A 67,500-nucleotide genomic window follows, 5' to 3' on the forward strand; every position below is an offset into this window, starting at 1 on the left:
AGACAATTAAATCATCAGGCAGAATCGTTCTCCACAGAGCTGCAGTGTGTTCGATTCACTGTGCATTTGAATCGCATGCTAAATTACATAAAGAGCCTCTTGTGCTCAAAATTAAATAAGGGGTTTCACTTTATTTTTAGTTTGTTTTTCAAGCATCTTTTCTTGTTTGTCCTCTTTGCTTGTGCCTGTTCCTTCTCAACAGGAACAGTGGGTGTAGTTTCAGTGCCATAAAATACTGAGGTTGCTGGTACAAAAATAAAAGACTGTTTTAAATGTGTTTTTTAATTATAGAAATTATTTGAGATGCATGATTTAGATGACATGGCTTGTGTTATATTTTTTTAAGCCTGGATGCATGGGGATCCCCGGAAAGTGGTCTACCCGACAGACAGCTATGGGCAGTTCTGTGGACAGCGGGACACTCCTAATGCGTGAGTATGAGTCCGGAGGAGTGTTAAAGTCATTATATTTTAATTAAAAAAATTAATAAAAACATATAATAGTAGTCTCACACTTTATATTACATTACATTACATTACATTACATTACATTACATTATATACTGGATTGAGACAACTTCTGTTTCTCCCCCACAGAAATAAAGCCATATTATTTTACTTCAATATTTTACAATGTGCCAATCCTACAGTCCTCATTAACCTCCAGTGCCCTACAACTCAGGTAATACAGACACTCGTGCAAACTATCTGTCATTCTTTCTAAGCTAGATTGCTCTGTATTTTAGCACTGCTTGTTTTATTTGTAGCTGATGTTTCTCTTCCTCTCTTGTTCACCTCAGCTGTGTGTATCCAAGTGCCCAGATAGATTTGCCACATACATTGACATGCAATACAACTATAGACGCAATAAGACCTACTGGGAATACTACAAGCAATTCTGCAAGCCGGGATTCAACAATCCTGATAAGGTACCATGTGGATATCTTTTAAGAGCCAGAACTTTGTTTAAATTCAGAGATGACAGAACAAAAATGCACACTGGCTTTTGATAAAAGTTTGAATATTCTTGAAAAAGTCATGGAATTTTAATATGTATTTTTCCCCCAGGCCATTGAAATGAAATCTTATTCAAAGTCAGACATTTTTATAGTGAATATATAAGCTATATATTTTTCATGTTACTCTCTACTGTAAAATATTTCTTTGCCTAAAAATTACTAAAGTCTAAATGATTTATTAGCAAGTTGATAATTGATTGAATAATACTTATCCAGTAATCACAAATGACTGGGAAAATCATGGAAATTTATTAGTTAAAAAGAGGGTGAGAACCCTGTTATTTCTGGAGGAATTTGTACACCTGTTATTGTCAGATACATTAGCACTTGTGATGACGATGGTTCATCTTAGCAAGCCGATACGTCAGATGTATCCTCCAGCAGGCACCACATTTCTTTTGCGTGTTAGTGCGTAAATGTCAACGCAAACCATCAATGGTCTAATTCTGCTGAGTCACTGGATTTTCACACATGCACGTTTAGCCAGGCTTGACAGACTGGAGAGATATTGTAGAGGGCAGAATGCTCTATAAGGATTATTTTAGTAAAATATCTTCTTTTTTTCCTTTTCTATCCCATTTGGCAGCCGGTTTCTCAGGTGCTTAGGGATGAAGATTGTCCCTCAATGATTGTGCCAAGCAGACCATGTGAGTTTTTATTTAAAAAATTGGGGAAAAAATGTAAATTTATTTTTAAAAAACTGGGAAGAATGCATAGTAAAAACAATGCTTTCTGTCCTAAAATGTTTTGTCTTGGTGCAAAATTTCAGTCCAGTAAATTTTAAATGCACAAATTGTGTTTCAAGAGAATCTTAAAATATATATATATATATATATATATATATATATATATATAATATATATATATAATATATAATATATATAATATATATAATATATATATATATATATAATATATATATATATATATATATATATATATATATATATATATATATATATATATATATATATATATATATATATATATATACTGGTTATTTCCTTATTATTTTTGCATTAAATTTAAGTTCTGTCACTTTGGTTTATACTATATTTAGCCTAGTGTTTGTTCTATGTGTTCTATATAATACACACACAAACACACACACACATTTATATATGTGTGTGTATACACACATATAATATATATAAATGTAATCAACTTTCATGTTAGATTAATCGTTGACAGTTCTGATGTGAATATGAATAGAAACTTGTGCAGCAGGAGATCAAGAGTTTCAGTTTAGGGTACTGGACCTCTTTGAAGCCATCATACATGCTTCAGTGTAAACATTGTGAGTAATATAAGAGATAGAAAAAGAGACAATGTCTCTGGCAAGGCTGAGAAGGTCACTGTGTCCTCTCCATATCAGCAGAGGAGACACAGAATGATACAAAACCCTGGGATAGCTGCTGCTTATCACCTCTCAGGAATTCAGGCCTTGAAGTCAGGGTGAAAAAACACAAGTGCAGACAGACACGAAGCATGTCCTTAAAATATCTTTTGAATACTGTATATAAATACTTAAAGGGTTTTAATTTTGCTTTATTCTTAATGTCTTTCAGTTCTCCAGAGGTGCTTTCCCGATTTTATCACCAGAAACGGGATGTTAACTGTTGCCAACCAAACAAGCTTCAAAGATGGACATGGTAAAACCAGAAGTGTCATCGATCTGAGAGATGCGGCAAAGTAAGATTCGCTTATTAGTTTTGCTTAGGATCACTCATTTAAGGCTATAGCCTTCTACCAGCCTATTTAATAGATATTGGACTGATGGTGCACTGTCTGTCTGGCTACAAGTGTGAAAACTAGTTAGGCATGTCAAAACAGCCATGCTGTGACATATGAGCTTAGTTTAGTTGCGACAGTGCTTCTCAAATATCAACATTAATTGCAGGCACCATTCTGTTATCAAATATTGTTATATAATGACCGCTAAACTGTATCATTTACCTACATTGTTATAGTACATATAATTTAAAAACTGCGCTAGTTTCATGTCTCTCGTATCACTCCGTGGTCTACTTCTCACATACTCAACATTTCATGTCTATTTACGTATTTATTTGGTTAAGTAGCTGAGCTACAGGTGGAATAATATACAGCTAGCTGGTCATTAACACAAAATAAACCCCTTCACTTTATATCAGGGTCCTAATGCCAGAGTTTATAGGAGTCCGATTTGAGTGAACACTACTGTTCAAAAGTTTGGGGTCAGTAAGATTTTCTTCATATTTTTGAAAGATGCTTCTTATAGTCTTAAAGTCTGCATTTATTTGGTCAAAAATAGGTATCTCGTTAAATATTAGTACAATTTCAAATAACCGTTTTCGATTTAAATATATTTTAAAACGTAATTTCCTGTGATGCAAAGCTGAATTTTCAGTACCATTACTGCAGTCTTCAGTGTCCCATGATCCTTGAGAAATCATTCTAATATGCTGATTTGTTGACATTTATTATTATTATTATTATTATTATTATTACTAATGTTGAAAACAATTGTGCTGCTTAATATTTTTGTAGAAACAATTATACATTTTTTCCAGGATTTTTTCAGGATTATATTTTAAATACATGCTCTTTGAAAGAGTATTAATTTCTCTCTCTCAAAATAAATAAAAAGACTGACCCCAAACATTTGAATGGAAGTGTATGTTTAATATTGTATCTTAATATTAAAAACATCTGCTTTTGACTTGGTAGATACAGCAGGTAAACAAATAATACAGTTATTTCTAACCTTTGTTCCTAAATATACTGTCTTTCCATCCAGGCAAGAGAGGAAAGTTTTATCTGGGTATGACATTAGGCCTTATAAAGGTCAGAGAGAATCTGGCCTTTTAAGCCATGCAAGTCAAGCTGTGCATGTCTGCATGAGTTTGCTGCTGCCATAATAGCACTGATGTAAACGCCTGGTGTGAAATGTCCCATGGGGTACATTCTTATTTTGGCAGGCAGGTTTCTTGTAACTAATAGACCACAGGACGTGTTCTTACATCTTTAGCTGTTGCTTTGCATCTTGCTGCAAGGTAAAATTTGTTAAAAGATTTCTATGTAGCTGTTTTTGAATGCAAGAATGTGTCCTGTGTGAACAGGCTTTAACCAGTTATAAAAAAACGAGCACTTTTATGCTATAATCTGCTGATGCTTAACAGCTCTTTACCTGATTGCAGAAAGCCGTGGTTTTTGCTTCCTGTGTGTCTTTTGTAACATGCTCAATGCTTCTTTTTTTGTAGCAAAGTTACAGCCATGCAGCAAGGAACAGAAAGGTCTTCATTTCTTCTCATCTTTGAAACTTGACCTTGTCCTTCGCTTATCTTCAAACTAACCTCCCTCACCACATATTCTGCACCTGCAGCATCTCAAAGAATCTGTAGAACAGAAAAAAAACACTTCTCTCTGTTTTTTCCCCTCATCAGAACTGAGGTCACTGACAAAATCTCACTGCCTTTCAGATGGCTGTCTGATGAAAGAGCTTTTAAGAATATACAGTAGTTGCAAATAGAAGGAAGGAAGGTCGTTTTGCACTGAAACCAGATTGATCATGTTTTCGGCCATGCAATATTGAGCGTAGGAGTTTGAAATGTAGATGACACTGTTAATATTGAAACAGAGATCTCTTCATTCATCAACAGCTTCTCTGCTGTTGAAAAAGAAACACACTTTTCATTAGCATTACTTGGAGAACTTAAAGGTGCCGTAGAACGCATTTTCAAAAGATAATATATCAGTAATATAAGTCTAAGGTGTCCTCTGAATGTGTCTCTGAAGTTTCAGCTCAAAATACCCCATAGATTTATTTTTTTATTTTTATTTTTTTAACCGCCTATTTTGGGGCATCATTATAAATTCACTGATTCAGGCTGCGGCCCCTTTAAATTCTCACGCTCCCTGCCCCCAAGCTCACGACTGCCTTAAACAGCATAAACAAAGTTTACACAGCTAATATAACCCTCAAAATGGATCTTTACAAAGTGTTCGTCATGCAGCATGTCTAATCGCGTAAGTACAGTGTTTATTTGGATGTTTACATTTGATTCTGAATGAATTTGAGGCTGTGCTCCATGGCTAAAGCTAACATTACACACTGTTGGAGAGATTTATAAAGAATGAAGTTGTGTTTATGAATTATACAGACTGCAAGTGTTTAAAAATGAAAATAGTGACGGCTCTTGTCTCCGTGAATACAGTAAGAAACGATGGTAACTTTAACCACATTTAACAGTACATTAGCAACATGCTAACGAAACATTTAGAAAGACAATTTACAAATATCACTAAAAATATCATGATATCATGAATCATGTCAGTTATTATTGCTCCATCTGCCATTTTTCGCTATTGTCCTTGCTTGCTTACCTAGTCTGATGATTCAGCTGTGCACATCCAGACGTTAATACTGTCTGCCCTTGTCTAATGCCTTGAACATGAGCTGGCATATGCAAATATTGGGGGCGTACATACAGCTATGGAAAAAATTAAGAGACCACTCCAAGTTCAGAAATCAATGTTAAGTGGTCTCTTAATTTTTTCCATAGCTGTATTAATGATCCCGACTGTTACGTAACAGTCGGTGTTATGTTGAGATTCGCCTGTTCTTCTGAGGTCTTTTAAACAAATGAGATTTACATAAGAAGGAGGAAACAATGGAGTTTGAGACTCACTGTATGTCATTTCCATGTACTGAACTCTTGTTATTCAGCTATGCCAAGGTAAATTCAATTTTCCATTCTACGGCACCTTTAATATCTGTTATCCAGTGTTTGGAAGTAACTAACTAAACCTAACTATATTTTTTTTGTATCATGACAATAGCAAGCAGCAAGCTACTTTTTCCAGCAACTAGTGGTATAACATGACAAAATGCTGTTTTTTTGTTGTTGTTTTTTTTTCACACTCAGGAGCCGAATGAACTTCCACACACTCTCATATGAACCATTCACATGATTCTTTGAGTCCATGTGCAGATGTCTGCACTGCATTTTTTTATAGCAATATTCAGATATTTTTTTACAACAATTATACAACATATTTAGCTAGCTAGCTAAGTTTAGACTACTGCATTTATAGTAGCTTCACTGTAGTTTAACTAAACTACTTTAAATTTAGTAGCTTGTAGCTTGACAGGCTAATAGCCTCCATAACATTGCTGCTATCCTTTTCGAAACTACTTCACCTCTGTACAAATCAATGAGCATCACATTACTGTATAAAATATTAATGTAACTAGCTTACAAGTAATAAAAATCAAATCCATTGAACACACTACCATTCAAAAGTTTGGGTTGAATTTTTATTTATTTTTTTGATGGTAATGATGATGAATTTTCAGCATCATTACTCTAGTCTTCAGTGTCACATGATCCTTCGGAAATCATTATAATATGCTGATCTAGTGCTAAAGAAACATTTCTTTATATTATCAATGTTAAAAACAGATGTGCTGCTTAATATTTTTATGGCAAATGTGATATTTTTTAGGATTCTTTGATGAATAGTAAGTTCACAAGAACAGTATTTATTTTAAATAGAAATGTAACATTATTAACGCATTTACACATTTGATCAATTTAATGCATCCTCGCTGAGGGAAAAAAAAACTAAAACTTTTGAATGGTAGTGTATTTACAAATACTTCTATCACCATAGATTTACATAAAGTGTGATATATTAATTTTTATTGTGACCTGAATGAAAACGAGAGACTGTGATGGTTAGAAATAAAGTCCAGAGACTAAAAAAAAAATGGAGAAAATTAGATGTGATCAATGAGCTTTTAGACAGAACGGCTTATTGTACAGACTGTACTTCTGCCTCTCACAGCATCGTTTTCAGTTGTCAGATAAAATAAACAAAGTCTTAACCCTTGTCCTCCACTGTGCATGAAAAAAAAAAAGCCTTTTTCATGAAAGGAGGACAATAGAACAAAACTGATGTCTTCTTACACCGTTAACACTTGTGTGAAACATCTGGTAACACCTGTGTGAAACATCTAGCTGACCACTGTTGAGCTGTAGTGTGTCTTTGCTTCTTAGTTTTATGAAAAATGGACAGTATGTGGCATGTTTATGAGAGAGAGACACAAACCTCCTCATATACTGCTCTGTACAGTCAATAAAGTGCAGTTTGTATTGTTTTTTGATGGTTTTCTTGCTCTTTTACAGTGGCATCACCAGCCTGTTGGATGCAAAGGAGATCGGCATCAAGATCTTTGAGGATTATGCCAGCTCTTGGTTTTGGATCCTAATGTATGTATTACATTAGTGTCTGACCATTAAACTAAATACAACAGATTAATATGTTGTAGCTGATCTGTTTTTATGGGTGTTTTCAGTGGTCTGGTGATTAGCATGCTGGTCAGTCTGATCTTTATTCTCCTGCTGAGGTTCACCGCTGGGGTTCTCTTCTATATGGTCATCTTCGGGGTCATCGCAGCTGTTGGCTATGGTTGGTATTGACTACAGAACCTTACAGACCAAAACTCAATACTAAACTTAGTCATATACTAGACTTCAATATCTAACAGTAACCTTTTAAAAGAATAGTCACTCTCATGACTGTTGTTCTTCAGTGGAACACAACAGAAAATCACTCTTTTAAAACTTCAAAAAGTCCTTTTGAGTCAAATCTTTTCAATGTATTAATTTATCCAGCTCAAATCGTTCATGAACCGGACTTTCTTATTGTTTGTTTGGATTGCAAATAAACTCTTCTGGTCTTGTAACTGAACATAAAGGGTTCGTTCACCCAAAATTGAAAAATCTGTCATCATTTACTTACCCTCATGTCGTTCCAAACCCATAAGACTTTTGTTTGTCTTCTGAAATCTGAGATATTTCTGTCCCTCCAAACTCTGATGCTTCGTAATGTTCATAAAGAGATTGTAAACCTAATTTATATGAATCAAGCAGATTTTTCCAAGTCTTCTGAAGAGACACGATCACTTTATACAATCAACAGATTTAATTAAAGGTTTTATTCACATAAATAATATTGAGTAAATATACATAGTGCAATGTTTCCCACAGGATTTTGTGAGAGTGTGGTGGGTGGACATCGGTTCCTCTAGGGGGGTCGGGGGGCATGCCCCCTGGAGGAAAATTTTGTAAATTTAAAATTTAAATGCATGAATCTGGTGCATTCTGACAGCAAAATTAAGTGACTAGATCAATGAAGAAATGTGTTCTCTTGTAAACCATTTTGTGCTCTAATAGTAATTTATTTATTGGTGATGATAGAGCACATTAGTCACGTACACAGCATGTAGTAGGCTAAATGATAGTTCATAAGTGGTCAAACATGTAGAGTACACCTTTAAACCATTAAAATATGTAGCAAAAGAGGTTACCTTTGTTGAATTAGTTTATTAGTGGGAGCCTGCATCTGTATTTGTTAAACTAATGGTCACTCTTTGGTTTGTTAACCAATCCAGATTAGATTTATATGTAAATAATTATATGTATATTAATGTAAGATTAAAAGACGCTTATTTTAAATGTACTGTGCAGCTTTTTAATGGGGCAACAAGATATGATAGATACGACAGATCAAAATAGGCTATTAATAATCTTTCAGTGTGCAAAACCATGATAATATGAAACGCTTCAAAACAGCAGCAAAAAAACGCTAATGCACATCCTGGGTGCAGAATGATGCGCTTGAAGCAATATCGAGTCAGAGCGCGCAGTTGCGCTGCGCATTGAAAAGTTCAGGGTACAAAGAGAATCCCTGTGTATACCTGACTGCATCTAAAAGTTTATAAATCATATGTTTCTTCTCACTTTTTAAAATTCCAGCTATCGTGCGTGTGACGCGAATTCATAGTCCTTATGTTGTGCGATCTAACAGACACCCTGTAGACAATATGATGACATCGTTCAGAAACAGCAATGAACTCCAGCAAGATGTTTTATGCAAATCCACAGCCCTTTATCTACATACCAAGTATAATAATGGGAATATATCCTATTGTAGAGTTTTACCATGCTGACTGTCATTACCGAACACGACGCGCTGTTTGAGTGCTGAATGATTGACAGCTGTGGCAGAGGGAAGACGAGTTTCTGACCGTGAAATTATCGATGTACATATTCTTCTGTCCCTCACATGAAGCTATGGAATGGCTTCAGGTGACTTTGAATAAAGTGCACGAAAACTTAATTGGTGCTAGTCTACTTATTTTGCTCTATGACTCCCACTTTTGCCATATAAAAGAGCGCAATTATCAGACGGTAATTTAAATATGGCGACAAACCTAATTTACGTTTCATTTCAAGACTGTGGCGGGACAAATTAGAACGTGGCGGGCCGCCACAGTCTAGTCAATGTATGGGAAACAGTAAAGGAAAGCTCATGCATCCTTCCTTGACGTGCAAGAACCAATGAGGTTTATTATTGCGCGTCATTGAAGCGTCAGAGTTTGGGGTGGACAGACTTTCAACAGACGGACAGAAATCTCTCTGATTTCATTAAAAATATCTTTATTTGTCTTCTAAAGTTAAACAAAAGTGTTATGGGTTTATAAATATATAAGGGTGAGAAACTGATGACACAATTTCACCCACTGTCACTTACAGGAATATGGCATTGTTATTGGGAGTACAGTTCTCTCAAGGGGAAGCCGGACTCTGATATCACCATCTCAGACATTGGATTCCAGACTGACTTTCGAGTGTACCTGCAGCTGAGTCAGACCTGGCTCATATTCAGTGAGACTTCTTCAGTTATTCCAGTGTATATGTATTTATAGTGCGGTTTAAATCAAATAAAAAAATCTCAAACCAAGCAATGCATCTGCACTGTCAGGTTGATGAAGGTTATGAAAAGTTCAGTTTGATGGAAGAATGACAGCTTGATATTTTTTCCGCAGTGATCTCCTTGGCTGTCATTGAAGCTTTCATCATCTTAGTGCTGATATTCCTGCGGAACAGAGTTCGTATTGCCATCGCTCTTCTGAAGGAGGGCAGCAAGTTAGTTTCTTTCTCTTCCTTTCATTTAATGACAGTGCATGTAAATGAATAGAACAGATAAACATCTGAAACAAAGCTGTCAAATGTTTTGTTTTGTTTGTTCACATCTCTTTCTTTCCTACAGGGCGATTGGCTGCATCATGTCAACACTGTTCTATCCCATCATCACCTTTCTGCTGCTGTCTCTGTGTATCGCATACTGGGCCGTTACTGCTGTGTATCCAAATCTCAATTTAATTGAATGCTGGATTAAAATTAGCATTAAATATCTTATATGTATATAGATAGATAGATATATTAAATTTTAGTCTCCTTAACCAAATCTTTCAGGTTCCTGGCATCATCTGGCGATGCAGTCTATAAAGTAATGTCAACACTACCTGACTGCAAGTATACCAATCTCACCTGTGACCCAGAGGTAAGCACTAACCCTACTGTAAACTGATCATCTGAGATACAAGAACAGTCTGCTTAATCGATGTACAGCTTTTCCTTGTACTAAGTTTGAGTATTGAGTCCATGTCTGTTGATTCAGATATGGTAACCGTGTCATATTGGTGATTGTTTGTGTCTCTTTGATGTGTTTCAGACCTTCAGTCAATCAAACGTGACTAAACTGTGTCCAGGCTCCCAGTGCACGTTTGCTTTTTACGGTGGGGAGAGTTTGTACCACCGTTATATCTTTGTACTTCAGCTCTGCAATTTACTGGTCTTCCTCTGGCTGGTGAATTTCACCATCGCTCTGGGCCAGTGCACCCTCGCTGGGGCTTTTGCCTCATATTACTGGGCCTTGAGGAAGCCAGAAGACATCCCACCTTGCCCCTTGGCTTCATCATTTGGCAGGGCTTTAAGGTGTGTTGCTATCGGTGCTTTTAGAAGCTTGTATGTGATTATGTCTGTGAGTGTGAAGGGCTGTTGGAATGAAATGAAAAGTTCACTTTAATCACATTACAATGTTTTCCAGGTATCACACAGGCTCTCTTGCATTTGGAGCTTTGATTCTTTCCATCGTACAGTTCATCCGGATTATTCTGGAGTATCTCGACCACAAACTGAAAGGTATAAAAATTGCATTCAAATTTTCATTTGTAACAGGTTTGGTGAAACTGTTCTTTTGAAATTAGTATTCTATATATATATATATATATATATATATATATATATATATATATATATATATATATATATATATATATATATATATATATATATATATATATGTATATGTATATATATATATATATATATATATATATGTATATGTATATATATATGTATATGTATATATATATGTATATGTATGTATATATATATGTATATGTATGTATATATATATATATATATATATATATATATATATATATATATATATATATATATATATATATATATATATATATATATATATATGTATATGTATATATATATGTATATGTATATATATATATATATATATATATATATATATATATATATATATATATATATATATATATATATATATATATATATATATATATTATAGAGAGAGAGAGAGAGAGAGAGAGAGAGAGGGAGAGAGAGAGAGATTTCTTTCATAAACATTAAAATGACCCCAACAGTATCAGTATAGAATACATTGTGACTAATGATGCTGCTCTTCCTTCTGTCTTTGTCACAGGTGCTCACAATGCATTTACACGCTTCCTGCTGTGCTGCCTCAAATGCTGTTTCTGGTGCCTTGAGCACTTCATCAAGTTCATGAACAGGAATGCTTACATTATGGTGAGTCACCCCACTTTTTCAAGGTACAGGCATTTCATAACTTTATTCTATATATATATATATATATATATATATATATATATATATATATATAACTATATGCCTTTTGAGTGAAGATACTTTTAAATAGTTTAATTTAAGTAAAAGTGAAAGGCAATGTCAAACCCGAGTTGTGGAGACAGACCGACTGATAGGTCTGTCATTTATTGCTCATTTAATCTCCTTTTACTCCTCAGATTTCAATATATGGGAAGAATTTCTGTGCCTCAGCGCGAGACGCTTTCTTCCTGTTAATGAGGAACGTTATGAGGTGAGACTCTGCACAGCTGAGACATTCCTAATGTCATTGTCAAGGTGTGAAGCTGCAAGGACTTTCTTTTACACACACCTGTGCAATAATTTGTTCCAGTTATTGTGACATTTCAGAGATGTTTTTAGGATGTTATTATTGATATGATTTATTTTTTCTCGCTCGTATTATCTCTCGTAACTTTCTCGTATTATCGGAGAACTATCAGTCAAATTTCACTAAATGTTGCCTTCATACCATAAAAGAAAGCATAATTTCAAAAATATTCGATTATTATAAGTCAGAAATGGAATTTATTTATTTTTTTGTCACACAAAACTTGTATTCAGATAAATATTATCAATTAAACTGTGAATTGTTTAAATATTCCATATAATTAAATATCTAATTTATTTAACAGTTCTAAGATTAAATATGACTATATACAGCATCTGTTTATTATTCTGTTCTCTCGCTCTCTAGAGTTGCTGTTCTGGACAAGGTGACTGACTTCCTGCTGTTCTTGGGCAAACTGCTGATCTCAGGGAGTGTGGGTGAGTGACCATTTTATCTGTCATACAGACAGGGAAACATTAAGACTAACAGAGTCTGAGGACTTTAAACCAATGCACACAGACACCGCATAGACTAACTGCCTACATATGCACATAAATTAAACTATAAACAAATTATTGATTATGTCACATTGTTTGCAGGCTCTTTTTGTTTGCTGATGTTGTGAATGTTATTTTTTGCAGGTGTCCTCGCATTCTTTTTCTTTACCCGCCAAATACCAGTAATCCAGGAAGAGGTGCCATCATTAAATTACCATTGGGTCCCTCTACTGGTGAGTTAAAGCATTACAGCTTGCTTATGTTGTGAAGAATATTTCATTTAGAGTTTTTCATTTCTGTGCATGATCTTTTCTGTTCTCTATTTATAATCCTATTGTGAATTTCTCTTGTAATCTTTTCTTTCCATGCAGACTGTGATATTTGGATCCTATATGATTGCACACGGATTCTTTAACGTCTATGCCATGTGTGTAGATACATTGTTCCTCTGCTTCTGTAAGTACACCTTATTAAATCTGCAATATTCACACACTGGTATGTGTGTTTGGTAACAAATGCTTAAATACATACTTAAATACATACGCACTGGTCTTCCTTTACCTTTCCTCTTCTTTTCTGTGCATGATCTTTACTTTTCTCTATTTATAATCCTATTGTGATCTTTATGTATTTTTTTCTTTTCATATCTTCTTCTAAAACTGTAAGACTGCTCACTAACTCTTTCTTCTTTCTTTTATCTCTTTTTTTTCTTGCAACACTGTCTTTCCTCCTTCACTCTTCCATTCTTCCGTCGTCTGATTTGCCGGGACACCCTTCAGGTGAAGATCTTGAAAGGAACGATGGTAGTCCTTCCAAACCGTATTACATGCCTCCAGGCCTGCACAGGATACTTAACAAAAATGACCAAGCAGGCAAAAAGTATGCTGTGTCCTGAAACCGTTACCTCAGTGGGACGTGAAGAACAGTGGTAGTACTGTAGCACGCTGCATCTCTCCCGCTTCTGGGATATGGAATCAGGAGCCGATAGCATTTATAGAAGCGATCTCCTTTCTGCACTCTCTGCTGATACTGACTGGCTCTTGCTGTACTTTTTTCCTATACTTTTTCCTTGTGTTTCTTTTTGCTGATTTTTCATCATTGCCTTACACGTTGTTTGTCTTCTGGAGCAAAGTAACTGATATAAAGTCTGATAATATTCTAGGTAACCAATTATGAAAGCGAGTTATTCTATATATTTATTCTCTAATGAGAAAAGATCTTGTATCTTGCTGTATCATTCTCTTTCTATACAGCCGTTTGTTTTCATGTCATTTCTGGTTTATAAGCTCATGCAGTACATAGTATGTGCATGTGGATGGATTGACTCTTAGTCCATGTGCCACATGATTTTAATATTAACTTTGTGATAATCTAATGGCAAATGCTATTGTATTGAGGGAATCATAATAGATACAGTGTATATTCTCTTATAACCATGTTTTGATAGAATCTATGAATTTCCAGGTGTTCTGATGGCAGTATTTAGTAAATGTGCCTAGTTTAAGAGGAAGAGTACTGCTCTCCTTTGGTTTTTTTGCAATCAATCTGAAAGTTTTTCAAGTTCAATTTATAAAAGGAACATAAAAGCCATTTTTGTAATTTTGTAATGTATAGACAGTTTTGATGCTGCAGCTACTCTGTGAAGTACGGTACAAGTTGTCTTTTAATGGGGGAAAATTTTGTTAAAAAAAATAATGTTTTTTCCAATTAGAATAAAGCTGAACTAAATATTATTATTGGTTTGAGTATTTATTTTTTATTTTTTTGGTTCATTACATTCTCAGTTTAAAATTTATATAAATATAAATATATATTTATATATATATATATATATATTTATATATATATATATATTTATATATATATATATATATATATATATATATATATATATATATATATATATATATATATATATATATATATATATATATAATATTATTTTTGTGTGTGATGTCCGGAGGGAATATTTGTTTTTAATGAGCCAACTTTGATTAAAACCATCAAAATATGAGGAAAATATTTTGTAATTTTTTTATGCCTTTTTCAGATATATAGTATAACTTTCTCTAATTAAGTTTTGCTTCTATCAAAATACCCAGCATTGCCTCTGATTGCCTCCACATGACATTAACGTTTGGTTGGCATTAACGTTGCTTGTGCTTCTGTTCTCAGTGCTTGATCTGGAGAAGAACAATGGCTCGGCAAACCGGCCGTATTACATGGGCGGCAGCCTGCGAGCCATCCTCAACAAGAAGAACCACAAGAGGCCAAAGGAGAAAAAGAAAGGCAGAAAATAAAAGGAGCAAGCAACAAAAAGGCACTGACTTGAAAAACAGACACTGCCGATTGTTATTCTGTTTACTGACCATCGGCGTCCTAAATGGACTGCTTTTAAGCAGTATTTTGTCATGTCCGTAGGCAGCCTTTGTGTTTTAAATCTTATTAGAAGCCCAAAAATATAAATACAAGAGTCTTCGAACTGATCAGCATCTTTTTGTTATGTTTTAAATATAATTATAACATAAGGTAAATATAATTGACAATAAGCAACTAAATCAGTTGTGATTATTTCTTGTTTATAGGTGTGTGGAAGTGTCTTACTTTCTATGCATTTTTCTAGATTTAGTCATTTTTTTAACTGATTCTTGCCTTTTATATGACCGTTGCATTCTGTTAGCACCCATTTGGGGTGAAACTGCCACTTTTCTCATATTGAGAAAATGACCGGTAACACATTTAATTGCTCTTTCACTAGATGAATTTTCCTCAACTTTTATAAGTTGCTGTTTGTAATTGCAGTTCAGCTGAAGTGCCTTATTCCAACACGCTGTTAACAGCCCTTTTAACCTCAACCACATGTTGATTTGAGCCCTTTTCTGCTGTGCAGAACTTTAAACCCTATTTATTCCTTCATTACTGCTATTATTCATCCATCCAAACTGCATTTCTCATCAGATCGATTGCTCTCTAGCAGTAGGTTACAACCCTCCTCCTTCAGAGTGATTTAATTGTGTCCGTTCACACTTCATTATAGCCAAGGAAGGACTTGAATTTATGTTAATAACACCTTGATGTAATTATGTGTGCAGAATGTTAGTAGTTATTTTAGGTTGACTAATTTCTCCTCATATTTTGATGTTTTTTTTTATTATTACAATGTACACATTTTTTTCTCCTTATCATTTAAAAGGGATATTTCTTCAAATATTTGAATCAAAATGTATTTTTTACCAGTTTTATGTTAAGAACACTTGAATTTGAACACTAATACAGTGAGTGTATGTGCTGAAATGTTATTCAGCTCTCATAATTCATTTACATTATATTATTTTTGATTTTAACACTTGTCTTATCATCATATTAGTATGTAACTATTTAATTCTCTTCTTTTACAGTGTGGTTTTTATTATTTTTAAGACCATATATTGTGCTAATTTGTAATGCATAATAACATTGTATGATGTAATTCAAGTGCATGCAAGGTTAAATTTGGAAATAAAGTATTTCATATAGACACATGACAAGAAGTTATTTTTACTTAGACCGCATTGGTTAGGAACAAAACACATTAATAAATTAAAATATACAAATGAATACATTTAATAAAAAGGTATTAGTGACATAAATATAATAATTGGCATAGCATTTACAACTGAATTGTAAAATGTTTAGCTGCTGCTGACTGGTAGGTGTGTTGATTGGTGGGACAATAATGGCTGATAGAGTAGACATGGAGTGTGAACTGGAGATAAAAGAGAAACAAAGCCATTAACAAAAGTACAAACACACAGGAACAAATTTATGTCATCTTGACACTAGAAACCTTTTCCCAGAGATGTTCACAAGACCCTTAGGTCATGTCACGTCTCAAGTCTTTTCTTCCAAGTCAAGTCTCAAGTCTTCAAGGTCAAATTCAAGTTTCAAGTCTTGGGGTCCAAGTCAAGTCTCAAGTCTTTGAGGTCAAAGTCAAGTTTGAAGTCTTGGAGGTCAAGGTCAAGTTTCAACTCTTTGTGTCCAAGTCAAGTCTCAAGTCTTTGAGGTCAAAGTCAAGTCTCAAGTCTTTGAGGTCAAAGTCAAGTCTTTGGGGTCAAAGTCGTCTCAAGTCTTTGAGGTCAAAGTCAAGTTTCAAGTCTTTGAGGTCCAAGTCAAGACTCAAGTTTTAGAGGTCAATGTCGTCTCAAGTCTTTGAGGTCAAAATCAAGTCTCAAGTCTTTGAGGTCCAAGTCAAGTCTCAAGTCTTTGAGGTCCAAGTCAAGTCTCAAGTCTTTGAGGTCCAAGTCAAGTCTCAAGTCTTTGAGGTCCAAGTCAAGTCTCAAGTCTTTGAGGTCCAAGTCAAGTCTCAAGTCTTTGAGGTCCAAGTCAAGTCTCAAGTCTTTGAGGTCCAAGTCAAGATTCAAGTCTTTGAGGTCCAACTCAAGTCTTTGTTCTTTTTTTTTAACAATAGTTTGTTCAGCTAGTTATCGTAATTAACTGTGTATGAGGCAAAATCAGTTTTTAAATATTTGGATTAATTGATTGCTTTTCAAATTAAATGACACAAAGATTATCACAAGGTAAGACTATAACTATATTGTTATTGTTTTCAAGTCATTCAATCTACAACAGTATCCCGGTTCATTTTGCCCCAATCATTGAATTAGTGAGTTGTTGACTCAAGAACAGCTGCAGTCGGATCGGTCCGATTTTTCGAATGAACTGTTCAATGCGATTTGAGAACTAATACAACAGGTTAATGTGAAATCTGCTCATTCATCAATCTGACATTGCTATTATGTCTCAGATTGGGTACTGGGTGGCGATTTCTTCAGTTCGAAATGAGGAACGATATGCTTTTGCTTTTCCATTTGCAGTTTTCATTGATATTCATCAAAAACAGCAAATTCTTCTAGTATTTCTGCTGTATCAGAACAGTTGTCCACACTAAAAACTGTATGTTTTGTACTATTTAAAGAGAATCTGGCTGATTGTACTACATTGCCTTAAATCTCACCATCGATGCAGATGTTGTGTAACGCTGTAAGCATGGATGTGTCTGTATAATGCAGTTCATTTAGGTTGGAAACAGGCCTTGGTGAGGACAGACCTCCTGTCGATATTCCTGAATGAGGAGGAGAGATGTGCTTCTTATGACGGGCACGACAGTTTTGAAACCACACCTGATCAGAAAGAAATTTGAAGAAATTACTTGGACAACATAAGCATTCTCTTCTGTTGCCATATACAGTAGCAAATAGTAAAGAACTGAAACATTTAAACAATGTAAAATGTAAAATAAACAAGTTACAAATTTATAATAGCTCAATTTAGGTACTTTAGAAATTGCTAAAGAAATGTAACCTGAATGACGCGTCGGCTAAGCCCAGTCTGTTCAGCAAGCCTCTGAAGTGTCTGTGCATCTGGGTTATTGTCCTGAGCAAACTGAGCCTGCATAACCTGCAAGCCACAAACACAGAAATAGTGCCAGCAGGATCAGTAAGGGAGTGCGAAATCTGTACATTTTAATACGTGTCTCAATTCATTATGTGGGACATATTGAACACAGTGGTGGTTTTGTTTACCTGTAGCTGGTCTGAAGTGAAACTGGTACGTGCTCTTTTTGATGGCTTTTGGTTTATCTCACAACCTGTAGGCAACGCACCATGAAGACAAATGGTTTTCCCTGGAATTATAAAAGGTAAGGCACAGACGTTATTATTTTTTCTGACCGAGCATGCTACAAACTAGAAGACAAAACCAAAAGCCCATTTATCAACTCCTTTTTTTCCTAAGATTTCTTGGGCTGTATTATTTTTACGCAAACCATGCAAATCATGTCTAATCCTGACATAATAATAGTCTGAAGAATCTAAGGACCAGTTTAAGAAAACCTTTAGACAAAATCTTTAAAAAAAAAAAAAAAAAAAGGTTTGCATATTTTATGTGTTTTTTTGTCAAGTGTCTTATTTGATATATCCGGCCTTTATGGCTCATATAGTATAATATAGGAGAATATGGAGCTCATACTGAAAAAAATGCCTAATTTTTATTCAGGGGCCCAAACTGAGCAAAAATATGGGATTTGGTGCAGTTGCTCATATTATATGACCAAATAATATGAAATTCTGATAACTTGTCATGTAAATAAATTGTATATTTATAACCGTATAGCAGACTACTTGCATAAAATGCATATAAATATCAGTTGCTACTCTTTATCTCCTAATATTATTTCTTAGCAAAATTATATTGTTTTATAATCAAAACTCAACAACTATTATGTGGGGGGCAAAGCATATAATGCAATGTAATACAATGATTCCTCAAAAGCCTGATGTACAACATCATATTTGATACTCACATTTTAACAGGATTTGTCTAGCAAGTATATATGTCATGTATTCTTATGTTTACCTTATAAAAATCAGTAAAGATTTCACACCAAAAAGACACATGTACCACAACATGAAGATGGACTTTTTTAGAATTATACTAAAAGGCCTTTTACTTGCTAAAAAGTATAAACTATCATTTAGACGACAGAAGGCATGTAGAAGATTGTGTACAACCGTTTTTTCAGCAACGTTTTGTTCATGTTGGTCATTTAAAGGCCTCATAAATTTGTTTATCATATGACAGTAGGCTGTAGGGTTTTGTATGTCACCTAAATTCGTGCAGGACTCACCTTTTTCAGAAGCCCCTTTGAGTTTGTCCAGCATGCTGTCATAATGGACTCGACACAACAATTTTTGCCCAACCAAAGCGAACTCCTCGCCTGTGGACAGCTGCCTCTTACAGGAGAAGCACAAGAAGCATGCCAGGTGGTAAACATTTCCCTTTGCCCTGCGTACCCAATCTGTGGAGTGAACCGTTTCCCCACAGCACGAGCACCATGTCCGATACCTCCTGTCAAACAATCATAATTATGTTTGGATTAGGTTAAATACATACTGAAACATCTTGTATGCATATACTGTACATCTTCAGAGTAAGTACCTTAAGTAATCTCGTTTGCAGAAGACCTCTCGCCCTCTAACATAGCAAGTTGTGTGTCCGCTTAGAGTGGTTTGGCACACGCAGCATAAAAGGCATCGCACATGCCAGCACAAGTCATTTACCTGCATTCAACATACCATGGTGTAAGAAATTTAAAATGGCCAATGCAATGAATAAACATTTTTAAAGGAAATAATCCTTCTCACCTTCAGCAGATACCTGTCTAGGATGTCATCTCTACACCCTGTGCAAGCTACTTTGCCTTGGAAAGCATCAGATGCCATTTTTTGGGGTAAAGCAGATGGAGAAGCTGGATCTAATAGGCCACTCACAAGCTCTGATGAACTCTGCAGAAACAGACATTATGTTTTCAAACATACAGCAAATGTTATTGGTTCAACACAATTGAAAATTATATTTAAACTTCTGTGATGCAGTTTAGCACATTGGGTAAGAGAAATACATCTTTAAAAGTATAGCCTATTAAATGTCTAAAACGTTTGGCTGTAATAAAATTTATACAATTACAATTTTAACGCCCATATCAAATGTAGCGCTACATCTATGGTTTAATAGCATTTTCGATCAATATTTCAGTAAGGAAAAAAAAAATCGCATTTTTACCGCCGAAAAAATATCATAGCGTTCGCGTGAGGAGGTAACCATAGCAACCGATCTCGTGCCCTTATTTTGGGCAACTGTATCGTTACACCGGCAAAGCTAGGTAGGTTATTGACATTATTTAACGGGTTTTTATATATTTTTTATATCACACGTATATCACAAAACCTTAAAAAAAACAAAAAAAAACGAGTATTTTAAGTATTTAAGGCCGCCCCCCCCCCAAAAAAAAACAACAAAAAACGGTTTGCGAGAGCCGAGAGACCCTCTACATCCCCTATATGACACTGACTGAAAAAGGTTCATGGTTTATCGGTGGCTTCAGGTTATGGTCAAGCAAAATATATATAAATATTTACCATACAAACGTCGCTTGTAACTTCTCTGCACTTGTTGGTAAAATCCTCACTGCGACCCGTAGACATGACTGGTGAATGTGCTCGCGCTCCGGATTTCCAAAGCCCTCACCGAAACAGCCTTTAAATGTACGCGCTCCATCCCATAAACATCATCCACTCTTCTCTTCACCATGACAACCGCAACAATTAGCCTACCAAAACTACATTTAGACTTTAAGAATTTCAGTCATTATTAAAACACGTCCGACTCTTGGAGAAGGCTAATGGTTATCTGTGCAGTAGATATTATGTACTTGAAATCAGCATTAGGGATTCGGAAACGGTTTACACATAATGCCTTAACCCCAAACGTATCAATTACGCATGCCAGTCAAAACCTCTGAAGAATCAAAGGAAGAAGAGAATTGATTTATTTAATAACAGCAATTAAAACCACACATTTGGCACAAACGCGCAACCAGAGCGACCCAAAGGTGAAGAGGTCTCATTAAACTCTTGACACTTAATTGCCGCGATTTCAAAGCGGGTTCTTTTCTTTTTCTGGTATAATTTAGGGGAAATGGTGGAAATATTTCTTCCGAACTGCATTGAACACATCACACCGGGACAAAATAAAAAATCAATTTATCATTATGACGTGTTTAAAACGCTTTCTAATTATTTATTTGTAGGTATTCCAGAATTAAACAATAGGTGTTGGCCTAAAGCAATTTCCATTATAATCTTAATTGTAGGCCTGCCATGTAATTTTAAAGTCTTTATGCATTAGATGACAGACAGTTATTCCGCCAAACCTTCACAGTTTTTAGGAAGTTTTAAAATAACATTTGAATGTTCTTAGTTTATGTTAACAGGTTTCTTAATGACTTAAAATACAATAATGTAAAATAATAATTATACTTAGTATTATATTATATTATATTAAGCTACATTTTTATATTATAATAGCCTACTTATTATTATGATTATTTTACCAAATAATAATAAGGGCGGATTATCTGTTCTTTAGTCAAATACTTGGTCTAGCTACTTTTAAGTTTATGGGGTCTCTTTTTATTAATTTTAACCAAATTTCAGCATTTGTGCTTAATGACTGATATTTATTTACATAGGCATTTAAATAGAGGATGAAAACTGTAATAATAAAAAGGATTTAAAAATATTTTTAAAAATATTTTTTAAAATATAATTGTAAACTAAATCAGTGAGTTTGACTTTTTTTTTTTTTTTTTTATTGAGAGAGAGAGAGAGACACTCAGCCTGTAATGTTATGAGTGCTGGGTGTTTTCTGTGACAATTTTTTACATATTTAATTGTTTAAGTTTTATTATTTATACAATTTTTAACAAAGTATGCCAATAGAAATTCTCATCGGTGCGCTCCGATGAGGCCTTCAGCCTGTGTGTTTTGAGTCAAGGGGTGTTGTGATTTCTTCAGGACTGCAGTGTCTGTCTGTCCAATCAGAGAGTCGTGGAAAAATGCCCTAATCAGGGAGTGATTGCCTTCTCCACAATCACAGCATAAATGTCCAATCTAACACTGATTGCACTGCAGTGCCACCCACTACACACCCAAACGCTACGACAATCCCACAGATGCCATCCGACACACACACACACACACACACACACACACACACACACAGATTCGATGTTTTATGGGGACTTTCCATAGACATAATGATTTTTATATTGTACAAACTGTATATTGTATCCCCTACCCCTAAACCTACCCATCCCAGACAACTGTCTGCCTTTGTACGTTTTTCAAAAAGCATAATTCTGAATGATTTATAAGCTGTTTTTCTCATGGAGACAAAAAAGAATGTCTCAACAAGTTAAAAAAATGACATTACTATCTTTGTGGGGACATTTGGTCCCCACCAGGGCCATCGGTAGTGGGGCGAAAGGTGGTGACAATTCTAGGGGCCCTCGGCCTTGGGCGGCCCGCGATTTCAACCCCCCCACACCCCCGAAAAGCGATTTCAGCTGTGGGCGAGGGGGACTCCACCCCCAAAACCTCATATTTTAGACTAAACTTTTGTCAAAATGTTGGAAATTATGTCACTGCATTGAAATATTCTGAATATTTCTCTATCTCTCTCTTTTTGGTTGATTCCTTCAGACTTGGACAGACAATCTCCAGTGAAAACACTAGAGGGCATCAATGTACAGCATTAAGGCTCATTGTAACCTGACCTACATTAAATATCCCCACATTTAGGTCTAATAAAAAATGTACAAAACCATAACATCTAACAAAAGCAGTATGTTACATTTATAGCTACACAATACATGGCATAATGATTTTTCACCATTCAACCTTTCCATTTCAATGTAATAAGCCCTGTATTTTTTTTATTTTTATTGACATTACAGATATATTTTCACGTCAATTTGACTTTAAGACGTATCAATATAAACTGATTTATGTATAAGAATATCGTATATAAACAAAGCACAAAAGAATGCGTAGAGTTATTGGCATCGTCACGTGATTCACCATGGCAACGCTGGCTGTCATCAGTTCCGCGCGAGGAAAGGTGTTGAGTATTCAGAGCCGGGCAGGCGGGATGCACACATAGTTTTAATGTCCTCTGGATTAAAGAAAGCTCTAATATTATCGCCTAATTGCTTGATTCTTATCAAAGATCACTACGCGCCGACAAAATGAGTCATCTGAACCCAGGGTGAGTAACTAAGCTAGACCAACTTGCAGTGTTGACTGAAATGTAAAATGCTCCAACTAGCTGTCCTGTCTTAGACTGCTATTTGCATTACCAAGCAGTATGCATAATAATGATGAATTTTCATCTTTTTTATATTTTTTAAGCAAGACACTATATGACTAAACGCTCTTGTTACTGTGGAGATGAAACAACAGCAATAGATCAACCACTCCAGGCAATATTGTTCATGCATGACTTAAGTGAATGTTGTTTATTTGTTGAACATATCTGTCATACTAAACATATGTCTGAAATGATCATTAAGACACAATTAATTAGATTGAATCTAATTAGATTTATTCCATATGTTTAGCCTGTCTTGCACAGACATCATGTTTTATTTCTGAACAATTTTAGAGAGGGATATGAATTCAGTGGGGGCCATGGGTTAAGTGTGCTATCCATCCACACTCAATTCCAATAGAAACCAGACACCGGTAATGGTATCTACTTGGCCTGAGGATTGGTGTACAGGTTGTGTTGTCTTCTTTACAAACGCTCAGGGAAATCAAATCTGTATCGGAAAAAGCCAGGCAGACAAAAAGTCGAGCATTTCCAAGACTACACTTGACACAGTTGTAGAGTGTTCACCTCAAGCTGAAATCCTTGGCACTGCTGGCCTTGAGGATCACTGAATCATTCCATCAGCCTGGTCAGGCCCATCCTTGCATTAACAAATCCATGATGCCTGGGATGTGCTATTATATGAATGTTTTAATGTGCCAGGTTAGGCTGGTTTCTATCTGAGAGATTTTTTTATGCATTGTTGGTGATGTCTTTGTCTATGTAGTCTTCTTTCAGCTTACAATAGCTTAACTGACAAACATCTTACTGGATACTTCAACAATGTGAGAATACGAAGACATCTTCAGAAAGTTGGGCTGGTAAGATAGTCGAGCTAGAATATAATGATGTTATGTATATTAATTGGGATTAACCCTAGAGATTTGATAGTTACAATATTTACAAACTAACATCTCTCGTATGACTCAATCTCTGTTATATAAGTTATTTAAAGTAATTAGCATTCTCATAATGATCTCTTTACCTGTTAAAAGATGAAAGGAAAGCACTTTTATGTTATACAAGATCAGATGCTTCAGTCATTAAATGCAGGTGCATGTGCTTCAGATCACCCGGAGTGGACGGATAGTTCCCGATAAGGAGTACAGGCACAAGCTGATCCAGCGAGCGCATCAGAGACATGTGAGAGAGTGTCTGGCTCAGGCCATCTTTCACAAGGTGCTAGACATGGAGGTGAGAACATTATGCAGTCCACAGGTGCATTATAAGAAGCTCTATTAGCCTGTTGTGTTGTGTCATAAAATAAGGGTACTACTGAAGTCTACATACTGTATTTTTATCTCATTGTATAAAGGTACATAAGACAAAAAACATGGGATGTACGCTGTTCTAGACCTTTGTACTACTCAAATAATTAAATTTATGAAGTAACATATAAAAATGGATACAAAATATGTAAATAGATCCTGTACTAAAGCAGAAAAAATTGTACATTTCCATTGTTTATTCAGCGCCTTCATCAAACCGAGATCAAGAGAAAACTCGAAGAATTTGCACGGAGGGAACGAATCCACAAAATGAAGGTTTTTACCAATTTGATCATTTTTAAACTCAAACTGGCCTTGGTGATGTGGTAATAAAGTACATTTTGTGATTCAACTTTTTGCGCTTTATATTAGGCTGAGCGCTCCAAAAGATATGAAGATGAACCAGTGCTAATGCTGTCACCTCGGCCACCCACGGGGCCAAAGATCTCACACGCACGGCATTCTGGGCCGGAGGGAGAGCATTCTGAGTCAACAGAATCTGTAAGTGGCTCATATCAGTTAATAATGGGTGAAATAGCTTTACAAACTAACCATTTCCTTTCAGTTTACATACCATACAATTAACAGGTAACACCCACAATAAAGTGCACTTTAAATGACTGTTCTCCTAGTGATGTGCTGTTAATACATATTCGGATACTTCTGCAAAAAGATATTATGGATTTTATATCTGCTTTATGTATATTCTAGATAGTTAATACCTACCTAGCTAGTCATAATGGTCGCTGAATCGTAGATTCAGATCATTTGTTTGCTCATCAGGCTCTGACATGTTTAACAGAAGGTGAAATGAAGTGGTGTGGTTTGTTGCCATCATGGATGCTTGCCTGTTGATGTTTTAGGTGCCTGGAGAGTTACTGCTCCACCAGATTGATGACACATGAGCTTAATTGTTTGCTCTGGTTTCTCTAGATACCTTTTTTTCAAACCCATGTGTTAAGATCTAAGTTTAACTAGTTCAAGTTCTACTTAAATTTGAAGTAGTTTTTACTTGAATATTTTTATAATTAAAGGGGCAATATTATGTCCTTTTACAAAGTCTTGATTTTGTTTCTGGGATCTATAGAATAGTTTTTCATGCTAGAATGTTCAAAAACACATTATATTTCACATTTTACATTATTGCAGCACCTCTTTTCCCAGTCTGTCAGTAACACTCTGTTTAGTTCCTGTCTCAATGAAGCCCCTCCTTTCAAAATGTGAAGTGTGCTTTGATTGGTCTGCTGTGATTGGTTAACCACTTCGAGAGTGTTTTGGAAATGTCCCTTACCATAACCACGAGATTCAACGCATTCAACTCAACCATGCCCCATTCCTTTTTTCTTTCTTTCTTTCTTTCTTTCTTTCTTTCTTTCTTTCTTTCTTTCTTTCTTTCTTTCTTTCTTTCTTTCTTTCTTTCTTTCTTTCTTTATATGTCTTGGGTGGGAATTATTTATATGAGGAATATTGTGACGTGTACACTCCCGGAAGAAAACTCAAGACTACAATCAAGATTCAAGTTCAGAAACAGTGCTTACTGATATAGAGAATAACTCCCTTTGGAACTTTTTAGAACATTTTTCCTGCCTAAACAGCAACATTACACACTAAAGAAAGCTGAAAATGGAAAAAGCATAATAGGTCCTCTTTGATGTATATAATGCATAACAAGGGTTACATTAGTAGAACATGTCTATTCAGCATATTTAAAATTTGGTAAGTGGGTTGTCTTACTCCTGTAGCCGAGTTCCTCAAGGCCCAACACGGCTCCAGGGAAGATGCAGAGGCCTGTTCGACTCAAGCCCCTGAACAGTAACAGTGCCACGGCCTCTCTGAAGAGAACCTCCCCTCGACACAGACCCCCGGAGCGGGACTCCTCTAACGACACCGATCAGCCCCTCAGTTATACGGTGAGACCATCCTGAGGTCCTAGTACTAACATGCTTGCTTACAAAAGCCCTCATCATGTGTCACTTACAAATACAGTGTAAATCATGTTCAGATAACTAATATTACTAATTTGCAGGGGGAGCTGTATCCCCTAAAGTATCGAAGACCGACGTTGTGTGTGTGTTCCTGTAGGAAAGAAAAATCACAAATTAGATGTTTTTACTATCTCTATTGTTACTTCTAGAGAGAAATAAGAATAAACTGTGAGCAAAAGTTTTTATCTTTAGAGGAAAATAATCTCACCTAGTGTTTCAGAAAAGATCTCAACAGTGTTTGAAATTGTTCTCAGATTTGCAGATACTAAAATCTGTGAAATCAAAAGTCAGAGATATTATAATATATATTATTTATTAATTATTTATTTTAAATATTTCTCATGAAATTATCCAATAATTAATCTAATATTAAATATTAATATTAAATATAAATATTTCTCATACATTTCCAAGACCAAATTATCGAAGGAATCTATGATATTCACATTATTTTTTTAAACAGTTTCACTTGAAGTCAACACTTGTCTCATTTGTTTGTTCATTTATCCTACATAACTCCTAAAAAACTGTATAAGAACTCCACTAGGTCTCCAGGGCTATAAACAAGCAACCTCAGCAATAACATTTTTGTCTCTCTGGGTTGTTTTATAGCTGGACAGAGACGCCATGAGACATTTGACCATGACAGACTGCTCTAGCACTATCTCGCCCTACCGTCTTCCTGTCATTAACAACTATGTGACCCCTGTGCCGCCCCTCACAAAGAAAAAAGAGAGAGGGCCGAGAGCAAACGGCACACTCAGGGGTCGAAAGTTAAGACCCACTACAGCACCAACAGCTGCTACAGAGGTTAGTATGTTGAAGATATTTACTGAGTATTCAGGGACATGAAGTTTTGACATAGCCATTAAAATAAATCTTCGCTCACATATATTCTGCTATTACTCTGTCTGTAGCCGTCTTCTCTCCAGAGGACATCAGCCCAGAGTAAAGTGACAGTAAGCATGGTATACTTTGGGAAGAGTGTTCACCTGTCCCATGATTTGATGGACCTCAGAGATGAGGTCAAGGTCTTCCAGCAGCACTGTGGAGGAGAGAACCTGTGTGTCTATAAAGGGAAGCTGAGCGAGGGAGGTAGGTCTCTGTACACCTGTGCTTTGTAATTCATATCTTAAGGACACCATGCATTGAGTTATACTACTGAACCAGGGGCTTTTGATAACGAGTGGCTCTTACCTGGCAGTGTTGCATATATTAGAATATATTATGCATTTATTATGTGATTCTCTTCTTTGATTTTAAAATTCATTCATCAAAAGCAAATCAAAATGAACTTTCTTTGATTACCCTTACTTGTAGAAGTGTTCCAGTTTGTGTCAAGACGTCACCAAGGATTTCCATTTAGTCTTACATTCTTCCTGAATGGCTTGCAAGTGGATAGGCTCAGCTCCTGCTGTGAGTTCAAACACAGGAAAGGCTCTCGGCTCGGGGGCAGACATGGACACTTTGGATTTTGTGGTGTGGAAGGAGCCTCGCCTTGCTACAAGTAATGATAATACATTTCTATAATGATATTTTTGTGTTTATTGTTAAAATGAAGAAAATACTTTCAATTTTTATACCATTTTGAAGAGGAAGAAACAGCTACAAGTATTTCATTTTTACATATTTAGATCTTTTTGAAGAATCCAACTTTAAACCTAAACCACATTTATATCACACACACACACACATATATATATATATATAAATAACTCTACACCAATCAAAAGTTTGAGGTCAGTACAATTTTTTTAAAGAAATTAATATATTTATTCAGCAAGGACGTGACAATAAAAACATTTATAATAATACAATTATAATTTACAATTTATTAAACATGTATCCACAAAAATATTAAGCAGCACAATCATTTTCAACATGGATAATAAGAAATAATTCCTTGAGCACCAAATAAGCATATCAGAATGATTTCTGAAGGGTCATGTGACACTGAAGACTGGAGTAATGAGTGATGTTGATCATTCAGATTTGTAATCACAGGAATAAATTAGATTTTAAAATATATTAAAAGAGAAATGTTATTTTAAACTATAATGATATTTCACAATATTACTGTTTTTGCTGTATTTTTGACTAAGCTGCAGCCTTGTTGAGGATAAGAGTCTTCTTTAAAAAACATTTTAAAAATCTTACTGACCACAAACTTTTGAAAAGTAGCATCATATCGACCACCACACTCCTTATTTATCATTATTGGTTTTGGTCATTTAAAAACCCATATTGATCACTAATCAAGATGCATTATGGTTGTGTTTGATGTAATTCATCAGGTGTATCATTGCCATGGGCTTGGATAAAAAACCCACACCACCTCAAAAAAGAGTGAAAGAGGAGCTGCCCACCTCTAAATCCCCTGATGCTAAGGAGGCCACAGATGTAGATGAAGATATAGACACACGTTCTAACGTAGAGCCTGACACACCTCAGGAAATGGAGACAGAGCCTGATGGAGAAACAACAGGGAAGAAAAAGACCAAAGATGGTACAAAAACACATTCAACAACAAATATATTTGTGAAACAACTTGTAGTGATGTAGGTACTGTTTGACATATCTTTCTGTCCTCAAGACTCAACTAATTTCTGCAATTCTCCAGCTGTGATCCTTAGATAGTCTTTGGACACTCAAACTATCCTCGTCACCATGCATAAAGACAATATAGACACAGATTCGTAACATCACCAGTTCATTGGAGCATCATAATAATTTATTGCCTTGATGGTGGAAATGGGTATTTTCAATGCTTTAGCTATTTTGTGAAGCTCAACAATCTTTTGTTGCACATCAGAACTATATTCTTTGATTTTACTCATTGTGATGAATGATTAAGGGAATTTGGCCTTTGCTTTAAAATATTTACTCCTGTGAAACAGGAAATCATGGCTGGATAATTTCATGTTCCTAGTAACCCTTCACAGATATTTTACTCTTTTATTTTACCCTAGAATTTCTAGGGGTATCAATAATTGTGGCCAATGTGTATTAGAGAAAATATTTATTTCATAATGATGTTTTACGTCTTTTTTTTTTTTTTTTTACTTCAAAGAAAGGTTAGATTTTTGTGATTTTTTTTTAAATCATCTTCACCAAGGGTGTCAATAATTCTGACCACGACTGTATGCTGTTAAAGTATATGTGTAATACATACAAAGTAATTTTGGATGAAGGTTTTTATTTTATATTGCATCTTTAAATGAATTGCTTAGACCATATTTTTGCTATGTTTTCATATAGACTATGAGGAAGACTTTGAGGCAGATGATGAAGGGCCAGTTGAAGATGGTGATGAAGTAGAGGAAAAGCAATCTTCTGCTGCCAATGGTGGAGAAAAAGAACCTGAGACCAGGGATAAAAATGACATCAATGAAGACATAAATGAAGTGAAAAGCAACTCTGACAGTGATGACGCCAGTATGTCTAGTTAGTATTACTTTACGGTCACTTTTTCCAAAAACTTTTGTCTACATCTAGCACAGACTCAGAGATTATTTGTCTTCTTCTTTCAGAGGTCAAAAGGTCATCATCTGTCTCATCTGGACGAACGTCCAGCTTATCCAGCAGTGACAATGACAACAGTGAAAGAGAAATTGTGGAGGACACCAAAGAAGTCACCACTGCTAATGTTCCAGAGGAGAGCTTACATGCAGAGGAAGACCTCACCACAGCTGAGACCAAACCGGAGGAGACAGAGGTCACAGAGTCCAGCGACGTTACATTACCTCAAGCTGCAGCGGCAGACTCTGGGACACAGGATAGTCCAGTGGATGGCATGGAGAAGAGCGACCTGGAAATGTCAGAAGACACAGACAAGAAAGAGGGAACTGAAGGTGAGCAATCTGGGGAGGATGCCAAACCTGAAGATAAGCCTCAAGAGAATGAGCCGGAGAGAGGTGAGTGTCTGCATGAAAACTAGTGCTGTGTGCCTGTCATCATCAGACATTTTGTGTTTATGCATGTTGGCTTTTTCAACATCGGAACTGGAGGGCCTGTTTTTTTATTCACAAATAAACTGATTGCTGCAGGTTATACAAAGTGTTTAGTTACTTCACACAGCATTTTTAATTTTAATTAAAGCTGAAGTGTAATTTGTTGGATGTTAAAATACTTTGCACTATCCCAACTTAATAAGCAGAGTTATCTATTTTACATTTTTGTTTAGTGTTGCTAGTAGCACAGAGATTACACACTTGAGCTTTAACCAATTAGTAACCGTGGAAAACATGACATTGCCTAAAATAGTTTACTTATCATTACTTGAGGTGAGGATAGTTTAGATGATGGCATGTTTTATTGCAAGTACATGACCCCACTAATGACTTTAGTTCTGATTGTGTTAAAAGCAGAACATGTGTTACATACTTCTGTGTGATTGTCAAGGCCCCTGAGAGCCCAGTTGTTTAACTCTAGGGTCTTGCAAACATTGCATTGATTGGTTTTGTGTTTGCTCTGTGGCATCAAATGTGCTTTTGATTGCATGTTATTTGTGTTGCCGTAAGCATACTGCTCAGTATAAACCTCTGTTTTGACTTTAACTATCGATCAAGAAGGTTTAGACTTTTTTTTATATACTTCTTATATTTCAAAATTGGCCAAGTCACTGCAAAACAACCACGTCTATAAACAGTAGTATGCATTATGTGTTGGCTCTTGAGGATTTGCCAGTTTAATGACTGGGAATACAGAGCAGTGTTTTCTATTTGTGATTTTGTGTTAAGTTTCTGATTTCAACATGTATATAACCATTCAACATGCATATAACCATTTTTGATGTGTTTTCTATTATACATGATTAAATACACTGTTTGGCCTAATTGGTACACTTTGAGATAATGTATAAAATCCATGTGTATTCTCATCAGAAATGGTTATGGATTCTTTTTTGGACACCTGTTCTGTGTGAAAGCATTTAAGTGATTTTCCCCTGCATGCTGTGTTCCCAATAATTGTGCTTGCTGTGCTTTTAATAATAAACCTTTGAGCAATTGTTTTTGTGTTTCATTGCTTCTGTGTTTCATTTCTAAATACATTTAAAATTAAATTCATCCTACTGAGTATGTGCCCGTTATTCATTTAGTTAATTTATTTTTCCATGGATGTCATATGTCTATCTCATTCCCTGTGACTATAAACAGCCAAGTCAATGCAAGACAAGTTGGCTGAGGCCATTTTCAAGGAATCTCAATGTAGTTCAGAGCCAGAGTTTAGTGATACAAGCACAGAGGAAGATGAAGGGGCCTCTGTGAAGACCCAACAGGATGGCCAAGGTAAAAAAGTTGATGCCTTCTTTAATTGGGCAGTCTACAGATCATATAAAGCAAATTAATTTTCTTTCATTTATTTATTTCCAAACTATCACTAGTAGAGATACATTTTTCACACAACAGAGTAGTTCCTGCAGTGCTCAGACAAAAACACAAAGTTTTGTGTTTGTAAGTATGTATAAATCTGAAATGGTTTAATTGTAAATGCTCACTTTTACAGGAACAGAAATGGAGAGTGCGGTGGGTTTCACTTCACCACAACCATCAAACACACAGGATGATATTCCAGAGAAAAGTGAAGCCAAGACACAGGAGTCTGTATGTGAGGAAAGAGTACAGGAGGCTCATGTCCACACAGAAGAAGAAATAGGAGAGACTCAGGAGGCAACTTTAGACATAGAAGAAATGCAGAAGGAAAAACAAAGTGAGAGGACAAATGAAGTTGAACAACCAGATGAAAGAGAGGAAGTAAAAACTGAGACTGAGGACATGCAGGAGAAAGATAAGGATGGGGAAAATACAAATGCAGAGGTTGTAGAGGTTAATACAGAGTCTAATGAAGAAGAGAAAGACTCATTAGTACAGGAACCAGAGACACACACTGAAATGCTGGACATTGGAAATACAGACAATGAGGTTCCAGAGATGGAGGACATGGATTTGGTATCTCATACAGAGAATGATACAGAAACAGGTGCAGGTGACACTCAGAGGGAGCGAGACGCTGATGACGCAGATCAGAACATAGAGAGGAGGAGCGATGGACAGCCAGACAGAGATGAAAGAGAAGACCTATCAGATGAGGCTGGGGATGATAGGTCAACTGGGGAAATGGTACAGAAGACAGATGGCAAGGTGGATGGTGAGGGCTCTGTTGGTAAGGAGGAAGTTGGTGAAAAATCTAGTGAAGAGAAAGATGAGACAAAGGATGAGGATACAAGTGAAGATTTGGGAGTAGAGGAGGCAGAGAAACCTGGGAATGAAGAGATCCAAGTTGGCGAGAAAGAAAATGAGTTAGAGGGTAAAGAGGAAGATGGTGAAAAATCTATTGTAGCGAAAAACGAGACAAAGGTTGAGGATACAAGTGAAGATTTGGAAATAGAGGAGGCAGAGAAACCTGAGAATGAAGAAATCCAAGTTGGCGAGAAAGAAAATGAGTTAGAGGTTAAGGAGGAAGATGGTGAAAAATCTAGTGAAGAGAAATATGACACAAAGGTTGAGGATTCAAGTGAAGATTTGGCAGTAGTGGAGGCAGAGAAACCTGCAAATGAAGAGATCCAAGTTGGCGAGAAAGAATATGAGTTAGAGGGTGACCAAGAATCAAAGGCAGAAGATAAACAAAATAAGGACAGTATAGAAAAAGACAAGGATGTTGTGAATGATGACCATAAAGAAAGTGAAGATGGAGAACTATCTAGTGAGGCTGTAAATAGACTAAATGAGTCACAGGAAAGTCAAGATGTGAGGGCAGAGGGTAATGAAAAAGAGGATGATGGTGTGAATGATGAACAAAAAGAAACAGAAGATGGAGAACAGGTTAGAAACATACTTAGTGATGGAGCCGAGGAAGAAGGGCCTGAGAAACTTAACAGTGAGGTTGAGATTGAAGGAGAAATCAATAAAGGGAAAGATGAAAAGATGGAAGATAGGTCTCAGGAAGAGGAAGAAGAAGAGGACAAGAAGAGGGATGAGATGGCAGAGGGAACAGATGGAAATTATGTAGATAATGAAGCAAAAGACAAAAAGCATGAGAATAAGTTAGAAACAGGTGAAAAGTTGATAGAAGAGCAAGAGGAGGAGATGGCAGATATAAACGAGATTAGTGAGAATTCATTAGAGACAGGAGATGGAAAAGAGTTTGTTTCTGGTGAGAATACAGCTCAAAAATTAGAAGACATCTTTGAGGACCAAAATGAGGAATCAGTTTCACAGGAAGAACAAAATGAAATGGGTTCCAGCAGGGCGCCCAAGGATGACACAGAGGCCAGTACCAAGGAAGAACTAGGCGAACCTGCCGAGGTGAAAAATGACCTGCTAGATAGTAACATAGATGCTGAAAATGGAGAGGGACAAGACGTTGGTCGTGAGGAGGCTGAGAACGTGGAAGATTATCTCCAAGAGGAAATGCAAGATAAATCAGAGGGTGAGACAGGTGATAGTGCTCAAGAAGTTATAGATGACAATGAAGAGCCAGAGACTGATAAAGATGTGAAAGAAGAAGAAAACGATAATGGCAAAGAGCATGAGATAGAAAACAAGTTGAATGCTGAAGTTATTCCCTCAGAAATAGAGTCTCAGTTGGGCAGTGAACACGAGGACCAGGGCAGTGACAACCAAAAAGCTGACAAAGAGGATGACAAAGAATCAGAAACCTCTGCAACAACATTCATAGAAAACATAACTCCTCAAATAACACAGACGATAGTCAATAAGGATACAGAAAGTGAGATTGTCTCAGCAGAAGCTAAAGTTACAGCAGAGGAACCAGAACTGAAGGGTACTGACGATGAACTGAGAAGTAGAGATGCTCCTGAAGGGATGGACGGTGATACAGCGCAACCTTTGGATCTTGTGAGTAACTGGATTAACATACACCAAGAGTCAAAGTATTTTCAGACGTTCATCGAACCCCTCGATGAAGAGGGTCTCATCTCGGAAGAAACCGAGGAGAGACTAAATGGTGAAGTGTTACATGCTACAGATACACCACCGAGTACTGATATTGGGGGCCTTGATGAAACACTCAAGAGTAGAGATGAAACTGCAACTCCCATAAGGAACAACCTCAATGAGTACACAGAGTCTGTAGTCGAAAGCTTGAAAACAGAGACTAAAGTTGAGGCTGTAGAAGCAGATGCTTACAGTAATCACTCTAAAGACAGCATACAATCTTCAACCAAAGATGAAAGAGTCCAGGAGGCTGGAGATACTAGAGGTTCTTTGGTCACTTCCTGTTCAAGAGAGAGTAATAATGAAGACACATATCAAAAAGACACTGCTAGACAGGAAACTTTGACATCAGATGACGTCATAAACATGGGGACAACAGCAACATCTGAAGACATTCAAGACAGAGCCCCATCTGAAACCGAACAACAGAATGTACCTAGAAATGTCGACCTGAATGTAAAAGAGTCTGAACAATGTAATCAGCAAAGTATGACTGAAGAAACCAAACATTTAGCCCAAACAGAGGAAGCAAGTAACAAAGAGACCTTGGAGAGTTTGGAAGACAATTTGAAAACTGAGCATGAACCTCAGTCAGAGTATATCGAGCCACAGAGTCCGACAATCACAGTAATTACAGACCTCAAAATTGTCAATAAATCGGAAAATGGGAGCCAAGATGACACAGCAAGTGTAGACTTCCATTCCAGACAGTCAGATGGAAGCAGGAACGTGAATGGAAACAGGAGAACAAAAGTAATTGATGGCCAATTCAAACAGACTCTAAGCACAGAGACCTTAAGCACTTTCTCATTGGATGACTCAAGATTTTTTGGGCCCGCAGGTTATCCGAGATTAACGACTGCTCACACGGAGAACAGTTATTAGTACAATAGTAAATCCTTCACCTAACCCAGGGGTGTCCAGTGCTACTCCTGGAGGGCTACTCTCCTGCAGAATTTAGGTCTAACCCCAATTAAACACATTTGAACCAGTTAATCAAGGCCTTCAGGATTACTAGAAACTTCCAGACTATTGTATTGGGGCAAGTTTGAGCAAAACTCTGCAGGGCATCTGCCCTCCGAGAGCAGGATTGGACACCCCTGCTTCAACCCATTTTGATGGGTTTAAAATAATGGCACTTCCCTTTCCTTATCAGAGACCCATAATGAATCCTGTGTGCTTGGTAGGGAAGCTATCAACATCCCACTGAAAATAGACACCGTAGAAAGCCAGCAGCACAAATAATTTAATTATTCATGATGTGGAGCCCTCCAGTTGGTCAGGCTGCTCTAGCAGTATACCGACACACTTCAGACATGCATACCTTAACTAAAAGAATTTAACTAAAACCCCAATGCCTGCACTTTCCTCCGTGTTCCTAATTAATATCCGGAACACTTTAATTTGCGGTTGCACAGTGTGATGTGAATGACATGAACACCTTGCTGATTTCTGGCACTAGTTTAATGGTGTTCTCATGATTTTACACTGGATTAAGCATCCATCATCAGTTCACATACATTGCTATGATACCTTCTTTCTTTCTAGTTTTTTTCCTCGTTTATTATTGCTCGTAATCATGCAGACCATGAAGTTAGAATCAAAACTTGAGATGTTTCAAACCCAGAAGCAAGGCCAAATTGCTCTAATAGTGCCTGTGTTGTTAAGTGACATGAGTTGTGATCTGTTTAAATAACCTGTCAAGCTCCTGTTTCACTCATTGGCTTATTTGTCAAAAAAATGGTTATTTATTGCTTTTGAAATTAGAATAAAATGCTGAAATACACAAATGTGTGTCCTGATCTACCAGACATTACTTTAAACACATTACAAATTAAAACACTAAACACAATATAAAAAAAAAACATTGTACAAAAGGTTTTGACTCTTTAAAATCCAAACTTTGAGATAATAGTATGTATACTGAATGTAACACCACATTATGCATTATTATTATACAAAAAAAATGGAGAAAAAAACACGAACGTTGTGTGTCCTTATACTATATGGATGTTCTTATGGTGTGGTCACGTCGGAATTACCGTAATTACAAGTTGACAATTCCGAGATTCTACTCAGAGCTGTTCACGCACACTGACTCGGAATTATCTGTTTCTATGACAACACTTATTGCCTAAATGACTCATTGTGAGGTTTTGATATTGATTAACATTTGTCGTGCCATTTTGGTTGTTTACATAGATAATGTCACAATGGTTGAGTGGTAAAAGTCAGAGCTGACAACGGCATGAATAGTGTTTTTTTAAGTCAAAACTCATGATTATGGTAATTTAGACATGTCATGAATCCAAGTATTTGTTTGCGTGTGATGTTCTTCAGAGAGTTGCTGCTTCTAGTTGCTGTCCTCAAAACTTCCATTGCTGCTGCATGAATGGAAACGCATGGTGCTCATGGGATCTGACACATACCCTGCGGGAATAGCACAGAACACAGTGACTGACACACACTCAAATGCAACCACCCACTTGTTGCACCATATGCTGAAAAACAAGCACAGAGTGCTCTCATCTTTGTGAAAATGTAATTTTAACCTCAGAATGAATTTACATGGATTATATCAAAATGATTGTTGCCATATTCCATGTAAATTAAAATGAGAAACAAAGTTGCCCCCCATTAAGCTGTTGCATAAACAGATGAATCACACATTTGATAACTTCCAGTTGGACTCAAACCGTTTCTGTCGATGGGTGGGAACTGCATGTTCCTCCTCAGTTCATCCAGAGACAAACCCTGTGAAGACCTCCGCCCAGAGCTGTCAAAAAAAAGAGAGGCTTGATTCAACAATGAGATTAGTATTGGTTTACACTAAAGACCACAGAACAATCACGATTCTTCTGTGATATGAAATTTTAATGAATCTAAATAGGATACACTTCTGTTTCTTTGTTGTTGTTGTCATATCAGCTCAATGAGGCCTTTCAGGGTTTGTCCTGCTCAGATGATCCCCTATTGAATTTGTTTTCTCTTTATTCATTTACAGTGTCACTTTAGCCTGATTTATTGCTCATACCACCAAACTGCTTACTTTGCTAGATCTAGTTACATAAAACATCATATTGCAAAGATTGTGTCTAATTTAGGCTCCAAAGTCGGAGTACCTTGTTGTAATTTTCTTTGTTCGTGGGTTTGTTGACAGTTGCCAGGTTCCCCCACAACACACACACATTCATCACCACCCATAAAGAATTAAGAGGTGACCACCAGCAAAGGTTCTCAGTGTGAATGTCATGCAAGTTTCATTGCAGTTGCTTTCTTTTGTTTTCATGCCTCAGTTTCCAAGCAACAGCACTTCTGACTGTACAGAAGTGTTGTGGTTGGACTGCATGACACTGACCAAACAAAAGTGCAAGGTGACCTGACTCCTCCATTAATGCATAGATATGATGTAATGGCCTCTATTTGTTTTTTTCAGTAATGTCTCTATGTAGTTTGGCAGTAGGTTGGTGGGTGGCCTCTTCTTTTTGCAATATCAAGGTCTCATTCTTGAATAGTGTGTATGTTTGGGGTAGATTTAGAGTGCCTGTGTGTTTGTATGTGTACTTCTGGGTCCAAAATGCATAGGCACGGGCATTGAGGGCGTATTCCAATTCGAAGCGTGAACGGAGGGCAGCCACGTGACTTCGTCCAGGACTGCCACGTGCTACAAGGCTGTCCATGGAGGAGGAGGGTGAAAGAGAACCACTGCTGTTACTGGAGGCTGGAGACATAAGCTGGACACACATAGAAATGCATACGAATATGTATTGGACAAAAAGAATAGTGTTGTATAGTGGATGTATGTTATGTGAATGCAACCTACCTCCACGTTACACAGACATTCTTCTAGTTTGGCAACCACCTCAGAAAACTCAGGTCTTTCCTGTCACAGAGAATCAAAATAGGGTATTTTCATCAGAGAGGTTTGTTTAAAGTACAGCAACTGTATCTCTGGCTATTCAATCAGCTGCTTTGCTGAACAGCATATATAAACTGATGTTAAAAAGTTTGGGGTTAGTATTTTTTTTCCCCTCTAAATTATGATTTTTAAAGGATTCATTAAATTGATCAAAAGTTACACTGAGAGTGAGGATTTTTGCATTGTTACCAAAATCTATTTCAAATAGAATTCTTTCTATTTATCAAAGAATAATAAGAAAAAGCTTATTACAGTTTCTGCACAGTTTTCAACACTGATGTTAATAAAACTTTTCTCAAGCAGCAAATCAGCATATTAGAAAGATTTCTGAAGGATCATGTGACACTAAAGACTGCAGTAATGATGCTGAAAATCCAGTCATCACATGAATAAATTACATTTTAATACAAAATATTTCACAATAGTACTGTTTTTACTGTATTTTACTGTGGAATGTTGGACATTTCATGCACACCACTATTGCAGCTTTAATTGCATAGTGGAGGTGGAGGGGCTGCAATGATGAACGACAAAATCTTATAAAATTCATACACTACACAGTTGAGTGCATAGCATAGTCTCCTGTTCTTCTGCGAGTTTTTTTGTGTTCGTTTATTGTTAAATAAAGTGACAGCTGCATATAGATCCTGCCTCACTACTATCCTTGCTGTAACCAACTGAAATGTATGTATATATATATATATATATATATATATATATATATATATATATATATATATATATATATATACACAGTGCCACTTGAAAGTTTGTGAACCACTTGCAGAATCTGAGAAAATGTGAATAATTTTAACAAAATAAGAGAGATCATATAAAATGCATGTTATTTTTTTTATTTAGTATTGTCCTGAATAAGAAATTTTACATAAACAATCTTTACATAAAGTCCACAAAACAAAAAAAATAGCTGAATTTATAAATATGACCACATTCAAAAGTTTATGAACCCTTTGAATTTGAAAATCAAGGAATATTGTACTTAATTTGTCTTCTGTTAAACATTTAAGTGTCTTTTGTTGCTCCCGAAGGGCAGTACTAAATGAAAAAAAAAAAAAAAGATTGACATCATTATCCTGTTCAAAAGTTTTCACCCCTGACTCTTAATGCATCGTGTTTCCTTCTGAAGCATTAGTGAATGTTTGAACCTTTTTTAATAGTTGTGTTTGAGTGCCTCAGTCATCCTCAGTGTGAAATGATGGATCTGAGAATCATACGGTCACTGCTGGAAAGGGTTCAAATATGCAAAAGATGCTGGAAATCTGAAAAAAATTCAGGACCTGGAGGATTTTCCTGAAGAATATTGGGCAGTTTAACTGCTTAGGACAAACAAGGGACTCACGAACAACCATCACAAAACATAAAAACAGTCGTAGATCATCCAGGTAAACACACATGGTATTAAGAATCAAGGGTTCACAAACTTTTGAATGGGTAATTTTTATAAATTCAGCTATTTTTTTGTCTTGTGGACCATATGTAAACATTTTTATGTAAAATATCTTACTCAGGACAGTACTAAATCAAAAATAACATGCATATCATATGATCCCTCTTATTTTGTTAAAATTATTCACATTTTCACAGACTCTGCAAGGGGTTCACAAACTTTCAAGCAGCACTGTAATACTGTATACACACACAAGCTCTTTCAAGCTCTTTAAATAACACTAAATGAATGCACAGTACAAGCTGTAAAAATCCTGGCTCTTTTAATATGTTGCTCAGCAAAAGCTCTGTGCTCCACAGAGAATAGTGTCAAGCTGCACTATGGACCAGGGCACATTTTTAACTAGCACGCTTGACACAGTTTCTGCAACGCACCTGAGGGACCAGCGCTGAGAACATTGCAAAGACGCTGTACATGAGAAAACACCTGGCAAAGGTTTGTTGTAGAGAGACATGGTAGGCTAGCAACTGGATGCTTATCAACGGGAACAGAAATACAACTTGTCCTGAGCTAAATAGATAAGACATTCTGGGTATTCTGACTCATTATAAACAAACTCAGAGGCAGAGAGGTAGTTCATGAATGGATTTAATAGGGCCATAAAAGGCAACTGAAAATAATTTGTTAAAGGGTTAGTTCACCCAAAAATAAAAATTCTGTCATTAATTACTGACCCTCATGCCGTTCCACACCCGTAAGACCTTCGTTAATTTTCGGAACACGAATTAAGATATTTTAGTTGAAATCCGATGGCTCCGTGATGCCTCCGTAGGTAGCAATGACATTTCCTCTCTCAAGATCCATAAAGGTACTAAAAACATATTTAAATCGGTTCATGTGAGTACAGTGGTTCAATATCAATATTATAAAGCGACGAAAATATAATAAATAACGACTTATTTAGTGATGGCCGATTTCAAAACACTGCTTCAGGAAGATTCGGAGCACAGATGAATCAGTGTATCGAATCTGCTGTTCGGAGCGCCAAAGTCACGTGATTTCGCCGTTGGCAGTTTGACACGCGATCTGAATCATGATTCGATACACTGATTCATTTGAGCTCCGAATCTTCCCGAAGCAGTGTTTTGAAATCGGCCATCACTAAATAAGTCGGGGTTTTTTGTTTTTTTGGCGCACCAAAAATATTCTCGTCGCTTTTTAATATTAATATTGAACCACTGTCTCACACGAACCGATTTAAATATGTTTTCAGTACCTTTATGGATCTTGAGAGAGGAAATGTCATTGCTCCCTATGGAGGCCTCACGGAGCCATCGGATTTCAACTCAAATATCTTAATTTGTGTTCCGATGATTATTGAAGGTCTTACGGGTGTGGAACGGCATGAGGGTGAGTAATAAATGACAGAATTTTCATTTTTGGGTGAACTAACCCTTTACATTTGAAGAAATTGAATATTCCTAAATTAAGTTAAGCTCATTATTTCAGCTTTGATTCTTTTTTGAATAATGTTGTATATAATTTTGTGCTTCTCACCTCTTTACCCAAGAAGCTACTAAATTTGATAAAATACCAAATCACAGCTAATTAAAGTTCATAGTGAATCTGCATATCTTTTGATAGCACGTTTATGCTAGATGTGGGTCCCTCACCTCTGGACAGACATTCCAGCCCCTCATCAGCAGTGTTGAGATGGGTTTGGGGATTGAGTATCCAATCGGAGGACGGACATGATGATATGCCATATCTGCAGCAGCTGCAGCTGTAAAGATGGGGGTGAGACATTTTTAATTAAAATGTAATCACAATTATATTAATATAATACTAAGAACATTTTGTTTCTTAATTTCACTTTGATTTTGAAATCATGACAATTCAGGTGAAAATTCATTTGCAATCCCAAGTTAAAGAAAGTTAAACCTTGTATACCAGCTTTGGCTAATGTTCTCAACAAGGTTCTCTTAAAGTTATAAACAAATGTTCTTCCAGTAACGTTAATAGAATGTTCGTTTAAAAGTTATCAGGTCTTTAATAATGTTCTCAAAATTTTAGCACAAAACATGGAGCATTGTTTTAGTTGGACGTTTGTCTAACATTTTTTTAAATGTTGCTTTTTGTTACAGAATGTTCAGAGAATTGTCAAAAGTAACAAACTCTGAAGAATGCTAAAATTATTTGCATAACCAAGAAAAAAAACGTTTTTAAAACATTTGAAAAAACAACGTTTTAAAATCATTCAGAAATAACGTTTTCATAACTCATTGGGAACGTTAGCAAAACGTTCTTAGAACATGTTAGCTGGAAACCCGGTCTTAAAGTGCAGTGTGGGTCAATATTAGCTTTTACAGTAGTGAATAGAGAGGTGCAGTGCCTGGTTTGAGATGTGCAAATGGAATCTCGCCCGTGAGCAGCTCCCATAAGCAGAGGGCATAGCTGAACATGTCTGCTTTCACCGTGTAGCGTGTACATTGGGTAAACACCTCTGGGGCCATCCATCGCAGGTTCTGCACAGCATCAGGGAGCAAAATGACGAACACAAAACAAAATGCCTGATAACCCCAAAGGACAGGCACACATACCTCCCCAAAGACACACTGACGTACTTAACGTGACGTACAGGAGAGCCAAAACCGCAGTGTAAGCACTAAGTAGTTAAAATTGCTTACAGAGGATTTGTTGGTGGCTATTAGTGCATTACCTTTTTGAGGTGTTAATTAATAAACAGAATTAACCAAGAACACAGAATGCCTGTACCCCGGGTTGTTTAGTCATATTGTCCTCATCCACAGACAAAAGGAAGCGAGACTCTGCAAAACAATACAGAAACATTTTCATTACATAAAAGTACATTTCATTCAAAAGTAGTTTTTGTTTTACTCAACTGTTTTTATTGTAACTAAATAAAGTGAGGTAAGACTTGGTTTAGGTGTCATGTTAACTGTGTGTGTGGCTTTCTTTACCTCCAAAATCAGCCACCACAGCGTGTCCATCCTCATAGAGCAGAATATTATGACTGAAAAGATAAGAGTAGGTGAAGGGAGGTTTAAAACAAAGAGCTCAGAATACTGTTTCATCAACACTGCCAGTATTGACAGTCTAAAAATATACTGATTATCATGTAATTGGATGGTTTTAACAAATGGACCGAGAAACGCCAAGGTTATTGAACGAAGCGTGTGATGATGATGATGATGATGATGGTGACTAACCTGTTGAGATCTCTGTGAATGATTGGTTGGGTTAGATTGTGAAGATACTCCATGCCCTTGGCCACATCAATGGCAATGATGAGCTTGGACTGCAGATCAATGATTCTGGATGTAAAGACATCATTAAGTGAACACCTCCTCCCTGCCACTGATCAATGCACACTCCCATCATTCCAACTCAAACAGATCAATGAGATGATGAACACCTTAAACTGCATATGGAGCACTAAGAAGAAATCAGACACTTATTGGATTTGATGCAGGTCTTAATGTATAAACAGATCCTGGATTGCTTCAAATTTCTCCTCTGGACACATTTTATGGAAGCTTGTTTCCGCCACGAAATAAAAATTTAAAATCCTAATAATTTTTTCTTGCACCTGTGAGTTTACAACTTTTTTTCTCAGAATTGCAAGATATAAACTCGGAATTGCGAGTTATAATGTCAGAATTGCAAATTTATATCATGCAATTCTGATTTTTTTTTTTTTTTTTTTTTTTGCAATTCAGACTTTTTTCTCACAATTGCAAGTTTATATCTCACATTTCTGACTTCTTTTCTCAGAATTGTGACATAACTCAAAATTGCGAGTTATAAAATCCAATTCTGAGGGTAAAAAATGACTTTATAACTCACAGTTGCATGTTATATAGTCTGAATTGCAAGATATAAACTTGAAATTACAGAAAAAGAGTCAGAATTGTTTATACCTCCCAATTCGGACTTTATAACTTGCAATTGCGAGTTTATATCTCACAATTCTGACTTTTTTTTGCAATTCTGACTTTTTTCTCACAATTGCGAGTTTATATCTGGCATTTCTGACTTTTCTAAGAATTGTGAGATATAAAGTCCAATTTTGAGGGTAAAAAACTAATGTCAGAATTGCAAGATATATATATCGCAAAAAGACTTTTCTCGGAATCACCGATTTTGACTTTATAACTCGCAATTGCATGTCATAAAGTCCGAATTGCAAGATACAAACTTGAAATTGTGAATTAGAAAAAAAGTCAGGATTGTTTAATTCTCACTCAATTCAGACTTTACAACTCACAATTGCGAGTTTATATCTCCTAATTTGGACTTTATAACTCGCAATTGCAAGTTTATATCTTGCGATTCTAAATTTATAACTCACATTTGCGAGTTTATATCTCGCAATTCTAAGAAAAAGTCTGAATTGTGAGGAAAAAAAAAGTCAGAATATTCTTTAAATTACCTCTTCTGCTCGTGCAACAGCGAGAACAGTGATCCTCCAGACACATATTGCGTTACAATGGCAAACTGACTAGGGTCGTCTAGACATGCCCCCACAAACTGGATCACACAGGGGTGGTTGAGACGGCACAGGATGGAAACCTCCCGACAGAACATATCGGTGTCTGACTTTGAGCAGTACGTGTTTGCACGGTACCTGTGGAAAGTTACAAAGGTCGTGCAGTTTGCTTTGTATACGTGATGTGGACAATTAAAAAACAAAACAAGTAAAATGCTCTTACCGTTTAATTGCAACTATCTTATTGCGGCACCTTCCTTTGTAGACCTTTCCAAAGGAGCCTATGGTTGCAGTGTTTTAGTCGATTAGAGTTCAATGGGGACTCGACATGGAGAGCTAATATTTATTATTAAATTGACATACCTGATCCAATAATCTCGTTAAACTCCAGTTCAGAGAGTTGAAGGTGGAAGTTTGATGGAAGACTTGCTCTCAGGAGAAGCACATCTGCCTTCTCTGAGGGGAAAAGAGGGTAAATGGGAGTTTGTTTTATATCCTCACATCGATCATTTTATGGAACTCTAATCATGTTTCATTTAGCTTATGTTGTTGACATATGCCGATGAGTAATGAAAGATGGGTTATGTTATTTGTAACATCTGTGGCAGATAAAAACTACAGGCTTAAACTGTAGCAATCACGCAGTGGGAGGATGTTTGGAGACAGTTTCTGACTCACTGACTCTCGGAAGATTTTGGTGACTGTGGGTAGCAGTATTTCAGGACATAAAAATAGTATCATAGCAACAGTGATTCTGTGCGTCAGCTCTAAGTGTGTGTATGTGTGTTTATTTTACCTTTAGTCATACTTTTGATCTTTCCCAAGGGAGAGGGGACAGAAACATAAGACCCATCTGCAACAGACACAAATAACAAAATGAGCTTTTCTTTCTCATACTTTCCCTAAAATTCACAACAACAACAGAATTTTCCTTATAGCTAATTCACAGTGCAGATCTGTCAGGCCACATGTGGAGAGTGTCTCATACCCCCTCCTGGTTGAGAATACTCATTACAGGGGGAATCGTCCTGAGGCCGTTTGTAGTGTTTTAGCAGAGTAACAATGGCATCGTGGCCTAAAAATACCATGCAGACAAGGATCACATATAGTATATAGTAAAATGTATATTTGTCAGTCACATACATGAAAATCAAGGCTTTTTTTCAGTTAATTTTAGCCTTAAGATTTAGAAAATGTGATAGATCAAGAGCATAAATTAAATTATGACAGAAAGATGGATGGATGGATGGATGGGTAAGTATGTACCGAACTAACCTTTCTCATAGGCCCACATTAAGCATGTCTGTTCATCCTTTTCTCCACTGGAACGGCTGGGGTCACAAGCCACCAGATTCATATCTGCCCCATTGTCCAAAAGAAACTGGACCAATCGGATGTGACCATGGAAACAGGCACTATGCAGACCTGTTGTTTCAAAGGTCAACCAGAATGTCAACATAATTCACAACATTCAACCCGAATTCCGAAAACGTTGGGCCGTTTTTTAAATTGGAAAAAAAGAAAACTAAAAGACTTTCAAATCACATGAGCCAATATTTTATTCACAATAAAACATAGATAACATAACAAATGTTTAAACTGAGAAATTTTACACTTTTATCAACTAAATGAGCTAATTTCAAATTTGATGCCTGCTACAGGTCTCAAAAACGTTAGCACGGGGGCAACAAATGGTTGAAAATGCAAGAAATTTTGAAAAGATTCAGCTGGGAGAACATCTAGCAACTAATTAAGTTAATTGATATCAGGTCTGTAACATGATTAGCTATAAAAAGGATGTCTTAGAGAGGCAGAGTCTCTCCAATCTGCGAAAGAGTGTACTTGAAAAACAATGTTCCTCATTGTCAAACTGCAGAGGCTTTGCAAATCTCATCATCTACAGCGCATAACATCATCAAAAGATTCAGAGAAACTGGAGAAATCTCTGTGCGTACGGGACAAGGCCGAAGACCTTTATTGGAAGCCCGTAGTCTTCGGGCCCTCAGACGACACTGCCTCACTCATCAGCATGATTGTGTCAATGACATTACTAAATGGACCCAGGAATACTTCCAGAAACCACTGTTGGTGAACACAATCCGCCGTGCCATCTGCAGATGCCAACTAAAGCTCTATCATGCAAAAAGGAAGCCATATGTGAACATGGTCCAGAAGCCCCGTCGTGTCCTGTGGGCCAAAGCTAATTTAAAATGGACTGTTTCAAAGTGGAAAAGTGTTCTATGGTCAGACGAGTTTAAATTTGACATTCTTGTTGGAAATCATGGACACCGTGTCCTCCGCGCTAAAGAGGAGGGAAACCTTCCAACGTGTTATCAGCATTCAGTTCAAAAGCCAGCATCTCTGATGGTAAGGGGGTGCATAAGTGCATACGTTATGGGCAGCTTGCATGTTTTGGAAGGCACTATGAATGCTGAAAGGTATATAAAAGGTTTTAGAGCAACATATGCTCCCCTCTAGATGACGTCTATTTCAGGGAAGACCTTGTGTATTTCAGTAAGACAATGCAAAACCACATACTGCAGCTATTACAACAGCATGGCTTCATCGTAGAAGAGTCCAGGTGCTGAATTGGCCTGCCTGCAGTCCAGATCTTTCACCTAAGAGAACATTTGGCGCATCATTAAATGAAAAATACGCCAAGACAACCACAGACTCTTCAGCAGCTGGAAACTTTTATCAGGCAAGAATGTGACCAAATTACAACTCCGAAACACCAGAAACTCATAACCTTGATGCCCAGACGTCTTCAAACTGTTTTGAAAAGAAGAGGAGATGCTACACCATGGTAATCATGCCCCCGTCCCAACTATTTTGAGACCTGTAGCAGGCATCAAATTTGAAATGAGCTCATTTTGTGCATAAAATTGTAAAAATTTCCCTATTTAAACATTTGTTATGTTATCTATGTTATATTGTGAATAAAATTTTGGCTCATGTGATGTGAAAGTGTTTTAGTTTTCATTTTATTCAAATTTAAAAAACGTCCCAACATTTCCAGAATTGTGGTTGCAAAACACCTGTCTACAAACATGAAGATGTCAAGACATAGATGATGAAAGCAGAAATATTTTCCAATTACTGTAATTATTACTGACGTAAAGCATAGATAACTGCTCTCATCCTACCTGTGTGTCCATCTCGCCCCTGATGGTTGATGCTCATGGCATTCTGACTGAGTAGGTACTTGACCATTTCCAAGTTCTTTCCGTAGGTGCACGCACTACAGAATACAATTAGGCCTTGATTTAGTATGTGACAATGGGATCAACATGGATCTAAACCTTATTACAGATGTGTAATAACAGCAAAATAAACAAATAGAGCAAATATACAGCAACATTTCTTCTCTGATGATGTGTTTACTGGCGCGAAGGCGGGACAACCTCACATGAGATCGACCAATAGAAAACCACAACCATCCAATCAATTCCCCATGGACAAAATCAAGCCCTGTCCTACATTTTTTCTTATTCAGAAGCCGTTTCACTCAGATATACATCACAAATAGGGAAGAAAGAAGAACTAATGCAACTTCTGCTTCATGCAGACTTTAAGTGGTTAATTAAAATGTTGAGGACATTGAACAAACTGAGGTGTTCGGGAGAAACGTTACCTGTGAAAAGCTGTTTCGCTGAAGATGTTCTCCTTAGACAGACTCTCAGTGCCAGACAACTGAATAATCTCTTTTACCGCTTCAAACTTTCCATTGTAGCAGGCTCTGACAGGGAATATAACAATCAAATCAGAATCACTATTACTGCTCTCTGAATCACAGATGATTTGTTGAGTTTAACTGCCACCTTGTGTTGTGTGTGATTCACTTCTCAGGTGAACTCACAGGTGGAGAGGTGTGTCCCCATAGATGTTGACAGAGTGCGGGTGTACGTTAAAGCTGCCCTGCAGTAAGAAACGGACGACCTCTTGGTGTCCAAATCGAGCACAGAAATGAAGGGGAACGTGGTCCTCATTGTCTTGAGCATTGGCTGTATAGAGTCAAGATGTAAAATCGATCAATTATGAAAACAAGTTCTAAAGAAGGCAAAAGTGTCGTTATTCAGCTCAAGTCAGTTCAATGTTGATTCAATTCAGTTTTAGAGCAACAAGCTCTCACCATCAGTTTTGCTGCCATCATCCATCAACAGTTTGACAATGCCCAGAAAGCCTTTAGCTGAGGCCAGGTGGAGCGGCCTGTCCCCTACCTCTCCACTCGCATTGACATCAGCCCCAAACTTTATAAGAAGCTTGCACACCTGTCCCGCAAGAGAAAAAAAAAAAAAAAAAAGATCATGAGCAAGCCGTCAAGTAGACCATGGACATTTATGGTACAAAGAACATCCTGACCTGCTCATGGCCAAAGTATGCTGCAATATGCAGAGGGGTGAAGAACACTGCATCTTGGACGTTGACGTACGCTCCATGTTGCAAGAGAATATCAACGGCCTTGAGAAAAAGTAGAGAACCTTTTCACTTCATCTTTTCAATAAAAGGCTTTAGCAAAAAATAAATCAGTAACAAATACAGTACAAATGACCACCATGAAATCAAAATGGACAATTCTTGTTTTTTATGGAATATTGCAGTATTTATTATAAATATCACATCATTACACATCTTTTTTTTTTTTTTTTTTTTTTAAATCATGTGCCCTCCTAATCTTTAGCCCTCTGCTGCTGTTCGGTCATTTTTGTACGTTTTTTTTTTTTTTTTTTTAACTTCATTGGAACGGTGTGAAACTTGGTAAAGGTTTTGGCACTTGCTGTGTAAACACACACACACACACACAAAAATCATGTACATGACTCGAAAAGGTTAAATGGTCCTGCAAAAAACAGTAACACTTATTGTGCATGTATTGTTCGCAATCAAAAATGGCTGCATTGGAAATGAATGAGAGACGAATTTCATCTATTGGAAACGTCAGCTACTGCGCACCAACATTCTTACAGAAAGCTAATTTTTTGAGATATCAAACTCAAATTTGGAACACAGCTTGTTTAGATTTATGGCTTTGATTTTATCACAGTTTTAGAGTAAAATGTGTTTTGGAAAATATATATTTCATATAAAAATGTTATTTTTGTGCATTTTTTATAACAATGAATGTACATTTTATAACTATTTTCAAGTTTCATTTTTTTCATTTCAGCAATATTCTGCCAAGTGTCATCTTAAAAAGAGACCAAACTTAAGTCTGTGCTCCAAAGCATTCAAGATTTATGTTTAAATTGGAAATTTAATTTTCAGGCCCATGCCCAAAAAGTGAATACATGGATTATAAATACTTCATAATAACATATAATTTAGTACCATAAAATCCCCTAAAAAAAACAAAATGTTAATTAAAAAGCATTAATGAACTAAAATAGTAGATAAATAGTACAAAGATTTCATTGAAATAAAAAAATTGGTAATATTTGACCAACACGTGAACAGTGAGTTAATCAAAATAACTTCCCCTCCTCTTTCTCTTCTCCGATGACGTGTTTACTGACGCAAGGGTGGGACAACCTGTCACTTAGATGAGATCACAGCAATAGCAAACCACAATGAACCAATCAATTCTGGATGGACAAAACCAAGTCCCATCCTACATGTTTTCTTGTTCAAGAAGCCGTTTCACTTGGATATACATCACAATAGGGAAGAAAGGACTATTGCACCCTCCATTTCATACCAAGTTTAAACAGTTTGATCATCTGAGGCAGCTTTTTGGACATTTTAGTCTAAATGATAACTTTATTGTTCTCCCTTAAGTCTACTTAAAGAGACAGTCCACACAAAAATGAAAAATCTGTCATAATTTACTTCCCCTCATGATGTTCCGAACACATAAGACTTTGTTTATTCTTCGAAAATACAAATTAAAATGTAAATAAAAGCATAAATTAACTCCATTCATCATATAAACGATCATATCTCTTCACATGATTTGGATTAAACTGCAGATTAAACTGCTCCATTTTGGGTTGCCTTTATGACCTTTTTAGATCTTCTAAGTTTTGATTTACCTGGGCTTTCAATAGAGAGACAGAAACCTCTTAGGTTTTATAAAAAATATCTTAATTTGTGTTTCTCCGATTAACCAAAGTCTTATACAGTAGGTTTGGAACAACATGAGGGGGAGTAAATTCATTTTTGGGTCAACAATCCATATAATCTTAACAATAGGCATAATTTCATTTCATATGACAATCGCCTACAGTCTCTGACCTTAAGAATTAAACAAGCTGTTTCTGTTACTGTGCCTTTAACACTTTATTGCATGCATTATTCAGCATACTGAATGACTGCTGATGTGTAAACATGGGCGGTCAAATGAAGTCGTCATAACATCAACATTTCTGAATGACCCTGTTTAAAACCCTATAATTAATATGATTTAATTTTAGGTCCAGCACGCACCTCAAGATGGGCGGCCACAGTAGCTATATGTAGGGCCGTGAGAGCTCCGTACCCAACCTGCTGGATATCTGCTCCACCATGAAGCAGTGCGGTGACCAGTTCAGCATTATCCTACATCACAGAAAGAAATACCAAGTTATCACATCTTAAATGTTTATTATAAACATTTTTACCATAATTAATTCCTAGCACACAGTATTTCGGATTATTTACAAGAGGAAAAGCATCCCAGAATCCCAAATTAACCCTTGAATGACCTTGAATGCAGCCAGGTGCAGAGCAGTGAATCCATTCCGAGTGAGTCTGGATGGACGCAAACCTTTCAGCATGAGGGACCTGATGTGAGCTTTATTCCCTGGTAGCAGAAAAAGAAAACAATGAAATGTATGACAAGTGAATATAATACATTCAAGCAATTAAACAGTGGGAAATTAAGTAAAAAGTAAGTACAATATCATTAGTCAACACTAATATGTTAATGAAAATGAAATGTCATGTAGAATGAGTCATGTATAATGTTTACAATATCATTGCATAAGAGAAGATGTAACTTTTTAACTTGTTTTCCTCTACCTCCACATATGCAGCAGAGATGCAGCAGCGACAGTCCACCCTCAGTGCGATAATTCAGGTTTACTTTATTGAATGCTTCATCTGAGCTGTATAAGTTTGTTAAAAACAGAGAAACCAGTAACTCTACATGCTCAAAACAAGCTTAAACAGTTCTCCACATTTATTCTCTCCTTGTGGTAGTGCTATTATAAAAGTTCTGTCATGACAACTCTCAGTGTTTGGCATGGTAATGGATATACAATGTTATTATGTCTGGTCTTAGCGGAATAGATCTGCTACGCTGCTATTGCCAATACATACATGACGCGCTGCTGCTGTATAATATAGCATACATGAATTACCCATAGCAGATCTATACAGGTGGAGCTGGGGAAGGTGGAGGGTTTCTGAAAGCGTGCTACAGCAAATGCTGACCAAGTATTTGAAAGTTGATTAGCAAGCTCATTTTCTACTACTGATACAGCAGGAACCAATCAGCTGTGCCCTATAGACAACGATGTGATTGCAAGCAGATTGAGTTAACACAACTCTTAGATTTAATCAGTCTCACCTGAAAACATGCTTGAGTTCCTTGAACTCCTCCTCTTTAATTTTCAAGTCCTCCTCCAGTCTCTCAATTATAACAGCGTATGACTCACTCACTTTCTTTTTCCACTCATCTAAAGCAAAACATTGAATCAAGACCACAACAGTACATGAATACAATAAACACCCACTGCATATTCCAATGTTCCATACAGAACAATAATTACTTACCATCAATGGTGATTGTAAATGTCAACACTGAAAATGTTAGTCTATTCATATTAACTTTGACATGAATAGCATGAACAGAACTAATCAAACAGTCAATTAAAGAAGCTTAATGTTTACCTGTACAGGTTTGAGTGGGTCTTGATTTATAATTCCCCATTGGACGGGTTGGTTTGGATTTTTTATATGCAGTTAGCAGGAGGGAAAGTCTCATGCAGCGGTAACACAATGCTTTGGCACAATAGAGGAGAGTCCGATAAGGGATCACAGCTCCTGCTAAAAATACATCAGCTTCAGTGTGGAATGTGTGACAACAATGACAGCTGACCTCTCTGAGGATCTGTACCTATTACAGGGTGAAGCCATGGTCGATTACTCGCTTCAGACAACAGCTGCATCAAGACTCATCTATATATCTTTCCCTCTCTGAACCTAGATCTGATAAAACTACATGATATTATGTTTTGTAAAGGAAATACACTACACATTTAAAAGTTTGTAAGATCAGTCAGCAAGAATTTTTAAGATCTCAAACTTTTACTTAGCTTGTATGCATTAAATTGCTAAATAGTGACAGTAAAGATATTTATGTTTTCCATTTCAAATAAATAAAAAGATTTCTATCTCAAATAAATGCTATTCTTTTGAACTTTCTAGTTGTATCAATGTTTCCAAAAAATATTAAGCAGCACAACTGTTCTCAACATTCATAAAAATGTTTCTTGAGCACTAAATTTAACAAATTGGAATGATTTCTGAACAGGCTGCTATTCTCATAGGAATAAATGACATTTTAAAATATATTCAAATAGAAAACATTTATTTAAATTGTAACAATATTACTGTTTTTACTGTAACAAACATTTGAATAGTAGTGTACATTCCAGATGCATAGACTTCCATTCAAAATATAGCCTAACACACATTTAAAATGGACAGCTTTAATGATGATTAAAGACCTTTTTTTGAGATTTCGTACCTGATAAACTTTGGCCTTCATAATGGTGTTAGGTGAAAACACTTCAAGTAAGATGAAAATGTAAAACATAGTAGAAGCAATAACTCTGAACACACAACATTGACATTGCTCATATTTTGAGAAAACAGTGTGAAAACTGACATTGAATCAATTAAAAATTTAATAAAACAAATCTGAAACCATACTGCAATTTTTAGGCAGCTTATGTAATGAAATTAGTGATAAATCACGAACATACGCTCAGACAGAATTACTTAAATTTACCCTGAGAATGTCTTCATAAAGTTCTTTCCTAAATTTCAGCATTTCCTCCAAGTTCTTGTTCCGTAGAGTTTCCTGTAAAGATGTAAGTATGGTATTATTGGGAAGAGTGAATTTGGTTCCACTATCCAATGCCTTGACCATCCCCAGTGACATCACAAATGAATCCTTTAGATCGGAACAAACTGGGAAAATGCAGGCATTCCACAAACTGCACATGGATGTGTCTCCTGAGAACCTGATCTTTTCGAGACACAAGCCCCAGAGCCCAACACAGTCCTTTAGATTAACCTTAAACAAACTCAGTGCTTTCATATCAGCAGGGCTGGATACATTTCTCTTTAGATCATCTTGTATACCAAAAAGCACAGTCACAAAACCTGTTTTACCATCCAGATTTACAGACAAAGAGTGCACGAAAGTGTCACTCGGCACGGTTAGATCTGTGCCAATCCAGCATCCGCTGATGATAGATCTAATACCGACGTTAACCTTAGCATCCAGTCGGGAGTATTCCACAACACTGCCCTGGGATATGGTCACAGTGGGATGCAGGATGCTATGCATCACACAAGCTCTAGTTTTCTTCGATGGCTCCAAATCGCACATGCTGAAAGCGGCAGAGAGTAGGCCGAGCTCTGCTCTGAGACAAGGGTCAGCGGTGAAGTGGAACAAGTATTCCTCTGTGGTGCCGACATGATAGAACTTGGAGTTGTTGAGCAGGATGACGTTAAGTGCAGTGCCTTTGAGACGACGGAAAATCTTTCTGCGAATCTCAATGAGACCTTTTTCCTTCTTTGTGACGTTGGCTGTGTTTTCTGTGTAATCAACAGTAGCTCTTTGTCCCAGGGCTTGAAGAAAGTCCCCATAAGCATCGATTTCACATGTCAGAGGCTCGATTTCACTTAACAAGGTCAGCAGTCTCATTGCGGTCCCATAATCAACATAATAAGTGCTGTCAGTGTAAACAAACTCCTCTCCTTCCCGCTCGCATACTGCGTTGCATTTGCGCATCTTTTCGATGTTTGGCTTATGCAAAAATTGAAAGCAATTTCTGTATTCCATGTCACAGATTCTGTCCATCTCTGCTGGTTCTAGAACAAAAACTCCATGTGTGGTACCAACAGAAAGAGGGGAGGGATGTGCTAAGGCAGTAAAACCTGACTTATCAAACACAACGTTCTCTTGGTCAGGAACACTATAGAGCTCTATATCATCAGCACAGGTAACCAGAATTCCCGGCTTCATGTGTGAAGGGAAATCCACATACATTGCAAGTTTAAGCTCCAGCATCTGATACAAAGGTTTTCCCAGGGGCAAAGCTGTGAATATTTTACCCAGGGCACTGGCATTGGGCAAACGTTGGCTGAATCCTCCTGCATACATAACAAAATTAATAAGATAAATAAGTGCATATCATATAATAATTCAAAGTGATTGTCCATTTATTTATTAAGTAAGTAGATGTGTATATATAAAAGCAAGATAATGTACAGTCAGCCAGTCATTATCACAAAGTTAACCCCTTTTTAGGTTAATATACAAGACCCCTGTTTCATTTTGGGATTTATTTTGCCCTAACACCTACTGTACATTATCCTTTACAAACACAACCATTCAAAAGTTTAGGTTCAGTAAATTATTTTTAATTAATGCTTTTATTCAGCAAGGATGTATGAAATTGATTAAAGTATGACATTATAGACATTTATAATGTTACAAAAGTTTTCTATTTTAAATAAATTCTGTTCTTTCTGAACTTTGTATTCAACAAAGAATCCTGAAAAAGTATTATTATTAGATAATAATAATAATAAGAAAAAATATGCCTTGAGTAATGATGCTGAAAATTCCATCACACAAATAAAATACATTTTAAAATATATTGATATAGAAAACAGATATTTTAAATTGTATTAATATTTCACGATATTGCAGTTTTTACTGTATTTTAGATCAAATAAATGCAGCTTTGGTGAGCATAAGAGACTTTCAAAAACATTAAAAAATCTTACTGATCTTAAACTTGTGAATGGAAGACCCATTAATGCTCATTAACAATCAACAAAACACCAGAATGTGGGATGATAAATATTAAATAGATTAATATAGTACCTGCATGAATAAGGATGACTTTAAATCCAGACAGAGACTTTCCATATTTATCATGAAGACACTGCAGTGAATGTAATGTGGACCCACCATTACCTGTATGGACAGATGAATAAACAATTCTTAAAAATGTGCATGAAATACATCAAAAACACGTGTTTATATATATCGCACCAATCTTGCATCCTGGAGGATCTGCAAACACATGATAACTGATGCCAAGAGGCAGTTCTTTCCTCTCCAGTTTCTCAGTGATCTGAATTTCATAAGCAGACCTCTGGTCCTCGTCCGCTGAAGTAATAACCACAAGATCCCAGAATTCATCAGTCTGAACTTCTTTGCCTGTGGACAGAAACCCTCATGAGCAGCAGACAAGTGTCAATATAGTCAGCAACACTAATACATCAAAAAATACTGAAAAGGGGATTGCAAAGAATACCATGTAATAGTATATGAATAAGGCAACCATTCAATAGCCATATCTAATACCATGGTACCATCACCGTGCAATAAAATTCAAACAGCTTTAAATTCTATATAGAAAAAGTAATTTGAAGATATAATAGAAACTTTACCTCTCAATTGGTTGAATTTTTCAATTTTCTCTTTGGTGGAGTTTTGCAGATGCACGTTTACGAACTCTGCCATTATGCGACCAATCAAATACAATAAAATCTGAAACTTTAATAAACGACGAATATGAATCAACTGACGATCACTGATAACACATGTATGGAAACATCTGCGAAAATATCCGTGTTCAAAAGTCAGAGAATCTCCCTTAACTTGTGTTTACACGGGAACTTCCGGGTTCCAGTCATGTGACAAACGAACTCTGACGTCTTTGTTTTTTTTCTCTCTCGTTCTCTTCATCAAAATCATTTACATTAAACTGAATTAATTATTCAAAATATTCAACTCTCCCCACTTAAAATTAATATTCATTTTATTTGTTATGTAGTGTGAGTGTTTTACAAGAAAATGTTTGGAGAAGATTCTTGTATTTCCAACCATTGTTGTCATAGCAACTTTTATCTTACATTCATTCAGCCAACAAAAGAGTACAATTGAGAGCCAGGCACACAACCATGGTAAGAACAAACTCAACAGCAGATTGAGATTTAAACAGTTTCATTTCAGTTAAACATGCAAATATGTATTTGGATAAAAGTACTATCATCATGCAGTGTTGACAATAGGCATAATCCAGGATGTTTTGTTTCCTTCAGAAAATGGAAAAGACATGAATTTCACAAAGATGTAAAAATGGATTCACTGAACGCACACTGGGCTTATTTGTTAAACTGCTCCCAGTCCCTGATACTGGATCATGGCTACTGGATATCAGAGGGTGAGAAAGACCCAAAGGACATTGTGATGGTCAGATTGAGCAGTTTGCTTTTAAAAAGTCTGGATCAGATTGGATCTTGCAGAGCACTGAGGATTTGCATCTTGGCTGACAACTTTCTGACCAGGATCGAAGCTTTGATGGCATGCACTCACTTGGTGAAGTTAGATTTGAAAGGCAATCAGGTATTTACTTAATTTAACTGAACCCTGAATATTTGATTCACTTTATAAATCACTAATAATCATCTTTGTGTCAGATCGTTCACCTCCCTGATGCTTCATATTGGAGTCATCTGAAAGAATTACAGCTTCTATATCTACACGACAACAACATGTCAGCCTGGAACAATATTAAAGGTCTGTCAGGCTGTTTAAACCTGACTGCTTTAACTCTCTATGACACCCCGCTCAGTTTAAAGAAGAACTACAGGCACTGTCTGGTCAATAACATATGGTCACTGAAAGCCTTGGACAACTTTGTTATCTCTGACGAGGAAATCATCCAAAACTGGTCCCTTCCCTTTCAATTCAAAGCAATGAAGCAACACTTTTGTGTCAATTTGTACCCATCTACAAAGCCGGTTAGTGCTCATTATTGTCTTCTTAGTTTGCTGTGTTTACTGTTGTGTCCAAATCATATTTTGATGTTTTCTTTTTCTTCAGAATTCATTTGAGACAGAGATGAAAGCGGTGTACAAGATAATCACTGAAATAAACAGGATCCAGGCCGTTTATTCTCCTACACTTATTATACAGCGCTGGATCCGAGGCCATTTAATCAGAAAAAGTCTTGGGTAAATATGTTATGTTGATATCTTGACATTTGCCATGCAACATTTTATGCTTCACTATAAAAGTACAGAGAAATTACTTACAGGTAGAGATATTATTTGGCATATTTATTCAGTGGGTCAGTCTAGAAGTTGGTTTTTAAGAGGAATTATGCATTGTCAGACTTTGTAGCACAAAGAAACGTATAGCATCTGGGAAACCATTCATCAACCATTCATCAGAAAGTGAGCAGGAACCATCTCAGTCTCAGAAAACCATGAGGGAGGACACAGATGACAACCATGAGCTAGTATGTACTATATTTCACAAAAGTTTTAATGTTATATTTAATTATATATTTGATTAAAAAACAGTAATTTTGTGAAAGCTGAATGTTCAGCATCATTACTCCAGTCTTCAGTCACATGATCCTTCAGAATTATTATAATATGCTGATTTGCTGCTCAAGAAATATTTCTTAATATCCTCAATGCTGAAAACAGTTGTGCTGCTAAAAAATTTTGTGGAAACCGTGATACATTTTTTTCAATATTTTTTGATGGATTCATTTGAAACTGAAATTTTTTGTAATATTATAAATGTCCTTAGTATTCCTTAAAAAAAAAAAAAAAAATCTTACTGACCCTAAACTTTTTAATGGTTTCACATATACTGGATATTGTTAATTAGTTGAAAGTATGCTTTGTAACCAGAAAAAAAATATATTAAAATTAACCAAATCTATGAAATAATTCTAAAATGTTGATAAAGTCATAAAAAGGTATAGTTCTGTTTGTAAGATTTAGTGGTACTTTAAATGCTTAGGTGCTGTATTAACATGTGGTTATGTTTCTCAGCCAAAGGAAAAGAATACAGAGATCAAAAGACTTCACGTAAACCTCAATACGCTAATGGAAACTATCTACCCAGAGGTAATGTGACAACATAAGTATTAACACTGAACACATAAACCATTTAGTAATCATGCATTGTTCACTTTTACACAGGTTTTTCAGGAAGCTACAAATGAAACATTTGATGGTCAACAAGACATACAAGTACCGTACAACACCCCTGACTGCAGAAGTCTGAAATCTGAAGTCCAAATAAGCACATTTGACCAAGGTACAACAGAGTATTGGCTTTAATTAGCTCTCTTAAAGGTATAGTTCACCCAAAAATGAAAATTCTGTCATCATTTACTCACTCTCAAATTGTTCCGAACCTGTATTAATTTCTTCTTCTTCTGAACACAAAAGAAAGTCTGTAATCAAACAGTTGATGGGCCACACTAACTTCCATAGTATGAAAAAAAAAATACTATGGAAGTCAATTGTTTGTTTACTGACATTCTTCAAAATATCTTCTCTTGTGTTCAGCAGAATAAATAAATTCATACAGGTTTGGAACAACTTGAGGGTGAGTAAATGATGATGAAATTTTAATTTCTAATTTAGATTCACCAAATGTCTCTTTTTTTTATCTTTAGATAATGTGACTGGTGATCTCTGTAATGAAGAAATTGAGGAAGGAACCTTTCATGTTTTGGGACTGAAGGCTTTGGTCCACCAGAGTGAGCCATTGACTGACATGTTGTGGTCCCGTAAATCTGCGGGACAGGACATCCGTGAAGCCATCAGCCATTTTCACACTCAAAGACCTGGTCTACAGCCTCACTCACCTGCCATTACTTCAGGGAAGCATCTGATTGGTCATTGCCATGACAACATCAGTCTCACCCCCTTTAAAGTCATTGAAAGAGCCCATCAAACATTTGACAAGGCCAGAATGCAGAGAAACCTCGCAGAGAAGGTAACTGAGCACCACATTGACCGTGAAGTAGCCAAAGGCCGCAGATACGACTTCATGGAGGCTCGAAGAACAGAAGTACGTCTGCGTGAGGAGCGTGAAAGGGCGGATATGGAGAAAACTCTCACTCTACAGAGAGCCAAGCTGGAACAGGACATCCATCATGCACGTCAGAAACATTCCCAGTTTCTGGAAGAGAGGAAAAGGAGGTTCCAGGAGCAAGAGATGGTTTGCAGTTTCAGCCAACAGCACAACTCTCTAGCGAGAGCCGTACTTAGATACAACACGTGGAAACGTGGTAACCAGCAATAGATGCATGAATTTTTTATATTAAACTCAGTTTAACATGGAATATGACATTTGAATGTGTGTTTTTGTAGATTCAAAAGCAGACTTACTGTATAGAATAGTATAATATATTATAGTAGTACTCACCAGAAGATGTCTGCAAAGATTATATATATTATAGGTATTGGGATCTGCTCCTCTTTTCAATATCCAAAACATTACATAACAGGGATCCAAAAATACTCTCCTAATACACAACCACCCCCATCCGTCAGGCACAAGTCAAGAGCAACTAGTATTAAAGCCACAGTCTAACTTTACATAACAAATAATTCCACATTAACACATCATTACACTCATTAAAATAGCACTTAAGAAAGAAGAACGTCAAATAACATATCATTGCTGTATTTCTCAACATTCACAGTATAACAGGAAGATCTTTTAAGTCATCATTTAATGCCAAAGCCAGTTTTGCTTGAGAATAAATAAAGATGTACCACACTAAATTGCTACATATGTATTAGTATTTATGAAAAAAAAAAAAAGTCCAACAAATCAGCAATGTGAAATTCAATGTATTGTTCTGGCCTGACATAAAAAGACAGAATCTAACATTTGTAAATGACTAGACTGAAAATCTATGCAAACTTGATTTTGCATGTCACAGGAAGTACCACATATCGACCTTGCCACCTATTTGAAGTTTATTTGTTTTATTCTCAGTACTAAAGTCATTGTGAACGTCTAGAGATTTTTTACAATTGCACATGACCCTGAATTCTAGCTTATAGTCTAGATTCTACAAGGTGAAATATCTAAAAAATATATGATCTATTTTTTAAATAATATAAATACTCATCATGTCTACATCACAAAATAATTTCTAATATATTTACGATCTGGTGTTTTAAACAGAAGAAGACTCCTGATAACAATGCTAATGCCTTTTTCTGAATTCATGAGTTTTATGTACCTACCAATTCATGATCTTTTATACTGAACTCAAATGTAAATGTCTATGTCATCCCATTTCTACAGTGAAACCTTGACTCTAAAAATTTTTTTTTCAGAAATGAAATCAATTTTTGAATAGCACATAATGTCGACTTCAACTTCTTCCCGAGTTTTCTCGCGGAGTGGAGGTGGGCAGAGAAGCCAGGCTGTCTTTATTCCCCTCCAGGAAAGCGCTACAAGAGGCAAATGTGCGGTAGAAGCTGGAGGAAAGCCCAGCGATGTCAGTGGAGATATAGGGCAGCACGCCAGGAGTGGCTTGGTTGTAGTAAGAAATCTGATAGAAATGCATACATAAGCATGTAAGCCAGACACACTTAACCTTTAGTACTTAATACACCTACGTGGCAGAACCAGGAACCACTCTAAACATGAGTTATAATGTACATGTATATTATTTCAGTTAAAGAGATTGTTATGTTTAAAGCTGTGTTAATTCTTGAACTTTGACTCATTCAGTCATTCATTATAAGTGTCCATTAGGCTTTCTGTGTATTTATTACCTTAGTGAAAGTGCTTTCCTCTTCCCAGATACTGAACCCTGCACAGAGCACCTCTCCTCTGTTGTAGTCTTCAGTAGGAGGGTGCGCAGGCAGGGTCACAGAGCGTAAGGCAATCAAGTAAGGGTCTCTGAAAAGGACAAAGATATAATAACTTATGTTATATTGTAATTGGAAAGACAAAAGACAAAATACAGTCTTAAGGATTTAGAGGTTTACCCAGAATCACAAGGGCGCCTCCTAGAGGCCAGGAGGATGAATTCCTGGACTTTGCCTCCTTTAGTCACAGAGGGGGTGACAACACGGTAGATGGTGTCATCTTCATGTGAGTTGGTTATCACTTCACACTCTCTGTATTAGAGCATATGTATTATGTAAGTAATAAGGTATGAGAGGCTGTGCTGTATCGTGACTTATTCACAATATAGCACTAGCCTCGAGTACCTTATTGCTTTTATAAAATGGTTAAAACACAATACAAATATTAAAGCTAAAAATATGTATTAATGCAACTTTCATGAAGTAAACTTTAACTAAAAGTCTTCCTTCCGCTTAAAAAAATAGTCCCTGACCGTGAACAGCAACAGAAGATACACTATTACGCCATTAGATGGCAGCAAAGACTGTATTTATGAATGTGTCAGTCAGTAGCGAAGACTTTTACATTTAAAAGACTGAATTGTTGTGAACACAAAATAAGACACAACTGACAAATGCTTTGACTAGCTCTGTCAGTCACGGGAAAACCGGGAAAAACAATGCTAAATCTGAATAAAGGTAATAACCTCGCTCACTTGATCTCTTTCTCACAATACTCTTCAACATAATACAGTAAGCTTCAATGAACAATATCAATTGAGAACAAACAGTTTACATTGCTAAGAGTGGTTGCTAAGGGTTTTGTGTAGTGATACACAGAACCGTTGGGTGAAGCGGCCATAGCCGTGTTTTATTATGAATAAAACACAGCTATTGACCAATCAGAATGGACAGGACAGGAACTAACTGTTTTATAAGTTCAGTTATGTTCTACGTTAAGTAATTTGAAACTGGCTGATAATTTAGTCACTGAAGCAGACAAACTTTAAGATATCTCAGATTGCCCTTTGACATAAAATACAGTTCTTTTGCATGAAAACAAAAAGATGACTGTAAAAGTGACATTTGATTTAAATTTGTTGCAGCGAAAAGTGGACCAAACAGATCCAAGCTTACAATTAAGTTTATTTTTTATATTTTGTTTTATTTCTATTTTTAAAGGTTTAAAATGTCTGAAATTGCTTATTTTAAAGAGAACTCAGATGCAACTGAGATTATAATATAGCTAATTAATCATATACGTGTATCTGTTCAATTTCATATGTGTGTGTGTATGTGTATAATACTGTATACATAGAGAGAAAAAGAGAGAGTTCATTTATAGATTTTAATTGAAAGTATATTTTGGCCGCCCAGTTTTTGTGTCCATGTGTGAGTGATTTGAACACTTGAACACAAAAGTCTACTAGATCTTTCCATGCTCACGCCCAAAAAAGTATACTCTGAAAGGCTTGTGCGCAAGATGAAGCGGAACATGAAAAATTAAGTATATACTTTATATATACTTTATATATTCAATATTCAATATTTTCTGTACCAGTCACCCTGGTCATATTGGTTGTTTGGGAAGATGAATAATAGAGAAATATGAGATGTAGTAATTGTAAATAATTCAAATGTTATATTAGTGAGCCATTCTCTTGAGATTCCTCACAGTCATGTTCATATAATTTACATTGTTGTTCTCCAAATTGCAGAAAATGCATTTGACATACTGGTAGTGGTGATCCCATGCCTTCCTTCGCCTTAGATCAGACAGTAACAGAAACACCTGCTCAGCTGCCACGGCCACATGGGTCTCCACCTTAAAGCACAACGTCTGGTTCTCCTCCAGTGTGTATAAACTCACCTGGGCACAAAGTTTCAGCTCATAAATTTCTCTCAATCTTCTATAGCATTTTTGACTGCTCAAGCCACCCATGTAATCTCAAAAGGACCAAATGAAATCTTTAAAAATAGGATTTACAAAGCGTATCCACCTTGTTTTTCTCTGAGGTTAAGACCCAGTTGGTCCGGGCAACTAGCATCTTTAGTGCCGAAACGTTATTGTAACTGAGGTACATCTGCCAAGATATGGAATAGTCATATGATTCAGTAAAGTATTTTGATTATATTCATGACATTTATACATCTTAGAACAGGTTAATATACCTGGTTACTTGGGTCCCAGGGAACCGAGAGAGGAACCTCACTTTGCTTGCAGGATATTATGTACTTCCTGTAAGAGGAGAGCATACTCATGTGATCTAGTATGCTATGCTGGTCTGCCATGCAGGAATTTTTAAAGCTGTAAAGTAAACTTTGAATATGACACAGCCAGAGCTTATAAATAGCACTTGATATCATAAGAATATGACCACCTGTTATAATAGAGACAATCTACAGGATCCTACCTGTCAAGGCGAATTTTCTTTCTGGCTATGGCTTCCTGAAAGCGCCTCTTACCATCCTAAAAAAACAGGATGAGGAGATTATGATTTCTAATCTAAAATATAAATCTAATCTAAATAAGATACAGTATTAAAAACTCCATGTTTTATGTCACACAAGCACTTCAGTTCCAGCATTTATTCTGTTTCACCCTCTTGAACACATCCAACAATCTCCTCTGTCAAAACGTTTAACTCTTCCAACATGTGGGGGATTATAAGAATGTTACAGAGCTCACCACAGGCTCGGGCCGTATCCTTGGCAAAGTGCATGGCTTCCTGTCATTGTCCAAGACCTCAAAGGTCATGAAGGCGGTGTTGATGTGTCGCAGGGGCTCTCCACCCTGATAGGCCTCTGCACACACTCCCACCTCCATACTGGAATAGCACACACAACATAACAGTTGTACAAGTATAAATCAGGCTTCTTGATTCATGGATGTAAGTGATACTGAGCCATAGCTTTTATTGTATGATATTATAAAATATTATAAAATATAATATATATTATAATAATATAATATAATATAATATAATATAATATAATATAATATAATATAATATAATATAATATAATATAATATAATATAATTAATATAATATTAAAAACAGTAAAATATATATATATATATATATATATTTTTTTTTTTCCCTTTATTAAATGAAAATAATTACATACACAAGGCATTAACCAGTTAAGCATATTCTCGTATACTGCAGTAAAGATTGAGCAGAATCAGCAATAACAATATAATAAAAATAAAAATGTTTATATTTTAAATCCACTTCATTTTTATTAGGGCTGTTCAACGTGTACAAAATAAGAGTCTGTGTTTATGTAATATATGTGTGTCTGTTTTGTGTATAATTATTATGTATATATAAATACACACACATACATGTATATATTTAAGAAATATAAGCATGTATGTATAAATATATAAATATATTTATATTTTTATATATTTAAATTATATATAAATGTAAATATTTGTATAGAAAATATATACATGTATGTGTGTATATTTATATATATATATATATATATATATATATATATATATATATATATATATATATAATAATTATACACAAAACAAACACACATATATTACGTAAACACAGCCTCTTATTTTGTACACGATAATTGTTGAACAGCCCTAATTTTTATATAATAAAATATAGGATAAACTATATATATATATATATATATATATATATATATATATATATATATATATATATATATATATATATATATATATATATATATATATGGTAATATTGTGAAATATTACAATTTCAAATAACTGTTTTCTATTTGAATGTATTTTAAAGTGTAATTTATTCTTGTGTTGGCAAAGGTGAACTTTCTGCATCATTACTCCAGTCTTCAGTGTCACATGATCCATCAGAAATCAATCTGATATGTTTATTTGGTGCTTAAGAAACAATTCTTATTATTATCAATGTATAGTTGCTGCTTAATATTTTTTGTGGAGACTGTAATAGATTTTTCAGGATTCTTTTATGAATAGAAAGTTTAAAATAACAGCATTTGTTTAAAACAGGACTTTTGTAACAATGTAAAAGACTTTTGTCAATCAATTTAATGCATCATTGCTGAATAAAAGTATTAAACAAGTATTATCTAAACAAAGCCTATTAATGTGGAACTTTTGAATGTTTGCGGTTAATATAGCCATAGCCATCCCAGTGGTCCACTAATTTTTCTTCATATAGTGGTACCTTTTCTTGAAAGCGTTGTTTACGATTGCCTTCAACACCAGTCTGTCTCCAATGTGGGAGGGGCCACGAAAGTGGAACATGTCTATGCTCCGCAGAGTTGGGTGAGCATTACACAAACGGCTAGAGGAAAAAGCATACAGAGTATAATAGTACAAAACACCAATGATTTCTTTACCAATGTTTTTCTCTTTGACTGTAGTAGAATAGTGACTGTACACCTGGCAGAGATGGTGGCTACATTCTCCATCCATGCCATGATTTGTCCACCGAAGGTGCTGACCTGGTGATTGGCATGAGGCGGGAGCACCAGCTCGACGCTTTCTACCCGAGTTCGCTCTGCAGGCACCGCATCCTGGTAATCAAGATCCTCGCTCACTGACAAACAAATAGAGCACCACTCATCAGAGCTAGTGCATCTTACAGTCTATTTATTCTACACACTTCAAACCACGTGACCTTTTGTAAGCGAACGGTGAAGGTTTACTGCACACATATATGCTTAAATGAATGTTGGCGGAATACTCATGAAGAGACACCAAACAAGCCGAATGACACCTTTAATCAGAACACAACTTCTGATTCATGACTCATTTCCTGTGGCCTCTCTTCAAAGTCTTGGAAGTAAACAAACACACCTGGAGAAAGTGAGTGAGCAGTGTTTCTGCTCACCTGTCTGAGAGGAGCAGCTGCTGAGGAGATCGATAATAGTCTCTGCGTGGATTAGTCTCATCCTCCTGCGCTCGGCTGCGAGGCTGTACTCCATCTGCTCTGCCTGCGTGTGTGGAATCGCCTGCTTGAGCTGTACCTGTGCAAACCCAAACGTTGCACTGATGAATTACAACTCTAATAACTCAAGGACCAAATCAAAGATCTTCTTCATAAATCTGATTCAAATGTGCGCCTAAAAAGTCTGCTCTAAATTGGTTTGACTTGACATTTCTTACCTTTCCTGCTTCGGTACGACGGGCCACAAAGGTGGCGAAAGCGTGGCAGACCTTCCACTGCCTGTCACTAAAGAGATCTTCACAGCTCACTGAAATCCCAACCTGTGACAAAGACCGACATCATCAGTCATACATTTAGTGTTATTCATTTAGCAGAAGCTTTTGTCCATAGTGAATTACAAATCATGAACACTGGGTCAACAATATTCGCAACTGGATTAGCGCACAAGCTAGAGAAAAAGTGACATGCAGTGTTTTGGTTGTTCAATAGTTCAAATGTCCATCAATAGATGTTTGATTTCACATAATAAAATAATTTGTGCTCACTAATTTGCACTAAATAGTCTCCTTTATTTATATAGTGCTTTATACAATACAAATTGTTTCAAAGCAGCTTTAGGGGCCGTGCAATTACTTTTCAATTATTGTTCTATGTAAACACGTGCCAGACAGACATGTTTGACCGTTGCGCTCGCGTCTTGCATCTTTTGCAGCGTCTCGTGCGTGGCATGGCGTTCTAAAAACTCAGCGCTCAAGTTAAAATCAGTTCAACTTTTGAAAAACGTGTCTCGAGACCTTGCATTTTTCCCCATTCCACTGCCTGCGTCTCGCCTTTTTCAAAGCAAAAACAGATTCTGTGTGAATTGGCTGACAGTCTAAACTGTGATAAACAGGAAAATAATGATTCAATGATGCAAACAGAAACAGAAAAAGCAGCTCTAAAAGACAATAGTGTCATTGTTCAGCTGAAATCAGTTCAGTGTTGATTCAGTTTGGTTCAATAACTTTGTAAAGATATTAAGTGAATATTAAATAGTAGTTGATCCCACAAACCTCCATGCTGGATGTGAAGGCTCTGTTGACTTTGGCTGTAATGTTTACAACTTGTCCAACCCTGAAGAAACAGCAAAACATATAATTAAGCAAAAACTTGTTATTTCAATTTGAAGTAATTCGTTCCTGTAAATGTTTTTACCCTATGGTTGTTTCAAAGT

At 36.2% G+C, this 67,500-nt stretch overlaps 8 protein-coding genes across 14 annotated transcripts in view; 4 read left to right on the forward strand and 4 right to left on the reverse strand.

Annotated features, from left to right (window-relative positions):
* The window catches only part of slc44a5b (solute carrier family 44 member 5b), a 24,123-nt gene extending 7,951 nt beyond the window's left edge, over positions 1 to 16,172 (forward strand). The window contains exons 4-22 of one of the 6 annotated variants that reach the window (XM_067394644.1): positions 347 to 431; positions 597 to 681; positions 800 to 928; positions 1,605 to 1,665; positions 2,587 to 2,710; positions 7,189 to 7,272; positions 7,359 to 7,471; positions 9,601 to 9,732; positions 9,894 to 9,993; positions 10,118 to 10,210; positions 10,324 to 10,411; positions 10,583 to 10,845; positions 10,958 to 11,052; positions 11,654 to 11,757; positions 11,994 to 12,067; positions 12,530 to 12,600; positions 12,805 to 12,893; positions 13,032 to 13,116; positions 13,440 to 14,353. In XM_067394644.1, coding sequence (XP_067250745.1) covers positions 347 to 431; positions 597 to 681; positions 800 to 928; positions 1,605 to 1,665; positions 2,587 to 2,710; positions 7,189 to 7,272; positions 7,359 to 7,471; positions 9,601 to 9,732; positions 9,894 to 9,993; positions 10,118 to 10,210; positions 10,324 to 10,411; positions 10,583 to 10,845; positions 10,958 to 11,052; positions 11,654 to 11,757; positions 11,994 to 12,067; positions 12,530 to 12,600; positions 12,805 to 12,893; positions 13,032 to 13,116; positions 13,440 to 13,555 — 1,991 coding nt within the window. In that variant the 3' untranslated portion in view covers positions 13,556 to 14,353. Of the gene's footprint in view, positions 1 to 346; positions 432 to 596; positions 682 to 797; positions 929 to 1,604; positions 1,666 to 2,586; positions 2,711 to 3,797; positions 3,822 to 4,260; positions 4,294 to 7,188; positions 7,273 to 7,358; positions 7,472 to 9,600; positions 9,733 to 9,893; positions 9,994 to 10,117; positions 10,211 to 10,323; positions 10,412 to 10,582; positions 10,846 to 10,957; positions 11,053 to 11,653; positions 11,758 to 11,993; positions 12,068 to 12,529; positions 12,601 to 12,804; positions 12,894 to 13,031; positions 13,117 to 13,439; positions 14,354 to 14,835 lie in introns of those variants that run through there. The other 5 variants (XM_067394639.1, XM_067394640.1, XM_067394642.1 and 2 more) reach the window with 5 other exon arrangements.
* A 159-nt stretch (positions 16,173 to 16,331) lies between these two features.
* On the reverse strand, positions 16,332 to 20,787 carry LOC137026307 (LIM/homeobox protein Lhx8). The gene is given in 9 exon segments (XM_067393596.1): positions 16,332 to 16,405; positions 17,654 to 17,819; positions 18,001 to 18,096; positions 18,222 to 18,322; positions 19,325 to 19,545; positions 19,636 to 19,757; positions 19,842 to 19,982; positions 20,616 to 20,682; positions 20,684 to 20,787. Coding segments are annotated over 9 exon segments (1,092 nt in total).
* A 2,389-nt stretch (positions 20,788 to 23,176) lies between these two features.
* LOC137026960 (glutamate-rich protein 3-like) lies at positions 23,177 to 31,754 on the forward strand. Its single transcript, XM_067394648.1, has 12 exons — positions 23,177 to 23,304; positions 24,134 to 24,227; positions 24,475 to 24,600; positions 24,879 to 24,950; positions 25,047 to 25,175; positions 26,417 to 26,584; positions 27,272 to 27,469; positions 27,577 to 27,754; positions 27,980 to 28,166; positions 28,954 to 29,165; positions 29,918 to 30,103; positions 30,190 to 31,754. Exons 1-12 carry the CDS (start codon positions 23,285 to 23,287, stop codon positions 30,594 to 30,596), a joined length of 1,977 nt encoding a protein of 658 aa, XP_067250749.1. The 5' UTR covers positions 23,177 to 23,284; the 3' UTR covers positions 30,597 to 31,754.
* A 26-nt stretch (positions 31,755 to 31,780) lies between these two features.
* Positions 31,781 to 35,626, forward strand: LOC137026958 (uncharacterized). Its single transcript, XM_067394645.1, has 2 exons — positions 31,781 to 31,947; positions 32,165 to 35,626. The coding sequence occupies exons 1-2, from the start codon at positions 31,824 to 31,826 to the stop codon at positions 35,497 to 35,499; spliced, it is 3,459 nt and encodes a 1,152-aa protein (XP_067250746.1). The 5' UTR covers positions 31,781 to 31,823; the 3' UTR covers positions 35,500 to 35,626.
* Positions 35,627 to 35,788: 162 nt separating this feature from the next.
* Positions 35,789 to 52,423, reverse strand: tnni3k (TNNI3 interacting kinase). Its single transcript, XM_067394647.1, has 25 exons — positions 52,321 to 52,423; positions 51,998 to 52,106; positions 51,448 to 51,533; positions 51,132 to 51,229; positions 50,875 to 50,985; positions 48,814 to 48,912; positions 48,584 to 48,722; positions 48,311 to 48,455; positions 48,086 to 48,190; positions 47,598 to 47,692; positions 45,727 to 45,876; positions 45,440 to 45,526; positions 45,248 to 45,304; positions 44,815 to 44,907; positions 44,675 to 44,732; positions 44,395 to 44,589; positions 43,172 to 43,276; positions 42,923 to 42,975; positions 42,717 to 42,769; positions 42,334 to 42,466; positions 41,615 to 41,724; positions 38,438 to 38,497; positions 38,179 to 38,348; positions 37,311 to 37,390; positions 35,789 to 37,044 (listed from the first exon to the last, which is right to left on the reverse strand). The coding sequence occupies exons 1-25, from the start codon at positions 52,412 to 52,414 to the stop codon at positions 36,968 to 36,970; spliced, it is 2,562 nt and encodes an 853-aa protein (XP_067250748.1). The 5' UTR covers positions 52,415 to 52,423; the 3' UTR covers positions 35,789 to 36,967.
* Positions 52,424 to 53,408: 985 nt separating this feature from the next.
* Positions 53,409 to 56,363, reverse strand: fpgt (fucose-1-phosphate guanylyltransferase). Of its 2 annotated transcripts, none has more exons than XM_067394650.1 (4): positions 56,128 to 56,363; positions 55,828 to 55,894; positions 55,556 to 55,648; positions 53,409 to 54,816 (listed from the first exon to the last, which is right to left on the reverse strand). In XM_067394650.1, exons 2-4 carry the CDS (start codon positions 55,874 to 55,876, stop codon positions 53,420 to 53,422), a joined length of 1,539 nt encoding a protein of 512 aa, XP_067250751.1. In that variant the 5' UTR covers positions 55,877 to 55,894; positions 56,128 to 56,363; the 3' UTR covers positions 53,409 to 53,419. The 2 variants fall into 2 exon arrangements, with proteins under 2 accessions (XP_067250751.1, XP_067250750.1); XM_067394649.1 differs by having other exon boundaries at positions 55,727 to 55,894.
* A 455-nt stretch (positions 56,364 to 56,818) lies between these two features.
* On the forward strand, positions 56,819 to 59,808 carry lrriq3 (leucine rich repeats and IQ motif containing 3). The gene is made up of 7 exons (XM_067393598.1): positions 56,819 to 57,085; positions 57,160 to 57,483; positions 57,566 to 57,696; positions 57,857 to 57,983; positions 58,531 to 58,605; positions 58,681 to 58,798; positions 59,163 to 59,808. Exons 1-7 carry the CDS (start codon positions 56,819 to 56,821, stop codon positions 59,792 to 59,794), a joined length of 1,674 nt encoding a protein of 557 aa, XP_067249699.1. The 3' UTR covers positions 59,795 to 59,808.
* A 249-nt stretch (positions 59,809 to 60,057) lies between these two features.
* The window catches only part of acot11b (acyl-CoA thioesterase 11b), a 10,024-nt gene continuing 2,581 nt past the window's right edge, over positions 60,058 to 67,500 (reverse strand). The window contains exons 3-16 of the mRNA XM_067393597.1: positions 67,482 to 67,500; positions 67,340 to 67,400; positions 66,506 to 66,607; positions 66,231 to 66,366; positions 65,780 to 65,936; positions 65,562 to 65,681; positions 64,052 to 64,190; positions 63,777 to 63,832; positions 63,535 to 63,601; positions 63,363 to 63,446; positions 63,099 to 63,232; positions 61,504 to 61,635; positions 61,288 to 61,414; positions 60,058 to 61,061 (exon numbers count right to left, since the gene is read on the reverse strand). The exon at positions 67,482 to 67,500 is cut by the window's right edge and continues 51 nt beyond it. Of these exons, the coding sequence (XP_067249698.1) occupies positions 60,882 to 61,061; positions 61,288 to 61,414; positions 61,504 to 61,635; positions 63,099 to 63,232; positions 63,363 to 63,446; positions 63,535 to 63,601; positions 63,777 to 63,832; positions 64,052 to 64,190; positions 65,562 to 65,681; positions 65,780 to 65,936; positions 66,231 to 66,366; positions 66,506 to 66,607; positions 67,340 to 67,400; positions 67,482 to 67,500 (1,514 nt within the window). The 3' untranslated portion in view covers positions 60,058 to 60,881. The remainder of the gene's footprint in view (positions 61,062 to 61,287; positions 61,415 to 61,503; positions 61,636 to 63,098; positions 63,233 to 63,362; positions 63,447 to 63,534; positions 63,602 to 63,776; positions 63,833 to 64,051; positions 64,191 to 65,561; positions 65,682 to 65,779; positions 65,937 to 66,230; positions 66,367 to 66,505; positions 66,608 to 67,339; positions 67,401 to 67,481) is intronic.

This window comes from Chanodichthys erythropterus, chromosome 9, assembly GCF_024489055.1.
Source record: "Chanodichthys erythropterus isolate Z2021 chromosome 9, ASM2448905v1, whole genome shotgun sequence".
Classification (NCBI taxonomy): Eukaryota; Metazoa; Chordata; class Actinopteri; order Cypriniformes; family Xenocyprididae; genus Chanodichthys; species Chanodichthys erythropterus.

What these genes read in the sequence shown, in the direction of transcription:
- LOC137026960 (XM_067394648.1), top strand. Translation starts at nt 23,285, where the DNA reads ATGAGTCATCTGAACCCAGG. An exon ending in ATTCTGAGTCAACAGAATCT is followed by an intron (nt 25,176 to 26,416) that starts GTAAGTGGCTCA and finishes TTACTCCTGTAG; the next exon opens with CCGAGTTCCTCAAGGCCCAA. An exon ending in ATCAGCCCCTCAGTTATACG is followed by an intron (nt 26,585 to 27,271) that starts GTGAGACCATCC and finishes GTTGTTTTATAG; the next exon opens with CTGGACAGAGACGCCATGAG.
- LOC137026958 (XM_067394645.1), top strand. Translation starts at nt 31,824, where the DNA reads ATGCAAGACAAGTTGGCTGAGGCCATTTTCAAGGAATCTCAATGTAGT. An exon ending in GACCCAACAGGATGGCCAAG is followed by an intron (nt 31,948 to 32,164) that starts GTAAAAAAGTTG and finishes TCACTTTTACAG; the next exon opens with GAACAGAAATGGAGAGTGCG.
- tnni3k (XM_067394647.1), bottom strand. Translation starts at nt 52,414, where the DNA reads ATGAGACTTTCCCTCCTGCTAACTGCATATAAAAAATCCAAACCAACC. An exon ending in AAGATAGTTGCAATTAAACG is followed by an intron (nt 44,590 to 44,674) that starts GTAAGAGCATTT and finishes AACTTTCCACAG; the next exon opens with GTACCGTGCAAACACGTACT. An exon ending in TATGCATTTTGGACCCAGAA is followed by an intron (nt 37,391 to 38,178) that starts GTACACATACAA and finishes TTTTTTTGACAG; the next exon opens with CTCTGGGCGGAGGTCTTCAC.
- fpgt (XM_067394649.1), bottom strand. Translation starts at nt 56,200, where the DNA reads ATGGCAGAGTTCGTAAACGTGCATCTGCAAAACTCCACCAAAGAGAAA. An exon ending in TCCTCCAGGATGCAAGATTG is followed by an intron (nt 55,649 to 55,726) that starts GTGCGATATATA and finishes CTGTCCATACAG; the next exon opens with GTAATGGTGGGTCCACATTA. An exon ending in AGTCATCCTTATTCATGCAG is followed by an intron (nt 54,817 to 55,555) that starts GTACTATATTAA and finishes TTATGTATGCAG; the next exon opens with GAGGATTCAGCCAACGTTTG.
- lrriq3 (XM_067393598.1), top strand. Translation starts at nt 56,819, where the DNA reads ATGGATTCACTGAACGCACACTGGGCTTATTTGTTAAACTGCTCCCAG. An exon ending in TGTACCCATCTACAAAGCCG is followed by an intron (nt 57,484 to 57,565) that starts GTTAGTGCTCAT and finishes CTTTTTCTTCAG; the next exon opens with AATTCATTTGAGACAGAGAT. An exon ending in TTAATCAGAAAAAGTCTTGG is followed by an intron (nt 57,697 to 57,856) that starts GTAAATATGTTA and finishes ATGCATTGTCAG; the next exon opens with ACTTTGTAGCACAAAGAAAC.